Source organism: Pelobates fuscus, chromosome 1 (assembly GCF_036172605.1).
Source record: "Pelobates fuscus isolate aPelFus1 chromosome 1, aPelFus1.pri, whole genome shotgun sequence".
NCBI lineage: Eukaryota > Metazoa > Chordata > Amphibia > Anura > Pelobatidae > Pelobates > Pelobates fuscus.
In genome coordinates, this window is record NC_086317.1 from 81,999,911 (window position 1) to 82,069,692 (window position 69,782).

General features: G+C 41.6%; 1 protein-coding gene across 1 annotated transcript; it reads left to right on the forward strand.

The window, feature by feature from the left end:
* Positions 1-5,389: 5,389 nt before the first annotated feature.
* Positions 5,390-59,523, forward strand: WDR81 (WD repeat domain 81). The gene is made up of 10 exons (XM_063443860.1): positions 5,390-5,602; positions 8,812-12,351; positions 19,005-19,112; positions 19,969-20,144; positions 27,663-27,844; positions 32,687-32,852; positions 34,338-34,503; positions 37,314-37,979; positions 44,307-44,452; positions 59,302-59,523. Exons 2-10 carry the CDS (start codon positions 8,868-8,870, stop codon positions 59,521-59,523), a joined length of 5,316 nt encoding a protein of 1,771 aa, XP_063299930.1. The 5' UTR covers positions 5,390-5,602; positions 8,812-8,867.
* Positions 59,524-69,782: the final 10,259 nt, after the last annotated feature.

Here is a 69,782-nt window from a genome sequence, read left to right on the forward strand (position 1 = left end):
CTATAATCGCATGCTCTGATGTCTCAGAAAATACACCTCCACTCCCAATGCACGAAACTCGACTGGTCCCAGGAGTCAGCAGGGGAAATAATTGGTAGGTCTGAAGTTTCAAAATGCTAAAAATAGCTATTTTAATCAAAACGTATTTTAAAATAAACAATAATGTTATTGCATTGCATTGCAATAATTATTGCAATAATTATTGCTTTCATTCACTATTTGGAGCGCCCCCTATCTGTTCTTGTTCTCTATTACAGCCTAGTGATAACTTCACTGGCCACTCCTCAGGTGGCTGTTAGAGATCCTTCCTGGGTCATGGCTGCCTAAAATGCATCCAAAATGCATTCAGTATCTCCTCCCTCTGCATGCAGACACTGAACTTTCCTTATAGAGATTCATTGATTCAATTCATCTCTATGAGGAGATGCTAATTGGGCAGGGCTGTGTTTGAATTGTGCTGGCTCTGCTCCTGATTTGCCTCCTTATCAGTCTCAGCCACTCCTATGGAGAAGCACTGTGATTGGATCAGGCCACGACTTCTGATGATGTCAGCAGACAGCTTGTATTTCTGAGGCAAACAGCATGCAGAGCTACAGCTTCTGGCTTGAATACAAGTAAGATTTTGCTATATTTACAGGTGATATTTGAAAAATTAGAATATCATGCAAAAGTTCATTTATTTCAGTAATGCAACGTAAAAGGGGAAACTAATATATGATATAGGCGCATCACATGCAAAGCAAGATAGTTCAAGCCGTGATTTGTCATAAGTGCGATGATTATGGCTTACAGCTCATGAAAACCCCAAATCCACAATCTCAGTAAATTAGAATATTGTGAAAAGGTGCAATATTCTAGGCTCACAGTGTCCCACTTGTGGTAACATTCTGTCATCAAACTAATTTGGTGACCAGGGGTTATGTGACCAAGTTATCCTTGTTACAGGATGGATAAGTATAAGCTGTATCGCAGTAGGGATGGGAGACAGGCAATGCGGGCAGAAGATACTCCAAATAAGGGAGTCAGTTTAAAAAGATTAGAGTCTACATTTGAATAATCCTTCTATTCCTCCAAGGTGTCCGGAACAACGGCGGCAGTGGTTTAGGCAAAGCAGGGAGTCAGGAAAAACCGGACATATTTGCAGCCCTTCTGGGAGGAGTCGGAACTGGATTAAGAATATGGAATTCCGCAAATATCACATCCAGTCCTACACACTCTACAAACTCTGTCACTAGTACTCATTCTCATAATTATACTATACTTTTGTGTGGCAATGAAATAGATGAGGAAGAAACTTGAAGAGGGGGATATATTTGTGTAATTGACAGCCATAGGAAAGTACAGGAGAACTTATGTCGCTGAGGGAACTATTCCGGAGGGACGGTGGGTTGAATTTCTCCTGTATATCAGGTTTTTGCTCCCACTAGGTTCTCTTGTACTAGAGGGATAACTAGATAATGGAGCAACATAGATGAAGAAAAAGTGGGGGAATGTGGGGTGATGCAACCCCTATTTGACTGTTTTCTTTTACCTTACTCATCTCACTCACTAGAATTCCTGTGCTCCCCTTTCCTACTTCAGATCTCATAGTTTAGATAGATAAGAGGGATATATTATTATTTTTAAATGTGCTCAACATAAGAGAAGAAAAAGTGAGGGAATGTGGTAACATTCTGTCATCAAACTAATATGGTGACCAGGGGTCATGTGACCAAGGTCCTGTAGATCTTTCTTACAGGGTGATAAGCTTTACCCTTTGATATGGTAATTGGGTAATTCAATACCTTTACAAGTCAGGAAAGAGATAACCACTTCCCCCTATCCTCATCTCTCTCTGTTCCTTTTTGGCTGTGCTGCAGAGCAGACGTGGGCAGACGCCATGTGCTAGCATGGGGAACCATGTTACACTCTGTTGCTTCCTTTGTGGATGTGATGTCGAACTTGCAGCAGTGAGCCATTACTAGATGTGAAGGCCTAACCGTGGGTGAGATCAAACGTGTGGGGAAGGGGATTACTATATAGATAGATAGATAGATTTAAAAAGGGTTGTTGCTCCGTGGGTCTGGGCTGTGACTATAGAGATAGATAGATAGATTTAAAAAGGGTTGTTGCTCCGTGGGTCTGGGCTGTGTGTGTTTGTGATACATTTATAGTATTGTGTTGTTGCCTTCTAAATAAATACCTTTTAATGTAGACGAACCTTGTGTAATATATATATTAATTTGGTGATACACCACACCACTCTAATCAGCTAAGTAAGCCATAACACCTGCAAAGAGTTTCTGAGCCTTTAAATGGTCTCTCAGTCTAGTTCAGTAGGAATCACAATCATGACTGCTGACCTGACAGTTGTGCGGAAAACCATCATTGACACCCTCCAAAAGGAGGGAATAGCCTCAAAAGGTAATTGTGAAGGAAGTTGGATGTTCCCATAGTGCTGTATCAAAGCACATTAATAGAAAGTTATGTGGAAGGGAAAAGTGTGGAAGAAAAAGGTGCACAAGCAGCAGGGATGACAGCAGCCTGGAGAGGATTGTCAGGAAAAGGCCATTCAAAAGTGTTGGGGACTTTAACAAGGAGTGGACTGAGGCTGGAGTCAGTACATCATGAGCCACCACACACAGACGGATCCTGGACATGGGCTTCAGATGTCGTATTCCTCGTCAAGCTGCTCCTGAACAACAAACAACGTCAGAAGCATCTTACCTGGGCTAAAGAAAAACAGACCTGGTCTGTTGCTCAGTGGTCCAAAGTCCTCTTTACTCATGAGAGCAACTTTTGCATCTCATTTGGAAACCATAGACCCAGAGTCAGGAGGAAGAATGGAGAGGCACACACTGCAAGATGCTTGAAGTCCAGTGTGAAGTTTCCGCAGTCTGTGTTGATTTGGGGAGCCATGTCATCTGCTGGTGATGGTCCACTGTGCTTCATTAAAGGACCACTCTAGGCACCCAGACCACTTCAGCTTAATGAAGTGGTCATGGTGCCAGGTCCAGCTAGGGTTAACTAATTGTTTTATAAACATAGCAGTTTCAGAGAAACTGCTATGTTTATCAATTAGTTAAGCCTTCCCCTATTTCCTCTAGTGGCTGTCTCACTGACAGCCGCTAGAGGCGCTTGCGTGATTCTCACTGTGAAAATCACAGTGAGAGCACGCAAGCGTCCATAGGAAAGCATTATGAATGCTTTCCTATGTGACCGGCTGAATGCGCGCGCAGCTCTTGCCGCGCGTGCGCATTCAGCCGACGGGGAGGAACGGAGGCGGAGAGGAGGAGGAGAGCTCCCCGCCCAGCGCTGGAAAAAGGTAAGTTTTACCCCTTTCCAGAGCCGGGCGGGAGGGGGTCCCGGAGGGTGGGGGCACCCTCAGGGCACTCTAGTGCCAGGAAAACGAGTATGCTTTCCTGGCACTAGAGTGGTCCTTTAAGTCCAGGGTCAAGGCAGCCGTCTACCAGGAGATTTTGGAGACTTCATGCTTCCTTCCGCAGACGAGCTCTATGGGGATGCTGACTTCATTTTCCAGCAGGACTTGGCACCTGCCTACACTGATATTGTTCTATGTACACTCCTTGTTTTATTGATAGCATGTAATATTCTAATTTACTGAGATTGTGGATTTGGGGTTTTCATGAGCTGTAAGCCATAATCATCGCACTTATGACAAATCACGCTTTGAACTATCTTGCTTTGCATGTAATGCATCTATCTCATATAGTAGTTTCCCCTTTTACGTTGCATTGCTGAAATAAATGAACTTTTGCACGATATTCTAATTTTTCTAATATCACCTCTAGGTAGGCATGAGGGGCCCAGGGGGGCTAGATGGTGGTTTTAACACTATAGGATCAGGAATACATGTTTGTGTTCCTTACCCTATAGTGTTCCTTTAAGGCAAGTTTAACAGATGAATTCTAAAATTTCAACGTGAATTCCAAATTTAAGGCCAGAATAGCTGAACTGATAGCATAGCTGGCTTAGAGAATTTTTTCAGTTCTGCTATATCAATCTTAAAGTGACAATGTCACCATCAAAGGGGGGTTTGCAAAATTTGCAAAGACTTCCCCCTTGGGTTTCGTTGAATGGAGCCTTTTGGTGGAGGCAGGGAGAGGTGAGATTTACCTACCTGAAACTGTCCCTCGCAGGAGCTGCCATCTGCTCCTGGCGGATCCTCTTCAGCTCCAGGTCACTGCCCTACTCTCGCGCATGATATTGATTATTGTAGTGTGACCCAGTACCCATAGACTCCAGCCACTATAACCACTTCAAGCCATTAAAATGGTTATGGTCCTACAATGTCCTTCCAAATTAAAAATACTGATCACATAAGTACACTCAGAATACACACCATCCAGTACAGTGTTGTAAATGCTTACACATTAATGTAAAATAATTTTATTTAAAGGGATTTGTTATATTAAGTTTATCACTATATTAATAAACATGAATTTGTGAGGTGTGAAATTTTTTTTTTTAAATACACATTTATTTATCCTGCAATCACACGCCTCCATCTTAGCACCTTGTCAATCATTGTTATAAGCTCTATCCTCTGTACTGGAAGCAAACAGACAAGAGGAGAAACGAAACAGTGAGAGACATATATAAACATTTTCACATTTGAGTCAGTTTTGTCTGCATGCAACATATAATTATATACAAAACGGTTATTCCACCCTTTATACATTGGTGACTTTCCCCCTCCTTTTCTGTAATGCGTCAAAACTGACATATTTATTTATTTTTGATTTTTTTTCCTCCTGAAGATGATTGCATTCCCAGAATCAAACAACTGATTTATATTACTATAATTACAATTACTAGGAAAATAAAGTGCATTTGCAGTTTGAGAGATTTTTAATTCCTTAAACAAAATAAACAAAAAAAGATGCGAAAACTATTACGCAGTGTCAGAAAATGTGACACTCGCACTGTCTTCAGTATACATTTAAAGGAAAACAAAGCATCTCACAATGGTTAACACAAGTTACAGAAGCTTTTTAACGTTTTTAATGAGTGCTGTAAAATTCCCCTTTAAGTTTCATTTTCGTCCAGTCTTTTATAAGATCTGTCGCTCTGCTTGCAACAGTGGAAACAAGAGTTAAATATTTATCTTGAGCTTTCCTTCCCACTTACTCCACATCCAGCAGTACTACAGCAGAGAGTTGCAACTAATAAATAATTAAACTAAATGGCCTTTGCTTGCTGTGTTAACCCCTTGTGTTCCTCTCTTGATGGTTACAGGGGGCAATAAGTCAGGAGAAGCATTGTCTATGCATTTGTTTCCCCATTATAGTTTGCTTTATCATGTGACCCCCCTCCTGCAGTCACATGATCTGACAATGTGACAGATCTGCTGCCAAATAGGAAGTAGCTCAGTTATTGCCATCCCTCCTATGGCTGCTCCGCCTTTTGCCTGCATACTGCTCCATTGACTGTATTTGCTGCCAGTTAACCCCCTGCCATGTGAATGCTGGCAGCATTGGGAGAAGCTGCTGCCGTCACATGACCTGTATCAGCTGATCTAACATGGCTGAATCCAGTCCCCTATGATCACAGCAGCCCCTTGCTCATCTCAAGTACTGGAGCAGTGTTCCCTGACGGAGAGGTGAGTCAAGGCGAGCTGGATCAGTTATCTCTCTAGCCTTTTCCATAAAAGTTGAATGCTGCATGCATCATTGCAGTGAAGTGCCAGTGAGGCTGAAATAATCAATATATTACATACAGCACACCATTAGCAGTGCACTGGGTTCTTTTATGAAGTTTCAGATAGAGGAAGAGAGAATAGCCTCATTTCTAGAAGTTTTTTGCAGCAAGTCCACTTAATAAAGTACTGTACTATGTATAACGACAGTGTCTCTGCAGAATATCATGATTATTGGAAATGCTGAGATGCAGGATTTCTGCATTTTAGGTTAAATCATTTTTAAAGGTACATTGCCATGCATATTTCATCTACTTTGTGCTGAGAAAATATTAAGTACTTAAACACAAAGGAAGAAGCTAGGCACCAAAACAACTTTAGCTTAATAAAGCAGTGTTGGTGTATAGATCATGCTCCTGCAGTTTCACTGCTCTATTTGGTGCCATTTAGGATTCAAGGAGGCTCCTGTAGGATACAGAAGGCAATTAACAGAGCAGGAGATAAGGCATTCTAAATTTAAACAGAATGTGCAAAAATTATTAACAAGATGTGTTTTAGTAGTGCTGTGCAAGTCACATGCAGGGAGGTGTGGCTAAGGCTGTATAAAAATGTGATTTAACCTCCCTGGCGGTATGATTATGTCAGGAATTTTGTACCAAAAGCGGTACCATTTTTTTGCATTTGAATTACCCGCCCAGTTCCGCCCCCATGTCAGGCATGTCAATCAAATTTTAATTAATCAAATCACATAATTACGTTAAAAGATTATTTAAATATACATGTAGAATTTTAATATATATGCATTTATAGGTATTTAAATTCTACGTGTATACTAATGTAATCTTTTATGTAATTATATGTATTTATATATATATATATATATATATATATTTGCACTTATTTGTATTTTATATATATATAGATATATATATATAGAATGTCATTCTAAGTGTATTTTGTTACCGATATATATATATTAATAACAAAATACAGTTAGAATGAAATTACATATGCATATATAATTTATATTAAATTTAGTTTCAATATTTTATTTATTTATTTTATTATTTTATTTATTATTTTAATTATACGTATTTATATATAATATATATATGTACATCTATTATATATATAATATATATATATATATATATATATATATATATAAAAATATATTTAATTTATTTTTACTCGTCTTTTTTTATTTTTTTTATACTTCCCACCAGCAGGGGGACTGTCTGATATTTCAAACAGTCCCCCTGCTGGCAGATCCACAGCCAGCTATAGAGGGCCATGTGATCGCTCTTTGAGAGCGATCACATGGCCCCCGTGGGCCTGATTTGCCGTGGGAGGGCTGCCTGGGCTGTGAGGCAGTCCTCCCGAAGCGGATTGCGGCGGAGGTAAGGAAATCTTATCTACCCTGAGCGTGACTCGGGGTTACCGCTTCTGGCAGCGAAAATTAACCCCGAGTCACGCTCGGGAATACCGCCAGGGAGGTTAAATGGACACTATAGTTTAAATCTTAATGTAGTTGTTCTGGTATGTCCTTGCAGGCTTTTTAATGCAAATACTGCCATTGAAGAGGAAAAAGCAGTGTTTACATTATTGCCTAGGGATACCAATAGTGGCAGTCACTCAGATGGTCACTAGAGATGCTTCTTGGAGGCGCTAAACGTTCCTCATAGAGATGCATTTATTCAGTGCATCTCTATGAGGGGATGCTGATTGCTGCAGCGTGGTGTTTTGTATTGGATTGGCTGAGAATATTACATTTGTTGATCTCAGCCAAGAAGGTGGAGCCAGCCTCGACGGATTTGTGCAGTGCTGGAAAAAAGTAGTTTAATGCATTTTTAAAGAGTGCCAATGGTAACCGGGGCCTAATCTGCATTTTTAACACTATAGTGTCAGGAATACAAGTTTGTATGGTTAACACTATAGTGTTCCTTTAAGTGCTAAATGACATAGAATTGAGTAGTAAGACTACAGGGCATAATCTGCACACAAAACTGCTTTAATATGCAGAAGTAGTTTTGGTGCCTTTAGTGTCAATTTAATTATCTCTGTTACATTTGAAAGTAATGTACTACTTATACAATTTTCACCTACAGGAAAGTGAAAAATGTGGTGTGAATTCTTATATATATATATATATATATATATATATATATATATATATATATATATATATATATATATATATATATGTATGTATATGTGTGTGCATTATTATAATATTTAAAAAAAAAATCACCTTGTATATCCTGTAACTTTCCAAAACCCAACAAATATGAGTATTTTAGAACAGTAAAAAATATGATGAGGATGATACTGGTGAAAGGGTAGTTTTTGGGTGCAAAATGCAAAAATTAAAAAAACAAAAATGAATAACTTTGGGTTTGTGACAAAGTGGCTACTAAAAAAGACTGAACGTAACCCATATTGAAAACCCTGGGTTTTCATGGCGAATGGTATGCCATAATGGGGGTAATTCTCATTTCTGGGCTGCCATACAGTTTTTAAAGACAACATAGGCCCATTCAAATCAATCAGGCATATTTCAATGTGTATAATCTGAAAAGAGGAAAGCCCTATATTTGGCTCTAACTTTTCAAAACCTCATAAAACCTGTAATATGTGGGTTACTGTTGTACTTGTGAGATACCGCTGAACAAAAATATGTACATTGTATTGCAGTAAAACCTACAAATATTATAACATTCACAATTAAAATGCCCTGCAGAACTTCAAAATAACACGATTTCCTAATTTCTCACACTGTTTTTTTTTTTTTTAAAGATTTAATTCATTTTAATTTATGTTTACATATACATATTTGATGTAGCATTAAAACCCTATTTCTCCTGAACAAAATGATATATAGTAAGTGTGGGCGATCAGAACTTAAAGGGTTAATACGATGGAAACATGGCGACTTGACATGTCGGTTATAACTAGATTAGTATTTTGTTGATTGTCTATATAAACACAATATTTGCCAATGTATGAAATGTTTGGTTTTTCAGAATGCACTGTAACACTGTCAGTCCCATGCTATTTAAGGCAAAAGTAAAGGACAAATTTATAATTTAACACTGTTTGCTTGTGAAAGTGCAAATAATTTCTTAGTCACAGTTCTATATTAATTCAGCTATTTATTTTTTTTCTCCCCACAGTATGAATAATATAATGGAAGACCATAAGACAGACGATTGTTAGCCACTGTTCAAATATGGAGTGGGTGTCTGCGATTACAAAAGACTTAAACATTGACCCAAAGCAGCTTTCAGCTGTTGAAGATGGCGACTATTGTGTAGCATTTGTATCTCAGAAATGGCTTATAACTCTGAAAGAGCGGAGAACAGTCCCAGTGCTATGTGCAAGGCCGGAAGGGTTAAGTCATTTCGAAATACAGACTTTTTTGCAAAGATCTGTACACAAATTACCAGCTGGCTGGACCAGAGTTGAGATCCACTGTCTAAGGAAAGATAAGCTGGCTTATCCTGTCACTTTAAACAGTGGCATTGTACAGGGACAGGATGGGGACTGCGAATCATTGATTACGTTCATGCATAATATCTCATTCCAAAACTATACAAACTTGTGGTATAAGGCAAGATCGACATATGTAGAGCCATATGAGACTGTCAGCAAAGTGCCAAGTATAACCGCCTTGGATGCACTCAAAACATCTCTGCAGAAGCTTTATGGCTGTTCCTTTATTGCAACAAACAAGGGTTCAACAACTTTATCTCCTTCTACAGAGAATTCCACATTTATGGGACGGGTGTGTTGTCCCAATATTGTCCCAGCGGAAGCTCTCCTTGAGTCTTCAGATATGTTGTATATCATCTCTCCGTATATACAATATTCTTTGTATGACATTGTCACTTTTAGTCCTGCAAAACTTGCTAACAGCCATGCCAAAGTTCTCTTTATAATTTACAATATATTGCAGGCACTGAAAGTCTGTCACAAAGAGGGGCTATCCTGTGGTGCAATCTCTTTATGCAGTGTGGCCGTTGATGAGAAACTATGCAGTCAGCTGAGGCCTAACTTCAAGGATTACGAAAGATTAGATTCCATATCATGCAATGGGGAGGTCTTATCACCAGATCCAGAGAATGTGAACACAGTAGGCCTATGTTCTTCATGCAACAATGAGCTTAGGGAATTGGTAATGGACTGGATTAATGGAAAAGTTAGCAATTTTGATTATCTTATGTATCTGAATAAACTGGCTGGCAGAAGAGAAGGAGATCCAAATTACCATCCTGTGTTACCTTGGGTTATAGATTTCACTACCAAGAATGGTAGATTCAGGGACCTAAGGAAGTCAAAATTCCGTCTAAACAAAGGTGATAAGCAGCTAGAGTTCACCTACGAAATGACAAAGCAGGCATTTGTAGCTGGAGGAAGCAGCACAGAGCAGCTTCATGTTCCTCATCACATCTCCGATATCTTGTCTGACATCACTTACTACGTATACAAAGCTAGGAGGACGGCAAAGGCTGTACTGTGCAATCATGTACGATCGCAATGGGAACCAAATGAGTACCCAGGAAGCATGGAAAGAATGCAGAGCTGGACCCCCGATGAATGCATTCCCGAGTTTTATACAGATCCTACCATCTTTAAATCCATTCATCCTGACATGCCAGACCTTGACATCCCATCCTGGTGCAACTCATATGAGGACTTCATAAATGTTCATCGTGCTCTTCTGGAGAGTAGGGAAGTCTCTCAGGATCTTCACCACTGGATAGATCTGACATTTGGGTATAAATTAACTGGTAAAAATGCAGTCAAAGAAAAGAACGTTTGTCTTCATCTGGTGGATAATCATACTAATCTGACTTGCTATGGAGTTGTGCAGCTCTTTGACCAACCACATCCAAAACGTTTACTAGGTTCTGGATACTCTTTGTTGGAGCCTCCTACAATACTACCCAGTGTAAACATTAGTGAAATGAATGTATATGAAGATAAACACATAGTCAATGGGCTTGTGCTAGAGGCTACTCTGTGCGAGACCGTGTGGACTGCTGATAAAGTATCCACTGGTGATGAGGATTTAGAACAAGGAACTGAAGCGCTAGATTCTATTGGGGGATCGGCAAAAAGCATTGATCTGGCCTCCATACCCTCTTTTCAAAGTACTAGTGTGAGTATGCTGCCAGTTGACAACAGGCTGCAGGCAAATAGGACAATTAAACAAAGCAGAACTGTAATGAGTGATAGTGATGGAAAAATTGTATTACCTGAGGGATTTAATCCTATACAGGCACTGGAAGAGCTAGAAAGACTGGATAACTTCTTGGTTCGAGGTTTACACAGTGCCATCCTCCCAGTGACCAAATCTCAAAACACTCTTCCTCTAACTATGTTTGATTTCTTCCAGAGAGATATGCAGGCATTGGGTATCATGATTGCAGAGATAATATTTGCGTCAAAGATCCACACAAGAACTCCCAAAGCTTCCTTATTGGACCGCTATCTTCTAGTACGGAATCTCAGTAGACACCATCAAAAAGAAATTCCAACACCTCTCTTGCAGTTGCTAGAGATATTGTTGCAGCTGCATGTACCAGAGGATGTTCTGCTAAAACGTGTTTATACAGATTCCTGTGTTCACCTTTATGATTTTCCACACATCTCTAATGGTCTTCCTCCACCATGTCCTTCACAGCTCGTCAGCCCTTTTTGCTCTGTTGTCCCTTTCCCAACTTATTTCCCAAACCTGCACAGATTTATATTAACTTACCTGTCAAGAAGTGTTGAAGATGAGAGCCAAGGCCGGGAGCTTGTTTTTCAACTGTGGCAGCAAATAGATGGTATTCTTTGTGATATCACTCCTGAAGGATTAGAAATACTTCTCCCATTTGTCTTGTCTCTAATGACTGAAGAAAGCACTGCTGTGTATGCTGCCTGGTATCTTTTTGAACCTATAGCCAAAGCTTTGGGACCTAAAAATGCAAGCAAGTATCTTCTAAAGCCTCTTATCGCTTCTTATGAAAACCCTGTTTACCTTTATGGAAGATTTTATCTTTATACAGACTGCTTTGTAGCACAGCTAATAGTACGTTTGGGTTTGCAAGCATTCATTTCTAATCTACTGACCCATGTTCTGCAGATACTTGTTGGAGTTGAGAGTTCTGGAGAGGAAGGCAAACTTCTTTCAGGAGGTGCAGAGGATGAGGAAAGTGGTGGTGACAGCCCAGTCACATGTGACTTTGATGGAAGGCAGAACAATGTAGATCACAGTACATCATCTCATGAACTCCTCGACTACACGTCTGGAGTCAGCTTTCATGATCAGGTTTACCTGACGGAGAATGAGGATTTCCAGAATGGGCTGTATGTCACTGAACCTCTTCAGTCTCAAGAGCAAGAGTCTCTCAGTTTGGGGAGACTGAGTGACAAAAGCAGTGCAAGTGAAGTATCTTTAGGAGATGAAAAAGTTGCAGACATTGATTCCCTTCGTGAGAAAGGAAGCTTGAAGTCAGGAGATAGTAGTAGCCAAGATTTAAAGCAGAGTGAAGAATCTGAAGAGGAGGAGGACCGAGAACCTTCTCCAGGTCTTTCTGACTTAACATTGTCTGTCAACACTGAAGCCTCTGTGGATACTATCCAGGCCAGTGACAACAGAGACCTGGATGAAGAAGAGCCCGATATAAATAACCACACAGAGGAAAAGGAGAAGAAGATACTGATCGGTAAAGTATATTTTTATACCTTTGTGTAATTTTATTTATTTTTTGTTTTCAAATGCTTGCTGATTCTTTTTTATTTTGTGATAGCAATGAAATATGTGATCTTATGTAATTTAACTTTGACTGCTTATTATACTTATAGATGTCATAGCATCTTCTGAAATAGTGCAAATTCAGAATTCTAGGCTTTGGATGACCATTAATTAGTTTGACAACTGAATTTATTGAAGTCCATAAACCATAATTTGGGGGAACGTATATGCGCCCTTGCGAAACCTTCCAGGTCAGGGCTTATTCATTAAATTGAGCAATACTATCAGTCCAGGGTGGTGTTTCCCAAGCCAGTCCCCAAGAACCACCAACAGTCCAGGTTTTGTCCGGATCTCCATTGGAATAAAACAGGTTCTCCATGGGGGTCTGCATCACCAATGCAACAACAACCTAAGGTTCTAAATAACGTGTTTTAGTTGAGAGCAAAACTCTATAGTTCCCCAAAAAATCCAGATTTTGAGATGCTTAAGATGAAAAGCTTTCCTCCAATCTGGAGATAGCTTGGAAGGTGTCTTCGCCAACACTGGCAAGTTTTCTTGAACGTCTTTTCAAGATTTTCAGTCCTCTCACCAATTTCCTTAATTTCTCTATCTCTGCTGTAATTCAGTGAAAATCTGGTAGTATTGCAGCCAGGAGTTTTGTTGTAATGCCTGTATTCATCTCTGCATAATCGGGGAGTCCTCTCTGCTGTGATCAGGGGCGTATTAGCTGCGAGGCAAACAAGGCATTTGCCTTGGGCGGCATTTTCCAGGGGGCGGCAAAAAACGCCGCCCCCAAATGCCCAGGGCAAATGCCTTGTTAGCCTTGTGGCTAACTGACAAGCCCTCTGGGCGGGCGATCTGCTGGGCGGCGCGGGTGGCTGCGAGGGAGCACTTCCTCTGAGCTGTCTGCTCAGCTCCCTCGCGCGCCGCAGAGTGAGGCTGGGAGCTGGAATATGACGTCATATTCCGGCTCCCAGCCTCACTCTGCGGCGCGCGAGGGAGCTGAGCAGACAGCTCAGAGGAACTGCTCCCTCGCCAGCCGCCCGCCAGCGCCGCCCAGCAGCCACTGGACCACCAGGGAGAGAGGGAACCCCCCCCCCAGCATTCCCAAAGGTAAGGAGGCTGGGGGGGGGGGTTAAATAAAAAAAAATAAAAAAGTGTGTGTGGATGTCTGTCGGTGGATGTCTGTCGGTGGATGTCTGTCGGTGGATGTCTGTCGGTGGATGTCTGTCGGTGGATGTCTGTCGGTGGATGTCTGTCGGTGGATGTCTGTCGGTGGATGTCTGTCGGTGGATGTCTGTCGGTGGATGTCTGTCGGTGTGTGTCTGTTAGTGTGTGTGTGTCTTTTAGTGTGTGTGTGTCTGTTAGTGAGTGTGTGTGTGTCTGTTAGCTAGTGTATGCGTATCTGTCAGTGAATGTGTGTGTGTGTGTGTATTTAGAAGGCGGGGCGGGGGAAGGGTTGGGTGGGGGTGGCGTGGGCGGAGGGGGGCGCCTGAGTTTTGTCCTGCCTAGGGCAGGACAAAACCAGGATACACCACTGGCTGTGATGTGTAACCTTTGCGTCTGACGTCGTATCCAATGTTGGTGAAGTGATAGACACCCTTTTGATCTGCCCGATACCGATTTTGTTTGACTGCCTTTGAGACCACGCTGATTTAGCAGGCAACATGGCAGATAAGTTATGCAGGGGTATACATCTTAATACAAATGAAAACATCCCAGAAAAAAATTGCTATCTTGACACAATAAAACTGGCTGATCTTCGCGCTATGTGGAATCGGAGCACCTACGACATGCATTCGTTCCGTAGCACAGCAAGCCACACCCATGCTGCAGAGCAGTGTTAAACATGTATTCCTGACCCTATAGTGTTAAAACCACCATCTAGCGCCCTGGACCCCTCATGCCTCCCTAAATATAGTAAATCTTCCTTGTGTTCAAGTCTGCAGCTGCATGCTTTGTGCCTGTTTCCTTTTAGACCTGCCTGCTGACATCAGAAGTGGTAGCCTGATCCAATCACAATGCTTCCCCATAGGATTGGATGAGACTGACAAAGAGGCAGATCAGGGGCAGAGCCAGCATGATTCAAACACAGCCCTGGCCAATCAGCATCTCCTCATGAATTGAATCAATTAATCTCTATGATGAAAGTTCTGTGTCTGCATGCAGAGGGAGGAGACACTGAATGTTTGGATGCATTTTAGTCAGCCGTGACCCAGGAAGGATCTCTTACAGCCATCTAAGGAGTGGCCAGTGAAGTTATCACTAGGCTGTAATGTAAACACTGCATTTTCTCTGATAAGACAGTGTTCGCAGCAAAAAGCCTGAAGGTAATGATTCTACTCACCAGAACAAATTCAATAAGCTGTAGTTGTTCTGGTGACTAAAGTGTCCCTTTAAGAATTAAAACTGTTCTAACATGATTTGACTACTTACAATGGATAGCGTCCGCCCATTATAGTGTTTATGGTTCTCGGAATGTTTGTTAATATTAAAGAAGGAGAGATTCAGTTACTTAAATGGACACTCCACTGCCCAAATATAAAATAAATACAAATCACTGTTTAGTAAATATGAAGTTTCAAAAATTTTAACTTCTGAACGTAGCCCAGACTTTCTGTGTCCGTCCAATCAGAAAGTATTTGCAAGGCAGGTGCTGTGAGCAATTGCTGCCTCTTGAGTTTAGTTCCACTGAGCTAACCAGACCAGGAAGTAACCGGACCGGTTGTGTGCTTGAAAGCCAAGGGTGTGTAGCCAGGTTAATTTATAAAAGTGACAATCTCTATTAAAATCTGTACTTTTTGTAAAATAAAGAGGACACACTCTTCACACACAGGTTTCAAGCAAGTTAAAGTGGTTTAGGGGTCTGGAATGTAACTTTTATTTTTTAAATTCTTTATTTGTTCGCTGACAGAACTTGAAACGTTTTATAGCATTTCTGTAGGTGGCTTTCGTAGAAGCCGAATGTTCCATTATACCGTGACATTTCTATGAATGGCTTGCGCAGAAGCCGTATGTGCAAGAGTAGGTGTTCTTTATCTGTCAGTTTTTTTTTTTTGTTTGTTTGTTTTTTTTTAATACCAAAACAGACCTATATAAAATTGTATTTATATGTGATAATACAGTCTAATACAAGAAGTAGACAGAGTTACCGGAAGTCTCGGTCTAATAGAGAAAGAGTTGAGTTGTGAAGGTGTGGGAGGGTGGAGTGAGGTGGGGGATTCTGGGTATTATCTTGGTCGTTGAGTCCGATGTAGTCGACGCGTTTGTTTTGTTCGGTTTGTATCAATGTAATTCTCCCATGGTTCCCATGTCTTGGAAAATGATTTTAAGGAGCCTCTTATTTGGGCCGTTAGCTTGTCCATTATATAGCATTCTTTCACTTTGTGGATTATTAAGGTCATGGGGGGTGTGGTGGGCTGGAGCCACGTTTGGGCCAGGGTCCGCCTTGCTGCTAGGGCTAGTTTATTAAATAATTGTTGTTCCGGCCGGGGCCAGTTGTCTACGGGTTTTGTTAGTAGGAATGCCCATGGGTCTAGTTCGACTGGTCCGGTCAGTATCCGGGAGGCCAGTGTATGCACGTCTCTCCAGAATTTTGTCACTTTAGGGCAAGTCCACCACATGTGTATGTATGTACCTTTGGCGCAGCAAAGTCGCCAGCAAAGGTCCATATGTGTTTTTTTTCATGTGATATAATTGAACTGGTGTGGTGTACCATCGGAACATGGTTTTGTAGGATTGTTCTTGCATTGTGACACATATAGAACTTTTTCCGTTGGCCTCCCAGATATTTTGCCAGTTTATCCCTTCTAGCGTTTCACCTAGGTCTGATTCCCACTTGGTGGTGTAGTGTAGGTCGGCCCAGTCCTTTTGTGGTAGAACAGAGGTGGGAGTAGAGCGTGGTTATCATGTGGAATGTAACTTTTAATAGTGAGTTATAGTTGTAATGGTGAGTTGCTTATAGAATGTTGACACAGCTGTTATCTTGTACTTTTATTCTAGCTTTTCACGGACATAAATGCCACACCTTATAAACTGCCTCAGGAAGGTCACTGATAAGTATTTGCACAGCAAGAATCTGCTTATTGAGAATGTTAAACTGAAAAATAACCATTTTGTACATAAATACTAACTGCCAAATGTGACTGGATTATATGAATATGGTGTTTCCCAAGATACCATTTAAATTGTCTATACGACCCTACTTGACTGTGGTTATTAAGTACTTCATTGTATGTTTTTTTTTTTTTTTTTTTAATAAGGTCAAAAAGTTTTAAAATTGCCACGCCTCTGACCGTAGGGTCCAACACACAAATATGAAACTAGAGGCTCAACCAGACACAAGATAAGACACCCAAGAAACGGAGGTTTCAGATAGACAGGCGTCGGGGGGGAACGCATTAGACACCCACCCCAGTGGACGTACGACAAAACAGGGGTAACTGAGACGGTTATACTGGACATGAGGGTGGGCGACTCACTAGCCAACACCACACACACTGAACCACAAACTGAAAAGTCGTGGGAAGTAAACACTTGACGAAACACAGACACACCACAAATTCCCACAGGAACTCAGACGTGCAGAAACCCACCAGGTCGAAAACGACCAAATACTAACACACCACACGAAGGGGAACTGTGGCACAAGCTATAAAGGACGGGGGACTAAGACACACAGGTGAACCCCTGCGGGTACCAGCCTCCACACCAGGTCTCTGGAGAGATGACTGAACACAGGACAAATGACACACACCACTGAGCTGACCGCCCCCCAATCTACTCGAGGAGGCAAGCAACACCCAATACATATATTGGGCAAAGACATGACCATGATACAAGGGAGACATACCATCCCTCACTGGACCACCCCACACCCATAGAAGACACCAACGGACTAAAACACACCCCAAGGTGTGGGTAGTACAAAGGCTACATTGAATATCCCCCTAACCAAACGTTGAAGAGACCTGCGCGTCTTGTCGCTCATAACTACTGATGTAGAACTCTGCAGCATATCTAACTACAGGCAGACAAGTTACACACGCTACCTAAAACTTAAACCGCAATACGGTTATGCTTAGTCTAGACTCCAACGTAAGCTTAATCAAACTAAATCTGCGAATCCAAAACACTTGAACGGGTGGTCTAACTCCGGACAGAGGACAATGGAGACCTGCGTGTCTCACTATCTTGCTATGTAAATACTGTGTCGCCCTGTTTTATTGGATATTCACCCTAGAACAAAAAACAAATTTACAAAAGATAAATTAAAAAAAAAAAGGGAAACTACGTGCTATGCAGTGGCCTGCGTGTCACCAATGTATGATTGACCGAACACCACTTCGTAATATGATTGTTAATGTTTCATACTGACGGGACCTGCGTGTCCTAACTGACGTTTACTCAAAGTTATTAACAATTGAAAACTTCAATAAAAATATATTTACAAAAAAAAAAAAAAGATTTCAAATTGGACAAACTCATTTTCCTGGCACTATAGGGTCGTTAGGTGCCCCTCTCCCGCTGGGCTGAAGGGGTTAAAAAGTGGTGTTCAGTCAATCATACATTGGTGACACGCAGGCCACAGCATAGCACGTAGTTTCCCTTTTTTTTTTTTATTTATCTTTTGTAAATTTGTTTTTTGTTCTAGGGTGAATATCCAATAAAACCCCTTCAGCCACTTACCTTTCTGGGGAACTCTCCACCCCCTGCCAACGTCAGATTCGAATGCACATGCGCAGCAAGAGCCGCGCGCACATTCAAACAGCCCATATAAAAGCATTGCTTCATGCTTTCCTATGGACGTCCAGTGTCTTCTCACTGTGATTTTTCACAGTAAGAATTGTGAGAGAACCACTAGGGGCTGGATTAACCCTCAGTGAAACATGGCAGTTTCTCTGAAACTGCTATGTTTACAGCTGCAGGGTTAAAACTAGAGGGACCTGGCACCCAGACCGCTTCATTGATCTGAAGAGGTCTGGTTGCTTATAGTGGTCCTTCAAATGAAAATATCTTGTCATTTGTATTAAAGGGACATTATAGTCACCAGAACAACTACAGCTGAATGTAGTTATTCTTGTGTATATAGTCAGTTCATGCAGGCATTTTAATGCAAACACTGCCTTTTCAGAGAAACTCACTGAGACTGCCTCTAGAGGTGCTTCCTGGGTCAGCTCAGCTTCTCCACACTCTGCATTGATTGAATGCATCTCTGTGAGCAGATGCATTTTGCTGCGCATGCCCATTAGTCTCCCAATGCTTTCCTAGTGGATTGGCTGAGATGGTCAATTTGCAGTGCTGGAATAAAGGAGAGTTTTAACCATTTTAAGTGGGGTATCTATCTCCCTTGTTTAACTGCTTTTGCACATAACACTTCCTTTTTCCACTCTTTGCATTTTCTCTGTTACGTAAAAAAAAAAGTTAACAAATTTATTTTGTTTTGACCAAGAAGTGCAAAAGATCTGAAAATTTGTGTTGTTTATTATTTGCATTGTTTGCCTATTTGCTAATATCCATTGGAGACCTATTTTTCCTCGACAGTGAAGCATTGTGCACAGTTGAGCCAGGCAGGCGTGTTTCCTGTATAGTGTGTGACCATCAGATTGCCTCTTTGTTTTACAGATACGGCCTGTAACATGGTAAGGTGGCTCTCGGCCAAACTGGGTCCAACGGTAACCTCTCGTTCCGTTGCCAGGAATCTGCTGCGATTGCTCACGTCCTGCTATGTTGGTAATTAATTATTGCTTTTTATTTTACAATGTTATATATTTTTTTATGTTGTTTAACTATTTGTGCTCATTTTAGCAATATAATGCATAACTTGCATTGCTAAAATGATTATTTATAGAATATAAATAATTATTTTAGAAATATTTAACTCTCATTGTACAGCGCTACGGAATTTGCTTTCGCTATATAAATAATAATAACTCTGAGGATAAACTCTTAAGAAAACAAATTGCATGGGGAATGGTTTGTTGATTCCCAATTCTTTACCTATCTGGATATGAGAGTAGATGTGATAATTACTATGCACGGTAAAATGATATACAGTGTTTATTCTCAGTATGAGCAGGTCTAATGCAGGCACAGGAAACTGAAAGGGACATTCCCCTGCCCAAAGACCAAAGAAAATAATAAATCCCTTTTTAGTAGATTTACCCCACAATGAAAACATGCATGCATTTTTTTTTTATTTGGAGTTTACCTATAACCGGATTACAAAAGCTGCCGATCTCTTGTCTGCAGCCTTGGCTGCCTATCCCAGACTTTGTGTGTCTGTCCAATCACAGACTTTCCAATGCAACTCAATGAGAAGTCTTTGTAAGGCAGGGTCGGTTGTCTGACAGCCAGGGGGTGTGTGACCATTTAGAATAGTGCCAATTTCTATTGAAATCTTAACTTTTTATAAAATGAAAAAAGTAAATCTACTCTTCACGCATAAAGCACTTTAGTAAGCCAAGGTGGTTCAGGGGACCGGAGTGTTCCTTGAAGACCGTAAAAGCTGTTTGTTGGGTTTTTTACAAGATGTAAACCTTAATGTGTTGTTTATTATTTTTTATTTATTTAATTTTTGTATTATCAGGTCATCAAAGACAACAGTTTCTACCTACAGGGGAGGAGAATAGCCCATTAAATGTTAAAAGACCATTATGTGGCGATCAGTTATCTAAGCCAGTACTGGACTGTTTAATGTATATGGCTCATCTTTATGGAGAGCCATTCCTAACTTATCAGTATCTCCCGTATATCAGCTACCTGGTAAGTACTGCGTTTTAAACACAATCTAGATTTCACTGTAATTTAGAACGTGTTCTTTCTGTGCTCCGACCTTTTTATTAGAGACTTGAGTTCAGGGCTGTAGAACGTTACTTAACCCCTTAAGGACCAAACTTCTGGAATAAAAGGGAATCATGACGTGTCACACACGTCATGTGTCCTTAAGGGGTTAACAGATTCCTAGGAAAGGGCACGTTATGTACCTATATAGAAATGACTCAAAAATAAGGCCACAACACAAAGCAAACTATTTCTTGGTTTCTTGAGGATATACGTACATATATGTGTGTATATGTCCCGGTTTCCAATAAGTATTTTTAAAGGGAGGCCCAATAATCAGTAATTTTAATTGCGAGTGAAAATGCAGCTCTGCCTGGTATAAATTCACCCTTGATGTGCAAGCATGTGACTGCAAAGTTTTACTGATTGTAGGTTAGCCCCTTAAGAGCCGCTGACGGGTCAGGGCTGTCATCGGAAAAATACCATTGAGGACCGGTGACGGTCATAACGGAAAACGAGTGGCGGGAGCGATATCCCGCGGTTACTATCTGCCAGGCAGATGTTTGTTGCCAGAAGTGTTTCAGACAGGGGCGTACCTGGAGAATTTAGCACCCGGGGTGGATCTTATATTTGGCATGCTCTCCCCCTCCCTCCCCAGCTTAAAAATGTAAAAAACACCCACTTTTGTTTTTAATGTGTTTAGCACCGAGTAGTGTTTGTGTGTTTGAATTTTTTTTGTATGGAGTATGTGTGAGTGACTGTACGGATGTGTTTGCACATATTGGCATTTGATTGCAGGCGTGCATTTTTCTGTAGTGTGGTTTTTGAACAGGGTGGTGTGTTTTTATGTAGTGTTGTCATTTGGATGCAGGGTTGTATTTGTATGTAGTGTAGGTGAAAGGCTGAGATGTATGCACATATACACACACTGGTACACAGACACATAGGTACACACATGCAGTTACATAGAAACACAGTCATTCACAGATACAGACAAACACTGACACACATATAGACACAATGATACATAGACATACACACACTGACACATAGAGATACACATACAGATCCACAGACACACATGTATAAGTGTGTGTCTGTGTGTGTGTGTTTGTATAGTTTATAATAGTGTGAAGGAGGGGAGGTGATGGTGAGAGTGGGGGTGATGGAGTCCAGAATTGGTGCTTCACATTTTATTTTTATGATACCGCCAACTGCAAAAAAAAACAAATCCCCAGAAACGTTGCCGGGTCTGTTATAAAAAAAGAAAAGGACAGACACCCCCTTTCACTGTCCCGATTGACCGTCAAAACCTGGACTGTGTATTGGAACATGGTTTAAGCTCTACCACACAGAACATACCTTTTTGTAATACTTGTTTCTGATTTTTGTTTGTTTGTTTGTTTGTTTGTTTCTTTTGAAAGTGGCAAATTTTAGTTAGTCAGTTTCCTTCCCCCAAATCTCCAGTTAGATTCTTTTTGCAGGAGTTAGTTTAGAGATTGCTGCTAAAGGTGCATTTGATACCTGCACTTTTTGTTAAAAAAAAGTTTTCTGGCAGTAACATGTAACCGGCTGGCCAAAACCAGATGTGTGCATAAAAAACAGGATTTAAAAATTACCACCACACCCTTTCTCTGAATTTTCGGGGCAAAATGGTTGGGGGAAAGAAGTGAAAACACCCCATCTTCTATAATCTTGGATGTCTACTTTATAAAAATATGTACTTTCAAACCATAAATTCAACTTTGGGGATGTAAAAATGCACCACACTCAACACACTCAAAGCAAAGCAAGCAAACTTTATTCAGCCAAAATGGGCAAGTCCAAAATGTGTTACTGTAAAATTGTGGCAAACCAATGCATGGGGGCATTGGTGTACTCAGGGGACTTTGCAGAAAACAAACTGGGGTATTTTCTGGCAGTAACATATAACCAGCTGGCTAAAATCAAAATACAAAATTCAAAAACTACCACCATGCATGTTCTCTGAATATTTTTTTTTTTTTTTAGCACAATGGTTTGGGGAAGGATGTTAAAACACACCATATACAATACCCTGGCATGTCTACTGTATAAAAATATATACTTTCATGATGGTAACATTAACTGGGGGATGCAAAAATACACCAAACTGAACCTAGGCCAACCATACCTATATATCAAGTTAAAAAACTGACACGCACAAGTCTCAATCGTGGCCTTTTAGCCCCCAAACAATCCAGCAAACCTATGCATGGGCGCTATCACTGTACTCAGGAGATATTGCTGAACATCGGGCTGTTGTTTGGCAGTGATACATAACAGGATCTGTGAATTTATACCTGAATTGCAATGAATGTGAGAAAAAAAAAAATACCTATACGAAGTTTGGCAAAGATTGGTGGTAAAATGGCTGCATAGAAAGTGTCAAAATATCCTTAGATTAACCCCTTAAGGACCGGCCTGTTTTTGCGATGTTTGTACGTTAAGGACCAGAGCAGTTTTAACACTTTTGTGGTGTTTGTGTTTAGCTGTAATTTTCCGCTCTCTCATTTACGGTTCCCATACAAGTTATATATTGTTTTTTTCACGACAAGAAGGGCTTTCTTTACATACCAGTATTTATATTATGTCATATATTGTATTTAAAAAAAATAATAAAATATGGTGAAAAAAAAAAAAAAACATGTTTTTGGACTTTTACTTGAAAAATCTTTTACTTATCTACAAAAGCTAATGAAAAAAACTGCTAAATAGATTCAAAATTTTGTCCCGAGTTTAAAAACACCCAGTGTTTACATGCTTTATTGCTTTTTTTTTGCAAGTTATAGGCCTATAAATACAAGTAGGAAATTGCTGTTTCAATATATATATATTTTAAATGTATCAATAGTGACATTGTTACACCGTTATCTGTCATAAATCCCCGAAACACACCTAACATGTACATATTTTTTAAAGTAGACAACCCAGGGTATTCAAAATGGGGTATGTCCAGTCTTTTTTAGTAGCCACCTAGTCACAAACACTGGCCAAAGTTAGCATTTATATTTGTTTGTGTGTTAAAAATGCAAAAAACGCTAACTTTGGCCAGTGTTTGTGACTAAGTGGCTACTAAAAAAGGCTGAACATACCCCATTTGCAATACCTTGGGTTGTCTTCTTTTGCAAATGGTATGCCATCATGGGGCTAATTCTCATTCCTTGGCTACCATACGCTCTCAGAGGCAACTTAACCAATCTGACAAATTTCAATAAAAAAAAAAAAAGTAAAATCAAGCCTTATATTTGACCCTGTAACTTTCACAAACACTATAAAACCTCTACATGTGGGGTACTGTTATACTCAGGAGACTTCGCTGAACACAAATATTAGTGTATCAGAACAGTAAAATATATCACAGCAATAATATCCTCAGTGAAAGAGCTGTTTGTGTGTGAAAAATGCAAAAAACTTCACTTTCACTGACAATATCATCGCTGTGATATGTTTTACTGTTTTGAAACACTAATATTTGTGTTCAGCAAAGTCTCCCGAGTAAAACAGTACCCCCATGTACAGGATTTAGGGTGTCATAGAAAGTTACAGGGTTAAACACAGTGCTAGCAAATTAAATTATCTGGACTTTTGGCCTGGGTTGGCAGGCAGGTCCCTCAAATTGCAATCATTAAAATTACTTAATTAGGTAAAAATATTACATAAATATGCACGTAGAATTTTAATATATATACATATTTATATATTTGACGTCTACGTGTATATTTATGAAATTATTTATGTAATTATGTATGTGGACATATGTATATTTCGTATTATTTGTATTTATTTATTTATACATAGATATATATATCATTACATTCTAAGTGTATTTTGATATAAATATATATATATCAATATCAAAATACTGTTAGAATAAAATTGAATATATATATATAATTTTTTTTTAATTATTAAAAATTATTTGTATTTTTTGTTATTTATTTTTATTAACATATTATTTGTATTTTATAATAATATATATATATATATATATACCATATATATAGTTATTATATATATTGTATATATTCGTGTGTAATTTAAATATAAGTGTATTTTTATATTAATATACGTATATATAAATATAAAAATACACTTAGTGTGACATTATATATATATATGATATATATACAAATATTATATATAGGTATATATAGATATAATACATGTATATATAGCATATATATATACACATATTATTATTTTTTTTACACTGATTTTTTTTTTTTACACTTTATTTTATGATTTTACAGATGCAGGGAGACTGCCTGTCAGCACAGACAGTCCCCCTGCAGGCAGATACACAGACCCCTATTGCGGTCATGTGATCGAGTGATCACATGGCCGTGGGGTCCTGATCTGCCGAGGGGGGACTGCCCGGGCAGACAGGCAGTCCCCCTGGACCGGGAGGAGAGCTGATCGCCGCCGTGGGACCGACGGCGATCAGGTAAGTTGCCCAAAACCGTTATGACGGTTCAGGACCGTCAGCGGTCCAAACGCACGTTTTACTGCTGACGGTCCTTAACCGTCAGCGGTCCTTAAGGGGTTAATAAAAGACTGGATATACCCCATATTGAATACCCTGGGTTGTCTACTTAAAAAAAAAAAATAGCAATAATGTACATGTGGGCTGTGATTCAGAGATTTATGAAAGATAACAATGTTACAATGTCACTATTTATACATTTTAAAAATGCATATTTTGAAACGGCAATAACAGCCCTATAACTTGAAAAAAAGCACGTAAACACTGGGTGTTTTTAAACTCAGGACAACATTTTTAATCTATTTAGCAAAAACTATTTTTATTTTTTTCACCATATTTCATTTTATTTTTTTTCATTTATATGACCAAAATAATGCTATGTAAAGAAAGCAATTTTTGTCCAGAAAAAAACCCCAATATATCATTTGTATGGGAACAGTAAATGAGAGAGCGGAACATTTACAGCTAAACACAAACACCACAAAAGTGTTAAAACAGCCCTGGTCCTTAACGTACAACATGGCCAAAACAGTCCGGTCTTGAAGGGGTTAAGGAGGATTTATTTGGTTTCCTATAAAAACATGTTTTCGGTGTTGCTGAGCTGGATAGTTGAGATAGGATAGGATAGGATAGGATAGGATAGGATAGGAAGTATATTTTAGCCTATCAATACGTTTTCCAACCTTCACTGGAAAGATCTGCTTAGTGTAAATCTTAATTTTAATCAGGGCGAAATCCGGCATTCTAATAACATTTTATTTTCTATATTTCCTTTTTGTTTCTTATATTCTATGTTTGTTCAATTTTTTTTTTCTATGCAAACTGCATTGTCCTTTTCCCACTGTACATTTAAAGTGGATCTTTTGTTATAGTTGTGTTTTTTTGTTTTTTTTTTACCTTGTATAAATACACTTCCACTGTACTCTAAAGTGATCTTTGCAGCACAAGTATGGGACGGAGTTAATTTCAGTTGAATGCCAACTTGTACCAGTGTCTGTATTGCACTAAATACAAATGCAAATAAAAAAACAACAACTTTATTAATTTATGTATTCCAAAACTTCAGGCATAACATTTCATCTTTAATCACATCATTCTGAAGATTTGCTTTATTTACAATTCATTGCTAGCTGTCATCACTGATTTGGACTAAAGTAATAAAAAGTCACCCTAGCTATTCCAACACATACTTTCTCGTGGTCCACTATTTAAATCAAGCATGTCAAACTTGCGGCCCATGGGCCGCATGTGACCCACAATGAATATATTTGCAGCCCACCTGCCCTGGGGCCACTTTGTGCTGTAGCTGCGACCAGCCACAAGACAGGTGTCCTGCCATGGCCGGTTGCGTGCTTCGGCTGTGCGGCGCTACAGTGCACAAAGTGTCTGTCTGCCGAGCAGGCCATCCACTCCCCCTTCCCTCCTGCTCGCAGTGCCAGAGGAGCGTCTGGCCTGCTTGAGCAGAGAAGAGCTGGACCTGGAAGACGGACGACTCTTCTTAAGGTAGGGGAAGAGGGGCTTGGGGGACCTTCCTGTGTAGTGTGTTGAATATGGGATGGGGGTGCAGTGTATTAATTTGGAGGAGGGAGTGGGGCAGTGTATTAGAGTGGTGGGAGGAAGGGCAGTGTAAAAAATTGGGGAGGGGGACAGTATTAAATTAGTGGTGGGAGTGGGGACAGTGTATTAGATTGGGGTAGGGCACAGTATATTAGAGTGGGGTAGTGTATTCGAGTGGGGGGGCAGGGTATTACATTGAGTTAGGGGCAGTGTATTAAATTAAATTAGAGTGGTGGGAGTGGGGGCAGTGTATTAGTGGAAGGGGGCCGTGGGAGGCTGTGTATTAGATGGGGGGGGGGGGGAGGGGCAGTGTATTAGATTGGGTCTGCATGGAGACGCTAAACGCACACTTCAACAATAGCCTCCCAATGCTTGCCTATGGGAAAGCATTAGATTGGCTGAGATCATCAAGTTTGAACACACTCATAGGACTTCAAAATGAACAAGATAACGTCATTTGTTTTTGGTTTTTTTAGAGCTGTGCAACAGCATACAATCACCATTTCAGCCCCATTAACAAACGTTTCTTAATATGTCAAGGTAGTTGGACTGATAAATTAGTTATATGCAAATGCATGCCTCCTTAAAATAAATGTGCTCTTTTGCTTACTTTGAAGCCCTACGAGCGTGAGGACGTCCAGTGTCAGTGAGGCGACTTTTTTTATTCTGTACTTTTTTAAATAAACCCAAGTTTCTATGAAAACTGAAAACTTAAGCCTTGTTTATTTAGCCCTTGTTAGCCTTTGATTTTGACGTGAATGCTTTAAATCTATTACTTTCAGAGAAATCCTTCTGTTCACTTTATATAATCCTCTATAAGTCCCTTTATCAGATCATTGCAGGTACTGTTAATCTGGCGATTGCTGTGATCTCCTATATAAACACACATGACTTGTTTACTAGCAGACTTATGTACAATGAGATCTTATGTTCAGGTATAATTTAATCGTTTCCATTTATGCATGAATTGCATGTTTTGGAATTGAAGTACTCTGACACTTATACATTGGATATGATTTGTAGGTTGGGTTACAGTGAATTAACCTTGGTTCCCTTTTTGGTACATTAAGATAAATGTGTGAGATGTCATTATAAAGATTTCTGGAAATGGTAGTTAAGCTGTTCTTTCTTTAGTAGAAAGCTGACAAAGTAAAATAAATCCTAAAATTCCTTCTGTGGTCATATATCACAACTTTGTGGACAAGCACAGCATTGCTGTAGAATGTTATGGGATCATCTTGATTGGTTGAGTTCCTTCCTGGTTTGGCAGGACACACTGCAGAAGGTTTACATCCAAGGCATTTGCAGCAAGTGCAGATATGCAATTTTACAAGTATCTAATAGTACAAGTCAGTAAAACTTGCTAAGCAATATACAGGTTTGCTTAATATGTATGTTGTATTCAAACTTGGTTCATATTTTCTATATTTTGTATGCAGGTTGGTCCCAGCAGCACCTGCAGGTTGAACAGTCGCAAGGAAGGAGGTCTGCTAGCCGCAGTCACGCTCATGCAGAAGATTATTGTTTACCTATCGGACACACCCCTGATGGATATCCTTCCCAAAATTAACCAAGATGTGCTGCTGCCGGTTTTGGGTTTCCTGACCTCTACCACTATGGGGTAATGGACATAACATTTTATTTTAAAAGCAAAGAGAAGTGGGAAAAAAACACCCCGTACAAGAGAGGTTGCCCAACGCGTTTCGTCCGATAGGGGACTTACCCAGGGATCAACCTAGGACTAGATAGAGCTGCCTTGTGATAATTTTAAATTGAGGAATATAAATCTTTAGTAGGATCAGAAATTTGTGACAAAATCGGTCACCAACCAAGTCCTTGAAGCACTCCTATTGTCCTGGTTTTGTTTGTATCTCATTGGAACAAAACTGGTACATTTGTAGAGTGCTTGATTGCTTTAAGTACTGGGTTGGCATTATTGGAGTAGACTGCACCACCTTTGCTTATATGGGATATGGACATTCTACCCATTGCAAACTGTACATTTAAATCATTTCATACCCCCTAGGGGGATGCACAGTTCTCTTGACTCTATTAACTGCAACTACCTGAAACAAAATTTAACTTCAGAAAAAAAAGTTGCCTGCGCTCTTTCCAAATGCCTATGCATATTCAAATAAATGGAGGTTATATAGTAACTCCAATTACCATTAGATGGAAGCCCACCTGCCATGTTAAGGCAAACCTCTTAGGTGGGTCCTACACTGACTATTTACCTTCCTTCTTTGAGCTCCAAGCAAAGATATATATCTGAGACCGAGAGGAGTATTTTTATTAATCTCTACATACTTTTTAACCCTTAATAGGGAACCCACAGGGTGGCGGCAGCACTGTTACACAGCATTGTAAATTAACTTCACCGTACCCTGTATACAGTTCAATAGATAGAACAAAATAGCTGAAGCAAAACTAAATTGTATGGCAAGCTAGAGTGCTGAACAAAGACTTTACTTGGTCCTCATTGTTGGCTAAAAACCTCTACTGGTTACTATAACTACTGAAGTTGTGGCATCTTATATTATTCTGTACTGTAAAGAATTGTGGGACTCAAGGATGACATATCCAGCACCATTATCCATATTCAGAAATGCCTGTATCTTGGATTAAATGCGTCAGTTGCTATACATTTCCTAACGTATCTGAAAAAAAAAATACAAATACGAAAAAAAAGAAAAATACAAATACATTAATTGTGAAAGGTTAGGTGACTGGCCATGTCACTCCATTCTATTACATTACCTTGATTATTGATTTCACAGAGAACAATAACCCTCTGTTTAAAGGACTGCTCCATACACCATAGCAGCTTCATCTCTATTAAGATTTTATGGTGTTTGGAGGTCCTGGGCACCGTCTTACTCTATGGGGTAAAACCATTTCCAAATGGTTTCATCTAAAGTACTAAGCATGGCGCCCATCCTCCTGCCCTGGTTCAATGTGCATGCCTTTGCTTTGGGTACCTGTGATAGGCTGGGAGTGTCAGCTGACATTCCCAACCTATCACAGACCTCCCACTGAGAGAACTGCTTTAGCAATGTAATGGCAGAACTTGCATATCCCTCTTCTTTTAACCAATGTGCAGCAGAAGGAGAAACCAAACAAAATAAGTTGGGTATCCTCAAAAACCCAATTTTAAAATAAAAAGTGATAATTTATTATTATTTAAAGTAAGAGTACATATAATAAATACTCTTTTTAAATTTTTTTATTTTATTATTTTGTGAACTCTAAATATCTATAATATATGCCCATTTTCATCTTATCCACTGGCTTCCATATTTATTTCAGTTTGGTCAGACATGTTTCACATCTGTCCAAAACTGTGCTAGTTTGCATTCACAAATCCTGATATTGTGCACAAGCAGTAGGCATTTCAAAAATGTGCTCTGTGATGGATTCACACATTCAAATTGTGCATGGTCTTAGCAGATAAGGTAAAGATGGCTGCCTCCACAGTGTTAAGATAAGCCAGAAAATGCACTGATAAGAATTCACTTATGCATTTGGTTACAAAATAATACACCACTAGGATCAATCTTTTAATCTTGTAATCTTTTATTCTCCGTTAAAATACTGATGGTTTCCAGGTGACCAAGTGCAATGTTCCTGCTTATTTCCTTCACCTCATATAATATGGAGACTGACACCATAATGTTAGGCAGTTAATGTGAATTAGGGGTGTGTGTCTCGGGCATTAAAATGGAACAAATCGGTTTGCTCCTGCTTTGTTCTTGTTTTATTTATAGCTGCTCCATGTTGTTGATGTGATTTGATTCCTTTTTTTTTTTTTTTGTGCTCTGTGATGAGTAATCTGATTTTTATTTATTGCATGCTAGCTTTAATCTCTAATTGATTAAGTTTGCCTCTGCGTGGACGAGAAACGTTTGTTACCCATAGCTGGAGCTCAGGAAATTCTGTCTAAAAGAGTTGCCAATTATGTACTAGTGTGTTTTCCAAATGATCAGTTTTTTGCATTTAATATGATGTGTAGACATATGAAGAGCACAGCATAGCCTTATTACTAATATTATTATATTATTAATTTGAAAATTTATGTAATCTTCTCGGCACAATGAAGTGTCTGTAAATCCATAATGATGATAGTGTTCCGGAACAAATGGTTCAACAAGATGAAACACACGTGGAATGTCTAGAACTCTCTCTATTTTGATCCAGATAATTGCATTCTATTGACATGGAAAAACTGTCTTTTTTGGGAGTTGTAGAAATAATAACCCCTTTTATCTCAACAATATATTACCTTAAATTAATATAAATTGTTTACACAAATGTTTGTATGTGCAGAGTACGTGCACAAATACACTTCATTACCGGGATCAATATTTCTTTCATTCAGGAACAAACCTCATTACTGGTTTTCTTTTGTCACATAATGTGTACATAGTTACATAAAAAGAGACTTTGCAATAACTCCACTCTGCGTAATGAGCTTCGAGTGGTCACAAAAAGTCCTCTTCCCTCTGTATGACCTGTTTATGTTCAAACTATATTAAAGAAACCTTCCAGTTCACGGGGCTATTTAAAGAGAGCTAGCATTTTGTTGATCAATACAGATATCAAGGAGAAACACTTGGATGTTTTTAAAATTCTTGTAATCAGCACAGGATTCACGCTATAACTTTGCAAAGAACATTTAGTTTGAAAGTAGCTATTTATTTCATCCATCTTGGCAACAGCAGAGCTATGCAAAGGTTACCTAACCACCACATGCATGTACTTCTTCATGATTATGTTCATCTTCCATTGGAAATACCTACCTCCGAACATCCAGTCTGTCACCTCTCTGCCATCATTAAGCACACGTCTAAAGATATACACCTTCACTAAAACCTTCCCCGTCCCTTCCTAATCCAGTCTCTCATCTCTCACAGCTCAACATATCTGACCCTTTATTCGCTAATGTTCATCAGTGTGGCCACCACCCGGGCTTCTAGTTATCGCTCTCCTCCATACAGATTTAGATTTATGCTGGGCATGTGACCAAACTAGTCACTCCACTGGACACTCTTCTCTTCACCTCCCCCTTCTCTTCTCTGCAGGCCCACTCGAGCAAGGGCACCTCCAGACGTCTTGCATTGTTTGTCTGTCCTTTATGTCTCTATTCTATATTTGCTTGCTGTGCACACATTGTTTTTTTACTGTATACACATTCACTGTATAGTGATTGTAAAGCATTGCTTATATTTTCTATTTTCAGAATATTTGCTGTATAGGTTCTAAAGCAGAACTCCTTATATTGGCACAATTATGGATACAATTTATGTTCCTTTCACAATTGTATTTTTGTCCTAATATACATCCAGGATTGTATCTCCTGGGCCTTTTTGAATAGTGCCTTGTATGAGGTTAAAGTCCATTGGCAAAGTTCACTTCTCTCTTTCTATAGGTGTGTCTGATGGAACACTTCAAACCACATAACCACTTGTAATAATTACAGCAGGCATTGTTTGCCTTACATATATCCCTAAAGTTAAAAACAAAAACATACCGTATACTTATTTGTGAAACGTTAGCAGCAAGGTGACTGTCCAGGTCACTCCATTCTATTACATTGCCTAGATTGGTGAGTTCACAAAGGGCCATAATCCTCTATGTTTAAAGAACCACTCCAGACACCATAACATCTTCATGTTAACAAATATTTGATGGTGTCTGGAGGTTTTAGGTGCGTCTTACCTTATGGGGTTAAACCATTTTTAAATGGTATCCATCTTTCTGACCCCTCTACCTCTTTGTCCTGTTCTGACTTCAATGCAAATGCCTTTGCTTTGGGTGCCTGTGATAGGCTGGGTGTGTCAGCTCCCACTGGAGTATATCCTTTATAAATGTACAAGGCAGAATTTGCAGCTCCCTACTCTCTTATCCAATGTGCAGCCAAAAAAAAGAGAGAAAATGGGGGAGGAGGGAGGGGAGAGGGGGTTATGATGCAGGAGTGCCCTGGTGCCCCCACTTTGTAAGTCAAATAGAGAGAGAGAGAGAGAGAGAGCCAGAAGCTCTTTAGCTCTCCTGAGCCAAGCCCTGCAGTCTAGAGCCAGCCCATTGGTTACGAGCATCCACCACTCTCGTCCATGCAGGGCTGAGCTAAGACAGTCTCTCAGAAATTGATTCATAGTGCCATGCAAAGCTGCAGTCATTCTCTCCAGTCAGAATATGCCAGGTCTTAGAATCAAGTAATGATTCTATTACAGAATGTGCTGCTTAACCCATGTATTCCTGAGCCTCCTCTGAGCTTTGCCTTACTGCTGAAGGCATTTTACTACTTTATATTGCAGTAAAAAAAAATAGGTGTACAAAATATACTACCTGCAATACAAAGCTGAAATGTCCATAACCTGCATGGCAGATAAATGTGCAAAAATGTGTTTTAGCTTTACTAAATCTTACAAACTGACATTTTATGGTTTGGATAAATTCCCTTGAACAGGTTTCCCAGTGGAGCCCAGGCCCGCATCGCTCTTTGCGTGAAGTGCAGCAGTCTCCTCTCATTAATCTGCCTCAGGATAGGACGGAAGATGGTTCAAGAGCACCTTGGGGAAGCCCTTCGTATGTTCTTCAGCAACTTCACCATCCTGCAAGATCTTCAGGAGCAGGTCAGTGCATCTATGCTCACAATCTGCCAATAATAAATGCACTTCGTAACAGTGTTAATTTTGTCGACCTAGAGGGTCTGTGAGGACACAGAGGACTGGGGAAGGGGCAACAGAGACAGAGGTATTAACTAAACCCATTAGATTTCAGTTGTGTCAGTTAAAATCTACTGGAGATTTAGTCGACTAAAACAAAAACAAGTTGGATGACTAAAATACGACTAAAACTAAAATGGCTTTTGAGTCAAAAGACTATGACTAAAACTAAATTGAAATTTGCTGCCAAAATTAACACTGCTGCGTAATCACTAACTCTTCACTGTACCATTAAGAGATTCTTTCACCCAAGTTCAAGTCATTAGATTAGCTCCATTTAACAAATTTACTAATGATCAGTTCAGTTATCCTTCTCTGTGGGAGGCTCTTGACAAGCAATAGGCTTTAATTCTGTTCAGAATTCGAGCACAAGGTTCGCTGGCCACTTTTCTGTGCATATTTTGTTAAGATTTTATATTGGTGGTAATTAAGTGCTTCCTCCCCCTCCTCTTTTATTTCACGTCTTATCCCCCAGTAATTCCTTATTACCTCTTACCACGTCCCTCTCTATTTCAGCCAAATATCTTGGCGTCATCTGAATCAGGAGTATAACCTTTATTACCTTTGTTTACTAACCCAATCTATTTATAACTATGCGATCCATCTGTACAGTACTATGCTAAGCTTCCCCCCCCATGCACCTCTTCAGCTGTTCTACACTGGGATACAGTAATTGCAAACTTGGTGACTCTATTACTCCGTCACTGTTTGTACAAATTGTTGCTGCTACTTGAATTCTACTGAATGTTCTTTATCATGCGTATGACACACACTCCACAATCTTAAACCTCCCTACTTCAAACACATTTCTTCTACCTATCTAAATTCCCATTTTTAACCTCCTTATGAACTTCATTTATCTACACCTTCTTGGTTGAACTTGTTTGTTCTTCTATCTTTTATTTTTTTCCCCCTTACCTCCCAGCAACTCCGTTATTGCTTCCTTTTCAAAAATTAAGAAAAACCTACCCTAATATCTTTTGATCTATGGTATGACTGTTAATTATACTCCTGATTTGTGTTCACATTTTAATATATTTATATTTAATATGTTTTGTAAAGCATCCTGGGTAAGTTCACTATATGCATAATGTAAAATATATACATTTTGCAGTTCTGTTATTTGACGCTCAAAAACATTTTGTTAAGCTTGAATTACTTTTAAAGCGTTGCAGAATGTTATTGTCATAAATACTACTACTACTAATAATAATACAGAGTGACTTTATTTTTGTGCTATAAGTGTACAATTGCACGATGATATTTTCCATGTAGTTGTTTGATACTCTAAATTTAGTTCTTTGATACGCTAATATTCATATAATGATCAATTCTTGCAAGGTTTAAAGTGTGGAGCAATCTGCATGGTTTCCCCTGATATCCCGTTTACAGGTCTTTATTACTGAGGATCAAACCAACCCAGAACCTTCAGTGCGGAGTGTGCAGTGCGCAGATGGGAGAACACGAACTGTTGATCTGACGTTGCTTGATGAGCTGGAAAAGGTTTTCAGTGCGGAAATGGCTTATGCCACATTCATCCCATTCTCCTGTCTTATCGGTAAGGGTCTTGCCTTGAGTTCCAAAATTTGCTGTTTATTAAAACTGTTGCTCATATAAAATCTACAATAGAAGTGGTCAAGCACTAGAAAGTACACCGTTAGAATGGAACAGGCAGCAGCACCACCTAGAAAGGGGTCTCTCTTATCTGGCTAGAATTCGAATGACTTGGTGAAATGTTGTAGTGGTATATACCAAAACAACTTTAGCATAAGCAGGGGCGTAACTAGGAATCACAGGGCCCTGGTGCAAGAATCTGAGCTGGGCCCCAATTATGCTTTCACTCATACACATACACACACACTGTCAGGCACACACTGTCACTGATCAGACACTCTCATACACATATATACACACACACAAACACATTTATTTTATGTAAAAAATTTTGAGGCCCACTTTTGTGAGAGCTGGTGTGAGCCCTCTCTCTCCGTTCCAGTGGGGATTTTCTCCCTGGGGTTCACTGTGGCTGCTTTAATCTTTCACCTCCCTCATTGCTCCCTTGTGTGCCGCTGAGTGATGCCAGGGCCGGAGTGACGTCCTATCCTGGCATCACCGCAGAGCGCATGAGGGAGCACTAAGGAAGAGCAGGAAGATCACGCCGCCTCCTCTATTTTCCCCCCTCTAAACTAGTTTATTTCAGCAGAGTTCCCTAGTAAGCAGTTGCCTACTCTCCCTTAGTGGATATACACCACCTGGGAGGTGGGGGGCCTAAGGTGGCCAGCTCACATCACTGTACATGTGGAGGAGATACTTCACGTGTAAAGTCTGAATCTTGGTTCCTGCTGAGAATGTGGTGACTAATGTTCATGAGTTTTTATTCTTATTATCTTATATTATTCTTATTATTATATTATCTTATTATTCTTATATCTTATTAAACATGTTGGTCACCATTTCTGTCATTCAGAGCTTGTCCAAAACAGTTGAGGCAAATACCTAGCTGTTCTTGATAGTGTGACCTTTGTGTTTCACCCATACATTCCTTAAATAAGCACTGGTGGCTTTTTTTCATACAAGAAAAATAACAGCAGAGGAAGAGTAAACTGCAAAGAATAATACCCTGGGGGGGGCGGGGCCAAGTCAGCAAGCGGAGCAGACGCATGAAAGCTGAGCTCCTGCTTTACTAACCGATTATCTATGAATACTCGACAAAATCGACAAAAAATGGTGATAAGCCTGACACTTTACCCAAGCGTTCTGGTGATCGGGAGCCCATGATGGCTAGCCGTGGCCTGCAGTCGAAGGAGACGGGGAGAGACGGACGCTCTCCCAGTCCACAGACCAGAGCTGTGAGCCTGCGGGCACCCTGCCCCCCCCCCCCGGACTGGTGGGGGTTATCCCGGTCCAACCCCAAGAAGACACACACGGGCAGAGATCCTGACGAGAGAGGCATGCGAGCAGCGAGACGAGGCACGGTCCCGCAATATGGCCGCCGCCACGTGCGCTCAGGCCGTGGAAATACCTGACCTCATGGACAAGCTAGAGTCTATACTGGCAAAGTTCTGGCAGAAAATGGCAACCAAGACCAAGGCACGACACGCGGAGGCACACAGGCAGACTAAAAGCCCGCTGAAGGTACCGCCATCAATTTCACCATGCAGAAGTAAATGTCCTCCTACAAAGAGAGCCAGAAAATGGCGCCCGACCAAACTGAGCTCCCGGTGGGCCCGCACACCCAAGCAACAGACCCTGCCAAAGATGGGGCACCGTCGGGAAAAACGCCCTGAACGACCCAGCCCACGAACCTGGCAAACGGAGGGGACCCTCCAGACTCCACATCTAGCCCAACGACGGGAACAGGCATTGTCGAAGGGACCCAGGTGGCACTCTCCGAGTCTCATCCACCCACGCCACACGGACTTAACGCTACCCTCGTACATGCCACTGGACAAGCTCCAAGCGTCATTACGGGACACTGTAACACCCCAGCAGGCTGTTGGCTGATCCCGGCGAGGAATGGACGAACCTAATTTTGCAAGTCATGTGGTCGGCAATGGTCTCTACTGTTTTCGTTTTATTTAGTCTCATTTTATTTAGCACAGTTAAAAATTGCAATGTACTAGGGGCAAGTAGCACACAGGGTGAGAATAGCCGCACGGGAACCCCAGGGTAAAATGGAAGTGTGAAAACGCCCTAAGTGCACTCAACCCTCCGAACCCTAACACACTATTAACCCTAGCTATCCAGTTTACCTGACTTATGGGCTCATACAAATCTAGTAATGTGACTCACAAGGGCTTCGATCAAGCTTAACCCTGCCTGCCCTAACTACCCTACCTCTCAAAGGAGTGATGCAATCCACACAGTTAAACACCCAAGCTATACAACATGGTACCCACAGTCTTAAACACAGCCCGTGTGTGAGTTTTCTCAATTTATCTCTTATGTTTAGCCTATGTTATTAAGCATGTTCCTAGTGTATAGGCAAAGTCTATATTCATGTACTCAATAACGTATCTCACAACTGCTGATGTACACAATCTATATGCAACAAACAAACAAACGTATGCATCTTGTCTTTTACCAAAAATTGTGCAACTGAATATTGTCATGACCATGTCTGCATTATTGCGCCTGTGCCTGCTGTCGTGGCACCGCAGGCCTGTTTGTAAACCTTATTGCACCAAAAATAAAGCATAAAAAAAAAAAAAAAAAAGAATAATACCCTGGGTTGACTGGTGGCTCTTTTTATAAAGATTGAGGCACATACCGATCTGCTTGAGGTCAGAGATCTTACAAGATCAGGCTATATGCATCTAATATTTATATAAATTCATACTTTTTGTATTGTTTTGTTTTCTCTGCAAGGTGATGGCATGAGTCAGTTGCTGCCCAACCATGCTTTAATCTGGAATCTAACAATGGACTATCAAGAAGCTGTGATTCCAAAGGAAATGGACAGTCAAGTGCGACCCCAGGAGTATAAGTCAAGGATATATAACCCACTCCGTAACGCTGAAGATGACACACAGTCGGGTACTTTTGGAAGTGTCTTGGTTGGCAACCGTATACAAGTACCTAAAGATATCCAGTACACAGCATCTAGGTCAAGTTCTTGCAGCCCTGTCATAGAGAACTTTCAATCTGATGAAAACTCTTTCAAGCAGGACCTGAAAAAGAGTGCCCATAGCCTGTGTGGAAACTGGTTGGCATACTGGCAGTATGAGATTGGTGTTAGTCAACAAGAACCTCACTTTTACTTCCACCAGATCAAGCTTCAGAGCTTTGCAGGGCATTCCGGAGCCATCAAATGTGTCCATCCCTTAAATGGGGAAGACTTTTTTTTGAGTGGAAGTAAGGACAAAACTGTTCGTTTGTGGCCGCTGTATAACTATGGTGATGGCACCAAGGAGATAGAACCCCGTTTGACTTATACTGAACACAAGAAGTCTGTATTTTATGTGGGGCAGTTGGAGTCTGTTCAGCAGATAGTAAGCTGTGATGGAGGAGTCAACATATGGGACCAGTTTACAGGTAGGAATTAAGGCTTTAAGAGATAAAAATTATATTATTTTACGCTTGACAAAACGTTCTTTCTAGTTTTGACAAATGTTTTCATAAATACATCCTCTATTGTGTTATTTCAAAGATTTCTATGTTTATTTTATTACACACACAAATCAGAATGCATCTTCTTCAAATAATGTAGGCTGCGTAGAATACAAACTGTATGGGTTTTAGCAATGGAAACTTCAAATAATTCTGAAGAAAAAAAAAAACTTATAGAAAAACTCTTCAGGTCCTTAGAACCTGACCTGCGTTTTTTTTTTACTTTTCGTTAATGTAGTTATCACACCGAAAAAAATCTATTAAAAGAGAAGAAATATTCTTCTCATGTACCTATGAGAGTACCAGGATTGGGAGATAGTCAATACTTTACTTACTTACTCTCGTAAGTTATATCTGACTGCAGAAGCAGCCACTTCAACAGTTAACTTTCAATGAAGTGGTCTGGGTGCAGTAGTCATATGCTTTTTAACCATGCAATTTTTTTTTAGAAACTGCAATGTTTGCATTGCACAATTACATTTGCCTTAAGAGGCCTTCTTCCTGACAGCCAGTAAAACTTTGGCATGTAATGTGGAAGCCCCAATTGGAAACTTTGTGCATTACTTTCCCAATCCTCTTCTATGAGAAACATTTGATTGGACCTTTGTTGAGGAGGCCATGTAACTGCAGGAAGTGGCGAGGTGAGGGAGACTTGTGTTGGAAAAAGGTTACGTTAAAACCATTTATTTTATTGCACACGTGGGCTGGGGGACTGAAACATTAAAAAAAGACATGTTTGTATTGCTAATCATTTATTGTTCCTTTTAATACATGAATAAAAGTTGAGCTTCTGAGAACTTTTCTACAAAGTTATTATTATGACATGTAACAAACAAGACCACAATGCCACAGTAGTGGCCAGATATGGGAATAAAGTAAATAAGAGACCATTTTACCATGCATCATTACTGATCATAGCTTAACCAATGACACACCACTTCCTGTTGTTACAATCTACAGCAGACATGACCAGTGACCTAGATAATGCTTGCAACATATATTCAGCACACTATCTAAAACCAAAAGGGTCTGAAGAAGCCAGTGAGTCATAAAATACAAATTTGTGGAGTGACTCGTGGTCTGCTTTTGTTATTTGAAAGCAAAGTTTCCTGTTTATGCAGTACATTTAATCTACAAAACACATCTAATATGCGGTCACTTTACCTAAAAGTACACCGCTGGATAAACCATTGAAAATCTCCTATAACTTTTTTTTTTTTCTTTTAAAGTTATTTAGTTTAAAGTTTATATTAAAGGACCACTATAGGCACCCAGACCACTTCAGCTTAATGAAGTGGTCTGGGTGCCAGGTCCATCTAGGGTTAACCCTGCCTGCTGTAAACATAGCAGTTTCAGAGAAGCTTACACAAGCTTACTACAAGCTCACTGATAGCCACATGCACACTACAAGCTCACTGATAGCCACATGCACACTACAAGCTCACTGATAGCCACATGCACACTACAAGCTCACTGATAGCCACTGCACACTACAAGCTCACTGATAGCCACTGCACACTACAAGCTCACTGATAGCCACTGCACACTACAAGCTCACTGATAGCCACTGCACACTACAAGCTCACTGATAGCCACTGCACACTACAAGCTCACTGATAGCCACAAGCACACTACAAGCTCACTGATAGCCACAAGCACACTACAAGCTCACTGATAGCCACAAGCACACTACAAGCTCACTGATACACACTACAAGCTCACTGATAGCCGCAAGCACACTACAAGCTCACTGATACACACATGCACACTACAAGCTCACTGAGAGCCACAACTTTACTACAAGCTCACTGATACACACATGCACACTACAAGCTCACTGATACACACATGCACACTACAAGCTCACTGAGAGCCACAAGCTTACTACAAGCTCACTGATACACACATGCACACTACAAGCTCACTGATACACACTGCAAGCTCACTGATAGCCACATGCACACTGACAAACAGTTGCACACTACAGACATGCTCTCTCGCTCTCTCTCTCGATTCTAAGTTCAGTGTGAGGATCCTTCATGAGGTGCTTCCTGTACTTCCTCTTCCTGTGTGAAAGTTTGCCAGGCTGAGGCTGGTGGGCAGAGCTCCAGTGCGGGGGCTAAATTCTTACCAGACAGGCCGTGCAGAGGAGCTGGCAATGTGGGAGAGACTCTCACTCCTCCCTGCTGCAGCTGGCTGCCACCTCTGACTGTGTAGCAGGCACCTCGGTAATTGTCTGCCCCAGCCTCCAAACAAAAACTCACAGGAGGGAAAAAATGTGTCAAATGCTGCACTGCCGGCCCCAAGTCTACCGGCCCACCGGGAAATTCCCCGGTATCCCAGTGGGCCAGACCGGCTCTGGCGGGACCTATTAACACTATAGTTCCAGGAAAACGAGTTTGTTTTCCTGGCACTATAGTGGTCCTTTAAAGATTTAGCAAATTACATCACGATCCATTTCAGACAAGGCACAGCCAGGGCACAAAATGCAAATGAAGAAGAAAAACAGAAACCTTGTTTCATGTCTCCTCTTCTCTGTATGCTTTCTCTATGCTGACTGACAGGTGCAAAGGGAAGAGCTTATAACCATGACAGACAGGGAGGAACTGATTTGCAGTATAAATAGATGTAATTTTCCATATTTAATTTTTATTTCTTCCCACCTTACAAAAACATATTTGTTACCTATAGGAGATCAGATGAGTTACAAACAAATCTTCAAATAGGCTGGCAGGATAGGTGTATAGAATGCAGATGAATGTCTGCAATATTTGTACCTGCCATTAACCAGTGCATTTTGTCTATATAATTTACTCGTGAGAAACCTTGCTGAAATGTGCTGGTTTACATTATTATTATTATTATTATTATTATTATTGCCATTTATATAGCGCCAACAGATTCCGTAGCGCTTTACAATATTTTGAGAGGGGTGATGTAACAATAAATAAGGCAATTACAAGAAAACTTACAGGAACAATAGGTTGAAGAGGACCCTGCTCAAATGAGCTTACAATCTATAGGAGGTGGGGTATTAGAAACATTAGGATAGGAAATATCAAGTAGGTATAGACAATTACCCCACGTACAACATTTAAAAATAAGTTAAATGCTTTTCACTGAATATAGCTGCAATAGTGTATATGTGTATAAACAAAGCTAATATCGGTTGCCTCCTAACCACACCAATTCCCCACAGAGGCATAGGCTGCTCCATATCTTAATGTAGGGTTACATTGTCTTTTATTTTTTCTAATGCATGCATGGCGTACTGTGGTGAATTCCTTGACACAGCATGCCATCTAGTGGACATTTGCATTTTTATCCTTTTTTTGCAGTCTAGAGTTGACCATATAATAATGTAACCATTAGGGGGATGGTGGTTTTGAAAGGAGAATGTCTGTCTGTTTTTTGGGTTTTTTTTTAGGAATAGTTTTGCCTGGATGGAAATCAAAACTGTGAAATCAGTTTACTCCTCATTTATATTTTAAGCAAAGTAAACCTGTTTCACCAAGCATGTGTTATATATTTGGATGTTTAACAGTGGATGTCTGTGTAGTACTTGAAGTATTTTATTTATTCTCCTTGAAATAGGGGGATAAAATAAAAGTATAATCACACTTTGGTGGTTTTTGGAAATGCTTGTTTGAAATATATTTAATGGGCTGTAAAAATCTTTCTCCATTATTCTTGTTCTAGAAGGAATATTGCCTTCTGTTTTGTCATGTTTTCCATCTAGGGTGGGCATGTGGAAAATGTCAGTACATCTTGCCCTGCCTTACAAACCGCTATTGTTCAATTCCAAAACAGCCTGCGGTTGGTTGGCATGGAATGGCATAAATGTAGGAAAATGGCAAAGGTGACTGTATCCAAATGAATGCAAGTCAACATAGACCGTAACCGTAAATCTACTGCCCCTGGCATAAAGAGGCTGCTTTCTATAAAAGGAGTTGTATGCTAACCATGGAAAGAGGTCTGCTGGTTGAAGTTATCTGCTCACTGAGCACATGTGGATATCATCCATTTTTTTTTGCCTTTTCAGTTACATTTTATTGGCCTTTTCAAAAGTAAAAACGTACCAGTATACAGTGAACCTAAAACGAACCAAATCATAACGCAGAAAACCATAAAAATGAAAAACGATAAGAATACGATAACCATATCCTTAAAGTATTCTGATGAGTTAAAGATGTATCATCCAGAATTTTAAGGAGACATTCCAGTCTGGAGATGAACACTTTGTTTTGATTCATATCTAAAATGCATAATTGCAGTTGAATTTATTTTTTTTCTACTAATCTACAGCTAATACATGAATTGGAAAGTGTCTCGAAAGCCTTAGCTCAGGTGTAGGGGAAACTCCAAATGTTGTGGGCCATGTCTCCCGTAATGTGCTTATAACCATAATGCTGAAGGGGGGGCACAGAAGTGCTGAGGTTCCCAAGAGTGGGAACTAGAGTGTGTCTGCAGTACTAATAGGGCATGACCCTTGTATATATACAGAAAGAGGAAATGTGAACCCAAGCTGGAACGGCTTCAGGGACACTGAAAAGTCGTACTGCAGTGGCGATTGTATCTGATGAGAGGACCTTAAGAGATAATAAACTTTATTGCGGGCATCATAAAAAACACATATATGATCCCAATAAAATATATATAGAGAAAAGGAAACTTACTACACCTTAACAACTATACACCCAGACTGTGGGGGAGGGAGCTAAAGTAAGACAGGGTCTATAGAAAAATATAGATTGTCTATACAGGGAACTGAGAAGATGCCTCTAAAAGGTAGCCCTGCTAAAATAAATATCGAGTGAGCCTCTGTAGGTATAGAGTCTATATACGGAGGCTAGATATATGCAAATGCTAGGGCTAAAAAACGGCACCAGACAGAACTCTGTGGTAGCTGAATATCAGGAATAACAGAGTTGATATTCAGCTACCACAGAGTTCTATACATGTTACTGTCTGGTGCCGTTTTTTAGCCCTAGCATTTGCATATATCTAGCCTCCGTATATAGACTCTATACCTACAGAGGCTCACTCGATATTTATTTTAGCAGGGCTACCTTTTAGAGGCATCTTCTCAGTTCCCTGTATAGACAATCTATATTTTTCTATAGACCCTGTCTTACTTTAGCTCCCTCCCCCACAGTCTGGGTGTATAGTTGTTAAGGTGTAGTAAGTTTCCTTTTCTCTATATATATTTTATTGGGATCATATATGTGTTTTTTATGATGCCCGCAATAAAGTTTATTATCTCTTAAGGTCCTCTCATCAGATACAATCGCCACTGTAGTACTACTTTTCAGTGTCCCTGAAGCCGTTCCAGCTTGGGTTCACATTTCCTCTAACCATAATGCTGGCAAAGCATCAGGGGGGATGTAGTTCAAAACATCTGGAGTGCCAAAGGTTGCCTAGCACTGCTAGCTTATCCTTTTGTCCATTACTTTTCTTGGGGAGGACTGTCAAAAGGGGTTTATGAGATAAGTAGTTCTGCAGTAAATCCAAACTACATAGGAGCCGTACTTTAATGATCTCATTTGATAAATAGCGTCAACCTAAGGCATGATCGAGTAGGGAGAGGAGATTAGCGGCTATAACAATTACAAATTGCTGCAACAATTATGAACTTGATGAATGAAGGCAAGGACTTTCCTGCACGTCTGTGCTGTGGGCACAAGTGGCTAGCGTTCTGTTAACAAGTATTAAATGTTGAGGCTTGTGTTATTTTCATGGTTTGCTAATGTTATTACAGCTTCTTTATGTTGGTACACTCTAGCAAGTATTTTTTTACTGGCAAAAGCTGTATATCTTGACTCCAAAAATAAAACATTTTGTAAAGAGTGTCATGAGATCTAAAAACTTTTTTTTTTCCTTTTGTTAATTTTTGTTTATTTTATATTTTGGGAGGTGACCACAAATTGATCACTCACACAGTGCAGAGCAAAGATTTGCTCTGCTTTTTTAAGCATTCTGTATCTCTGGACACTTTCTTTTTGAGAGCACTGTGTAGTCATTTTAGCAGTAGCTTTATTAATTGTAATCCAATCCTAGCACCCACAAGTAGTAGTTTTGCAGTAGATGGTTAAGAACTCAAGAATCAAAGTATGCCCACAGCCACAGATTGTACTTTACAAAATACATTTTTGCATCAAGTGACTGGTGCACTGCTTCTCCACCTCTTGCTACTCTAAACACGCTGTAACCAAAGACATAAGACAAGTTTTTTTTTTTTTTTTTCTTTAACAGGAAAAACCATTCGAACCTACGAGGCTGGAGATATCAAAGTACCCGTCACTGCAGTTGCCACAATGCCACCCCCATATAACAGTGTGACCATAGGAAGCTCTGACTCTATACTTCGTTTTATTGATATCAGGAAACCAGGCCTTCAGGTAACAGAAAACTTTCTTAAAATAAACAATCAATCTCCTTTAATTAATTATTTTTTCTAATGTTAACGTCCTTGTACAAATTTAAATAGTTGTGTGTGAAATACTATACAGGATGTGGTACTGCACCTGTTTTAGAGACTGGCATGCAGGTATCACATTCAGGGGCCAGTACAAAGTTCTCTGCATCCACGGCCTTCTGTCTTGAATGACTGGGCTCATTCAGTTACTACAGGTAAGTGCAGCAAAAGCTTTTCTTATATATGTTACAGTTAAAGTGAGAAATCAGTTAATGTGCACATTACCTAGTTAATCTGCAGATTAACCGATTTGCTCCGTTAAAGTGCGGAATCAAGAGTTTTCCGCACTTTACCTAGGTAATGTGCACATTAACTGCTTCCGTATAGTTAAAGTGCAAAATGTTTGTTTCTTTCCCTCGGTAAAGAGGAAATTATTTATTACAAAAACGTCCTTGCAGAACCTGTTTCACCCTTTCAGTGCAGTCTCTGCAGAGTCGTTCACTTGTCGTCTGAAGGCAGACAGATTCTGTGTGAAACTGTCTTGATTCTTTTTGTGAGCAAGTTCCTTTCAATGTCCTCCACCATCAAATTCTCAAAGCATAGACGCATGGCTTGTTGCTTCTCAGAGGGGGGCTGGCTACTAACAATGCTGCTCCGTAAGTCCGAGAAATACTTCTCTCATTGAGGAGAATGAGACCAAGGAGCTCATGGACCACTGATTCCGACAGTCTTCAAATATATGATGATATTGAGAACAGTGGAGAGCATCTGCTGGGATCATTTCAGGGTGTTGCTGCATAATGTGCAGGAAGCGCTCGTTTCTTACCAGTTCGGGATAACTGTTTGAAGAGGTATGTGACTATGTGGTCCAGACCAGAACAGCAGCCTGTGCACACCATGGTGTCCTCCAGAGCTATGAGCCACTCAGAGATGGAGGACAGAATAATTATTTTGCACTTTAACAAGTGCCTAGTAGATAATGTTCAGATTATCTAGGTAATTTGCAGATTACCTAGGTAATTTGAGAAATATTTGAGAAACAAAATAATTTTCTGCACTTTAACTGATCGCCCTAGTTAATCTGCAGATTACTTAGGTAATGTGCACATTAACTGATTTCTGCACATTAACTGTAACATATATACTCTGCAAAGTACATAGAAAAACACAGTGCTCTGTATTAAATTATGATATTTTTTTTCCAGTGGAAAAGGAGATATTTTTATTAAATGGTACTACAATCACCTGACCACTTCACCTTTTTAACCCCTTAAGGACCAAACTTCTGGAATAAAAGGGAATCATGACATGTCACACATGTCATGTGTCCTTAAGGGGTTAAAGAGCTTGGATTCTCGCAGTGTTTCAGCTTGAAACACTTCACATCTGGAGATATTGGCAATTGTGTGCTGGGGGCTAGTTGGCAACAAATATTGTAGCCTGAATCTGTTCTATAAATGTCTTCAAACATAAACCTATTCAAATGTTGTCCATAGATTTAAAGTTTGGTTTTCCGACCATGTTGTATTTGTATGCCAGCGTTGGATAACATCCATTTTGTGGTTGTGTGCTTTGAGACCCTTACAATGTACATTTTATTTTTATTTTTTTGAGACTGTATCACAAGTCCTGATTCTGTATTCGTATTACTTTGACAAGGATCCGTGAGAACTTCACAAGATCATTACTGTCATCTTTTCCCTGTGTAGTTTGTCCAGGAGTGACACATTTTGGAGACCATGCCTCTTGACACACTAGAAATTTAAATTTGACGGCTGTTGTACCAGTCGGTGCAGCATTAATTCCAGCACCAACTTTTTGGCCTCCTAAACAAAGTGCTAATTGTTAACCGCCCTTTATAGCTCATGCATATCTTTCAGCTCTATTTCACCCTAGCAGATGTTTGTAAATTTTTACTCTGTTTCTTCAGAGTTAAACCAATGCAAGCAGTATTCATAGTTGAGTAGAGAAAAGGGGCGTGGATTGTAAATGGATTAAGGAACAAAAGCAGAAAAAAATGCACAAGAAGAGTGCGTAAAAATGTAATTTAAAACAGAACATCTTTATTACATTCATATTTCATGGAATCTATTAGACCGTGTCAAATGCCAGGAATTCTCAGCTCACATGTGGACACCACTTTCCAACACAAAGAAGATGAAGGTTTAGAACATTTTTTTTTTTTTATAAATTGATTAAAATAACTTTGCAGTGCTGTACAGGAGGAATGTCATACATTTAGCTCAGAAATTCTTTTCTGTGTACAAGCTCTAGGGAATATTAATGACTAAAAGAAGCATACCTCTAATGAATATAATCTACTTTCTATTTAAAAGCCACATGACTTCTTCCAAACGGGCAGCCACAAAGTCCCACACACATTCTAAATCTCTGCTACTATGTCTTTGTTACTTAAGGCACATTGACCATTTCTTGCCAAACTCATCATCTGGTCACTAAAGACCTTATGCTAGCATGCAATGCTCTGTTTATTATTGCCAGCACAGTATAGTTCAGATATAGCTAAACGAGGGGACCCATGAGGCATTAGAGGACATTTATTTTTATATATATTATTGTCATTTGCCGAGGAGTTCGGCCTGGTCCGCTTATCAAGAGGTGAGATACTAGGTTAAAGATAACTAAATAGCATGGTATAATATTAGTGGTTCTAGACGTTTGGGTGTTGCTAATCAGGTTTACTATGCCTAGACTGCCTGGTTGAGCATTTATTCTGACTTGGATACTTAGTACTTGGGCATAGGATAGTGCTATACATTTTAACATGCATTGGTGTCGCTTTCCGGGAGTTTTTCTTGTTCTCTGCTCTGCTCAGCCGGATCTGTGAATTGCTCGTTTAACTAGAACAGAACAGTTACACACATCATCTTGACTGCGCTAGAGAGTGAGGGTGGTCACTGGTGGATTGTTACTTTCAAAGCCTGCGTGGAGGCAATTGTAGGCTAAACAAATAATTGGGGGGGGGGGGGGGGTCAGCTCAGTGGCTGGTTGCTCGGTGACATAGTTTGCCCAGGGGAGATAGGCTAATTACTAGCGATAGGTATCTTGCGCGCTGTGGTATAATGAGACATTGGACATATAACTAGCGCCATTCAGTGCGTGCATAGCAAAATAGACCAGGGCAGCTCAGCATAACATAATCACAATACAGTTATTTGGTAATATCAGTTGGGAGAGTCTGCGTGCCCTGGGACATCGGACTCTCTGTGTAGGTAATTAGCAGCAATAGGGCCACAGACTAAGTAACTGACTCTAAGTGCGATTTTATCCGTATGAAAGGCATTGAACTTGCCCTCAGTCTACCATGCCATAAGGCCTATCTAGTTGCAGTTTCCCCCAGGGGGAGATATAGTAAGAGCCTATGGAAAAGCCTATAGGAAGAACAAAACACAAAAAACAAACTGTCGAATAAACTGGGCCAACGGGTTTCTGTAAAAGTTCTGTCAAATATATATGGCACCTATGCGGGGTCGCCCAGTCTAGAGAGTAGTCGGGTGGGTCATTTCTCAAATATATGCTGCGGCATCTTGGTGTCGGATAGTTCCTAAGTAAATGGGTAAATCAAATCGAAGAAAAAATATTCTTGGTGTTCTTTGTGTTCTTTAGGGGGTAATCCACTGTATGAACAGTGCAGTTCTTATAGCCCAGGGAACCGCAATAGTGGAGAAGCGAGGATCCTTAATTCCACGGAAGGTGTCATGGTTGGCTCACTGATGGTACCGTTGGGGTGGTTCTTCTCGGGACAAATGTCTCGGAGGTGGCCGGATTCCATGTATGAGTGGTGGTGGGTTTGGTAGGCTGTTGCAAGGCGTCGTGAGGGAGGCCCCAGACCGCCAGGTGTCTTCTTGCCTCCGTTAGGTCGGCTATCAGGTAGGTATCGTCCCCCCTAAGCACCTGTAGTTTATGGGGTGTTCGCCACTGGTACTTTATGCTGTGTGCGCGGAGTAAGGCGGTGAGTGGCCTAAGAGATGCGCGCCATGCCATCGTACCTCTAGACAGGTCCGCATAAAATGTGAGGGACATGTCTTCAAAGATATATGGAGTGTGTCCCCTGAGGGCGGCCATTAGTGCCGTTTTGTCTTGACGCTTTTGAAATTTAATTATTATGTCCCGGGGTGCCGCCGCTGGGGCAGTCGTGGGTTTGGGTATGCGGAATGTGTTTTCAATGCATATACCTTTGGCCTGCTTTGCGGGGAGGATCGTGCTTACCAGGCGTCGTATGAGGTGGGGCACCTCGGCGTCGGAGGTTGAGTCTGCAATTCCCCTTACTTTGCGGTTTTTGGCCCGCCTCGTGTCTTCCATCGCCGCCATTTTTTGGTCTACCTGCAGGTGCTGTCGTTGTAAGGAGACTACGTCTCGCTGCAGCGCGGTGAGTTGCTGTGTATGGCTCTTGGAGTCTCGCTCGACGGCACTCATTCGGTCCGACAGGCCCTGAATGTCTTTTTTCATACCCGCCATGTCAGCCTGGAGGCACAGTCGGAGCTCCGTCAGCAGCTCTTTCATCTCGGCCTTCGTGACCGGGGTCGCATCCGACGGTATCTTAGGTTGCGTCGGTGGTCGGGTAGTGGGCAAGGTCACCTCTTCTTGGTCCGAGGTTAGGGCATCGGAGTTAGTGAGGTTGTCTACAAAGTCTGTGTAGTCCGCCATGTGGGACTCTTGGGCTTCACATGCTCTCCGCCACAGGTCCCCAATACTTGCGCCTGGGCTCGTCCCGTCCGATTTAAGTTTTGTTTTTCTTCCCCATTGCCCCCTAGATTGTCGGGGTAAGCAGCGTGGTTCTTTTGTTGATTTGGGGGGTGATATTCGTAGATTTAGACTGTAAATTTGCTCGTACAGCACGGAGCTCGCTGGAGTTGCGACCGCTCGCCTTGGCTGTTGGCTCCGCCCCCCAACAAAGGAACATTTTTAATTTAAAAAATAAGAAAAGGAAAGAAAAAAATATATATAGTGGGCTCCCACAAAGGGGCACTATAAGGACTCCTATTTAAGGACCAAATGGTGTCTCTTGATCTAATTATCAAACCCACCACGACTGTGGTATTGTCAGGGTACCTGAAGTCTCTACCTCCGAGTGAGGTAGAGACTTAGACGTCCATCCGTCCGGACGGGCTGTTTCCTCTGTTCCTCGTGGTCCATCCGGTCACGTAAACGCCGGCCGCGAGGGACTCACTTCCTTTTCTAGCATGACGTCCGGAAACCGACGTCATGACGCCAACCCGGAACGACCTGTCACTCAATCCTTCAGAGACTAATCAGGACTCGTCGGAGGCGTGTCTACCCTTCCGAGCCAGGGTATTTAAACTTGCTTCTCCCATTTGCTCATTGCCCTGTCGTGGTTCTAGTCTGCCTAGTCACACAGTGCTCTTGTATTTCTGTTATCCCTTTGGTTCTGACCCGGCTTGTTTTACTTACTCTGTTTATCTCTGTTACCCTTGACCCGGCTTGTTCCTCGCTTACCTGTCTTCTCGTTCCCTCGACCTCGGCTTGTCTTTGACTACTCTCTATATTCTCCGTACGTTAGTCCGGCCATTCTAAGGTCCGGTATACGTATCCTGTACCTGTTTGTACTCTGCGTGTTGGATCCCTGTCCCGATCCTGACAGGTATAAGTTTATCATCCTTAATATATGGAACGTTTGTAGCAAAATCGTGAACTTGTTTAATAGAACAACATCAAGCACACTTTAAATCATTTGCAACAAAGTAAACAGAAGTGAACTGGTGTTATTAGTCTGCTGTAATGTGCACAAGAAACTAAAGTGGATAAATCAGCATTGGGCTGACTGTAAACACAACCCAACAGCCCGGAGGCTAAAATGGATAATGGTAGAATAAAAATATCCTTGGCTCTGTACGAATGTACTCTATTATCCTAGCATTATTAGCCCTAGGTGAGTGTGAGAATCCTGTCCACCTTTCCTTTATCCCAGTTAAACCCTCAATTTGAAAGAAAAGTACTTTAGCGATTATCTAAGACAGAGTCATCAAACATATGGCTCCAGGACCTCTGTTGCTGCTATAAGGATCAACTGTCAATTCTGCATTCTTTGATCTCTTCCCAGGCATTTATTTCCATCCAGGAGGCACTTTTTTGCACCAGGTTTTATACAAAATTAGAACAGTCACATGGTGCCAGTTTTGCAAGCTTTACAGTGCCAGAACGCTATACCTGGTGTATTGGGGTCACTAGAAGCGGCCTGGGCGTCAGTATCAAAGAATGAGGCTGACCCAGCCTGCACTGACCTTTTCTCTACGTAGGCCTTGTGGCAATCCCTGTGGTCAGTGTCTACTGCAGAGAGACGGAACTTGGTAAGAACACATATAAATTTGCCTTTGAGGCAGGTAATGTATTTTTACTTGTGACATTTTATGCCAGCTGTCTTTGGAATTAGCAAGAGGATATGAAGGGGGGAGGGGGTTGGGGGGGGGGGGTCGATGCATTGGTGGTTTCTGGAATGGTTTATCAAATTGAAATAAACAGTTATAGAATTAATAATACAATTAATCACTGAAAATAAGTGTAAATTCAGAGACCACGCTCCTTGCTTTCAGCAATTCATTAATATTTTTTATTAAAGGCTGTCAAACAAAAAAACAATACATATACACTAGATATAAGCTAGTATATGTTGTCACTAAAACTAGTCATTGATAGTGTACTTAAACGAAACGTAGTAAAACAGGCATAGACACATGATACAGTTACCGCTCCATTGATCAGCAGATGAAAGTAAGAGAGAGAGTTTGTAGTATTTTGCATGGCTTTTAGCAGGATAGCCCTAACTTCTGTTACACACCTCCGTTAGCCAATCCTTTAGGATCTAACAGAACCAGAGTGACTCCTTAGAACACAAGAACACTTTGTTGGCAATCAATTGGCTGTTAATAACCCTCCACCCCTCCCCCATAGTACACAAATGTTAGACAAAATCAGCTGATTGGCTTAGTCTATCAATGTCATCCAAATATGTACGGAATAGATATAGCAAATCTTAAATTCTGTATTAGACATACAGGGAGTTAAAGGCCGGAACACAGTTGTCCCTGGGATCCTTGTTTTTTTTTTTTGTATTTATCAAACCTGCTTGCAAACAGTTTGACACATTGTGCAAAAACACTTGGAGCTTACTATAAATATAACCACTACAATAGGTAATAGTGCATTGACTCCAGCTTAAAAGAACACCCCCATATAACCACTTTGGCTCAATAAAGTTGTTAAGGGGTCTTGGTGCTGTCTTTTTTTTTTTTCTTTCATGGGTTAAACCATTTTGCAACAGTCCTACCCAAAAGTTGGTTCCCCAGCCATTCTCACCTCCTCCTCCCTTACTTCCTTCTGGCTGCTGCAATATAAGGAAGGTTTGCTGGGCGACTTGTGATAAGCTGAAAGCCTGTTGCTAATTAGGTTTACCTTCTGAAGATTTCAGTGCAGTGTTTGACAAAGATATGACAGGTGGGTTCTATGAGTGATGTGCAAACAGAAAAAGATAAGCTTACAATGTGGACATACAGGAATCTGGTGGGACCTGGTGAATGGCCATCATTGGCCAGTAGTATTGCAGATTATTTCTACTATATCCATTTTTTCAGTAGATGAACTTGATCAGTGACATCCCTCTGTATAAATATATCCAATGTTACACTGGATCAGTCATGGCATATTATTGTATTTTAGGAAACCATATTAACAACACATTGTTTTCCTTTAAGTTGTTAGTTTTATAACTTTGACATAGAGTTTCCAAAGTACATAGACAAAGTTGGTGCCTTCAAAACCCGTCTATTTCAATCAGATGTTCTTATACGGTTTCAGATGGTCTCATAGAAACTAGTGCAGTGCAGCATTTTGCAGAGCACTAGCCCCCCAATACTTTCCTATGGGAAAACAGATTCACTGAGATCATCAATCTCGATGATCTAAGCCATAGAGACGGGACCTGCCACAGAGAAAGCCCTATGGTGTGGGAGAAAAGGTAAGCGAACTACCCTTAGATGCACTCAGAGGTAGAGGGGGGCAGTAAACTAAATGGCTACAGGGCACTATAGCATTAAGAATACAAATGTGCATTCTTAACGCTATAGTATTCCTTAAACTCGATTATGACCTGTAAATGGCAGATTAATTTAACATAATAGGCAGCTTGAACTTGGTTGCACAATAAACCCAATTCCTCACTTGATTTAAAAAAAAAAAAAAAAAATTGTTTTATGGGAGTGTGATGTAACAAACGTTGATAGATGTAACAAACGTTGATAGATGTAACAAACGTTCGTATTTTGTATTCCCGTTCATTTGGATCCATCCCCTTTCCCCTCAACCCCTCCCCCCCCCCCCCCAACTGCTATTTAGTGATTATCGCTTGCAGATTGGGTGCTGATTCCCTAAGAACCCAGGTGCAGCATACAAGTAAATCCCGCTGTTTCAGCAATCACATCTCCAAACATCAGTCGAGACTAGATGAAGGGTACAACAACACTTTATTATACCACACGCAGCTTTTATGCATAACCCCGTGCAAGGGGTTTTCCACCCATCCAACCAGGGTTTCTACACAGGATCTTCTGTACCTGTGAGCCAGTGCGCGGGAAAGGGGACCTTGTCTCTGTCTCCCAGGTACAGAAAGCCCGCCCACATACCAAGGGAGTCTACCACAGCCAACAACAGGGGTCTTCATCCCAGGATCCTCTGTACCTGGAAGCCCAGTCTCTTTGTCCCCCCAGGCGCAGAAAGCCAGCCAAACTGGCCAGTGCCCCAAAAGTGTCAACCTCCAGAACCCTCACATCGAGCATTTCCTGACTGGTCTCTGTTCGTGCGGCACCTGTGCGAACCTCGGGCAAAGGAAGCGTTTCCTATCTGGATACGAATGCTCCCCCCCGGCGTTCGTCTATACGAAATGGCTGCCACCCAGGGGAGCACTCATTAATTACTTCCCTTGCGATTTCGCACTTATGTTGCAGGTGCTAACGTTCTGATCAATTAGTGTGAACATTCTAATGGGGCACTAGGGTGGTCCCCGTTCGGGAGACTAAGGGCTTTCATTCCTATGAACGCTCCTGAACAGGGCATAATACGTGAAAAGCTAGGGGAAACACACAAATGAATGAAGAGGGGATCTGCCACAGGCACCATGGATGTAGTTTTGTCACAATAGAGACATTTTGTTTCTTTCTTTATTTCGTATGATGCAATGTATTGCAAAATATGATGAGCTTTAAATGTGCATTTATTTTCGTGATGCCAACATTATAGGACCTTTATTGGTAAAACCTATTGAAATTTCTTGGATGTGGATGCTTAGAAATTCTTTCCTTTTCCCTTATTGTTCTGTTAATGTTTCATTTGTTTAAGCCAGCCCCATTTTCCCTGCCAATAAGCAGGTTTTTTTTTTCTATTCATTTTCAAATCCTGCACATTTCAATATTTTTAATTACATGTTTGAATAAGCCAAGCGATTTAACATATTCTACATATCTGGTATCATTTTACTCAAAGTACACAGGTCAAAAGAATAAGTAGGAAAGTGGAATATAAATGTTAAAACAATGTCAACAGTCAGTGGAAATGTAGTACCGTATATACTCGAGTATAAGCCGACCCGAATATAAGCCGAGGCCCCTAATTTTACCCCAAAAAACTGGGAAAACTTATTGACTCGAGTATAAGACTAGGGTGGGAAATGCAGCAGCTACTGGTAAATTTCTAAATAAAATTAGATCCTAAAAAAATTATATTAATTGAATATTTATTTCCAGTGTGTGTATATAATGAATGCAGCGTGTGTATGAATGCAGTGTGTGTGTATGAATGCAGCGTGTGTATGAATGCAGTGTGTGTGTATGAATGCAGTGTGTGTGTATGAATGCAGTGTGTGTGTATGAGTGCAGTGTGTGTGTATGAGTGCAGTGTGTGTGTATGAGTGCAGTGTGTGTGTATGAGTGCAGTGTGTGTGTATGAGTGCAGTGTGTGTGTATGAGTGCAGCGTGTGTATGAGTGCAGCGTGTGTATGAGTGCAGTGTGTATGAGTGCAGTGTGTATGAGTGCAGTGTGTATGAGTGCAGTGTGTATGAGTGCAGTGTGTATGAATGCAGCGTGTGTGTGTATGAGTGCAGTGTGTGTGTGTGTATGTGTGTGTTGCAGAGCCTTGGGGGGGCAATTTTATTATTTTTTTTTACATTATTTTATTTTTTTTTCATTATTTTTTTTATTTACTTATTATTTTTTTTAATTATTTTCATATTTTATTATTATTATTTATTATTTGTAATGTTATTTTTTTTTTTTTATTATTATTTTATTATTAATTTATTTTTGTTTCGTCCCCCCTCCCTGCTTGCTAGCTGGCCAGGGAGGGGGGCTCCTTCCCTGGTGGTCCAGTGGATGGGCACTGTGTAGGAGGGGGCTGTGGGGGCTGCAGAGATGTTACTTACCTTTCCTGCAGCTCCTGTCAGCTCTCTCCTCCTCCGCCGGTCCGTGCAGCTCTTCTGTCAGCTCACAGTGTAAGTCTCGCGAGAGCCGCGGCTCTCGCGAGATTTACACTGGGAGCTGACCGAGGTGCTGAACGGACGTCGCGGAGGAGGAGAGAGCTGACAGGAGCTGCAGGAGAGGTAAGTAACGCTCTCTCACAGCCCCCACAGCCCCTGTCTGTATTATGGCAATGCAAATTGCCATAATACAGACTATTGACTCGAGTATAAGCCGAGTTGGGGTTTTTCAGCACAAAAAATGTGCTGAAAAACTCGGCTTATACTCGAGTATATACGGTACATTCTTTTTGGGTTTACAGTGAACATAGAGTATTTTTAAGATTGTTCACTTATCTCAATATATAACAAATATGGCTTTGTGAAATGCTGAAAATAAAGTTATATTATCAGTCATCACTTGTTTCTATAACTGGGTGCCTCTGTTTTACCTCCATGTCAGTCCTTATTAGAAGCTCTGCTCTGTGTATCTTACAATAAGTGTACAAAACATTTCATGAAAAAAGCTTGACAGATGTTACAGGTGATTTTCAATGTTTTTTTTTTGCAATGGTATAATTTGTAGAGATTTAACAGTTCTCCTTTAAGACCTATAGCACCTAGAGTAATATTGGAACCTGTATAACCGTGTACCTATCAACCTATTTTAGGAGTCTATAATGTGTAGTAATACTCGTGAAAAACACTGACTAGCCATAACATTAAAACCACCTACCTAATAATGGGGAAGGTCCACCTCGTGCTGCCAAAACAGCTCTGATGAGTCGAGGCATGGACACCACAAGATCTCTGAATGTGTCCTGTTGTATCTGGCTCCAAGACATGATCAGCAGATCCTTTAAGTCCTGCAAGTTTTCAGGTGTGACCTCCATGGATCGGATTTGTTGACAGATGCTCAGTCAGGAACACCTTGATCTTTTTGGCATGTCCCTCAACCATTTCTGAACAATTTTGCAGTGGGGCAGGGTAGGTACATTATCCTGCTGAAAGAGGCCATTGCCATCAGGGAACACCATTGCCATGAAGGGGTGTGCGTAGCTTGCAACAATCTCTTGGTAGGTGGTAATTGTTAAAGTAACATTTGCATGAATACCAGGACCCAAGGTTTCTCAGTAGAACATTGCCCAGGGCATAACACACTTCCCATAGTGCATCCTGCTACTATCTCTTCCCCTGGTAAATGACACACATACACCAGGCCATCCACCTGATTTAAAAGAAAACGTGATTCATCAGACCAGGCAACCTTCTTCCATTGCTCCATGGTCTTTTTTTTACGCTTACTTTCCTGTTGAAGATGCTCTAAGCGGTGGACCGGTGTCCTCATGGGCACTCTGACTGGTCTGCGGCTACATAGTCCTAAATGCATAGCACTGTGTGTTCTGACACCTTATGGCCAGCTTTAAGCTTTTTAGCAATTTGTGGTACAGTAGCTCTTCTGTGTAATCAAACTAGACAGGCTAGCCTTCAATCTTCATGTGCATCAGTCAGCTTCGAGCTTCCATCACCCTGACACCGGTTCACCGGTTGTCCTTCTTTACACGACTTTTGGCAAGTACTAACCACTGCATGCTGGGAACACTGCCATTCTAGAGATGCTCTGACCCGTCTAGCCTTCACTATTTGGCCCTTGACAATGTCATTCATATCTTTTCGCTTGCCCATATTTCCTGCTTCCAAAACATGACAATCAAGAACTGACTGTTCTCTTGCTGCCTCATATATTCCACTCTTTGACAGGTGCCATTGTAACAATATAATAAATGTTGTTCACTTCACCTGTCAGTGGTTTTATAGCTGTGGCTGATCAGTGTAGATGCATTATATTAATCTACATTATTCTGAAACATGTCTGATTTAAATACCCAAAGGGTATTGTACACATAAATGTTGTATTTCCTGCACTAGAGTTAATAAAGAGGATTCTCCACAATCATTCTTTCCACTACATGGTAATACATAGATCTATATCTCCATGAAGGAGAGCACTCAATGGACTTACCGTATATACTCGAGTATAAGCCGAGTTTTTTAGCACATTTTTTGTGCTAAAAACCCCAACTCGGCTTATACTCGAGTCAGAGTCTGTATTATGGCAATTTGCATTGCCATAATACAGACTGGGGGGAGAGGGGTGCTGGCAAAGCTGTACTTACCTTTCCTGCAGCTCCTGTCAGCTCTCTCCTCCTCCGCGCCGTCCGTTCAGCACCTCGGTCAGCTCCCAGTGTAAGTCTCGCGAGAGCCGCGGCTCTCGCGAGACTTACACTGGGAGCTGACAGAGGGAGCTGCACAGACCGCGCGGAGGAGGAGAGAGCTGACAGGAGCTGCAGGAAAGGTAAGTACAGCTCTGCCAGCACCCCTCTCCCCCCACTGAACTACCAATGACACTGGACCACCAGGGAAGGAGCCCCCCTCCCTGGCCAGCTAGCAAGCAGGGAGGGGGGACGAAAAATAAAAGATAATTAAAAAAATAATAATAATAATAATAATTAAATAATAAATAATAATAAAAAAAATAATAATATAAAAAAAAAATAATAATATATCAAATGCCCACCCCCACCAACACATACACAAACACACACTGCATCACACACTCACACTTCATTCATATACACACACTGCACTCATACACACACTGCACTCATACACACACTGCACTCATACACACACTGCATTCATACACACACTGCACTCATACACACACACTGCACTCATACACACACACTGCACTCATACACACACACTGCACTCATACACACACACTGCACTCATACACACTGCACTCATACGCACACACTGCACTCATACACACACACTGCACTCATACACACTGCACTCATACACACACTGCATTCATTATATACACACACTGAAAATAAATATTCAATTAATATATACGCACACACTGCACTCACACACACACACACACACACACACACACACTGCACTCATACGCACACACTGCACTCATACACGCACTGCACTCATACACGCACTGCACACACACACTGCACTCATACACACACACACTGCACTCATGCACTGCACTCATACACGCACTGCACTCATCCGCACACTGCATTCATACGCACACACTGCATTCATACGCACACACACTGTAAATAAATATTCAATTAATATAATTTTTTTAGGATCTAATTTTATTTAGAAATTTACCAGTAGCTGCTGCATTTCCCACCCTAGTCTTATACTCGAGTCAATACGTTTTCCCAGTTTTTTGGGGTAAAATTAGGGGCCTCGGCTTATATTCGGGTCGGCTTATACTCGAGTATATACGGTACTTAATGTATAGAGCAAAACAAATCTGTGCTTCATTTCAATCTGTGGACTTTCATCAGGATCCAAGTCTACTGAGTATGCTCCTTTGTGGAATTGTAGACATTAAACTGGAGTTTGCGACACTACATACATATCGTGCTATGGTATATATACATATATATATATATATATATATATATATATATATGTATGTATATGTGTGTGTATATAAAATGTAAAACGTACAAGGTCCAGCGCAGTTACTCATTCACTAAACCACAATTGTTTCAGCAGAAATGTAAGTTTATGGGTTTCTTTAACACCTCACCTTGGGACAAATAATGGGGTTTGTTTACAGTATATGATCATACATTGCATAAGCCTGCCACAACGTCAATGTGCCCCATTTTTGGCAGGTCCTATCCTAGCAACCTAATGCCTCCTCTTGTGAGATTAATTCACTTACTTGGGAAATGCTTACTCCTGTGACTCTCTGCAGGGCAAAGTTAATCAAGGCCATGGAATTGGGGTACCTGTGTGGCAAGGAGGTGTGAAAAACTGAGGACCTGGCCTGGACTCCGTTACTTACTTAGAAAGTGCTGTAGCTGTAGCACAACATACATTTTGGGGCTATGGAATTTGTGTATGTTTGTATATATAGATATAATATAATGTCTAGCTGAGTGGTTTTTAAACATAGGGTACCAAAATGAACTCTGCTTAAATTTTTGTCTCTAAATTTTGTAATGCATGGTACCACTTCAGACAATTTAATGTCATTAGGCAATCTGTCGCAACGAACACTTTTGAGCTTTTGCACCATCACTGCCAACATAGCACATCCTGTCGTTCAGAACATTACTGTGCTAATTAATTCTCATCCCTAGATGCTAGAGGAAAAGCTATTCAAGGCAAAATTGTCTTCTCTCCCAGATACATTATGCAAGTTTTGGAACTCCGATAATCTTGTTGTTCGAGTTTGCAGAAAGCATAATTACTTTTGGATCCCACTGCTTATTTATATTTGTATTTCTTCCATGTCCTGTAGCATGAATTCAAGCTGGCAAGCTACGCAAATGTGGGGCTTATACGATACTTGGCTGTTAGCCCAAATGGACGCAGTGTTGTGGCAGGATTTTCTTCTGGGTTTATTGTGCTGCTGGATACCAGAACTGGCCTGGTGCTAAAAGCATGGCCTGCACACGAAGGAGACATCTTGCAGATGAAGGTAAGCCAAATGGAATGTTTAACCCATATTAAACTTTCTTAAATTAATGTTTTTGGATATGTCATACTTACTAAAAGGACATCTGTCCTCATATATTTTATTTCCCTCTCTCTCTCTCTTTTTTTTTTGCATTAAAATGTAAAGCAACAGTCTACTGCCCCGCAAAATAAATAACTTTTTAGTTGATATACCCCAGTTAAAACATGTACTTATTTAATTGTGCATTTTTTCCATTGTGAGTATGTCAGGAAACTGCCTGCAAAAGCTGCAGATCTCGTCTTCAGCCTTTGCAAGCCTTCCCCTTCTTACCCCGCCCAGACTTTGTGTTTGTCCAATCACAGACTATCCAATGCAGCTCAATGACAAGTCTTTGCAAGGCATGTGCTCTGGACAATTGCTGCATCTTGAGTTTAGCTCCAATGAGCTAACCAAACCAGGATGTAACTGGACCGGTGTATGACAGCCAGGGGCTGTAACAAGGTTAATTTATAAAAGTGCCAATTTCTATTTAAATCTGCACTTTATGTACAGTGGAAAAAGAGGACACAATCATCACACATAAAGGACTACAGCAAGGCGAGGGCGGGAGGAAGCTATAGTGCCAGGAAAAAGAGTTTGTTTTCCTGGCACTATAGTTTCTTAAAAGAAAAAAAGAAAAAAAAAAATACAAAGAACTAGAAGTGCACAAGACTTTCAAGTCTTTCAGCGGTCCACACACAAAACATAAACTTATTCTATGTTTTTAACTTTAGAAAGTAATAATATAATATTTAGATGGGGAAAAAAGCATGAACTTATTAAAACGTTTTTGAAGCAGGGGGGGGGGGGGGGGGGGGGCAGAGCTTAGCAACTAAACCGTGCGGACACCATCCTGGGTGCTCCGGCAAACCAATGGAGAATCGACTGTAATCACTGCTTCTGGAGCAATATCAGATCGAAACACCTACAGCCCGGACAAGCCTGCAGTGTCCGCTACTAACGCCCTTTTATTCCTGTAGACGGGCGGGAAGGTGCGCTGCAAAATTAAGGCCTACTCCGCTTATGCGGCCTTTGAGACCACACTGCCCACCTCAGTGTGCTCACTCAACTCACCACCCACAGAGACCGGGAGGCCTGACCCCTCGGTAGAAATGGGAAGGATATCCCAGCGAGTAGCAACAGGTGCGTGCAAAGACACCCGAGATATAGGCACAATGCTCCAGTGCCCGGCAGCCATGCCTGACCTACACACAGGCTCCACATGTTCAGAGCAGCCCCTGGGGGATGCCACGGATCTACAGTCACACCCAGAGGTACAGATTGATCCTGATTGACTCCATGGACTCCAGCTACCAAACTGAATATTCAAAACCTCCTGCTAGAAATTAAGCAGATGTCTGCTGCTGACATGGCCCTAATGAGGACAGAGGTTCAGGCAGAGGACATAATAGATGTACAACAAGAAGTGAAGGGCCTTAAAGAAACAGTGCTGCAATTCCAATCCTCCCACTCAGCCCTGCTCAATAAGCTACATGCCGCGGAGGACAAAAAACGCAGAGCAAACCTTAAAATTAGAGGCATCCCTGATGAGATTGACCAGCCTGAACTACTGCACTATCTCAGACGTCTCATCGCTACTTTGCTACCACATACACAGGCTAACAAGTTGGCATTAGAAGGATTTTTTTCACATTAACAAACCAAGACTGGCACCACTTCTAGCATCCTGAGACGTAATCCTACGGTGCCAATCCTAACGGACAGAAATCGCATCTTTGCAGCTGTGAAAGGCAAAATGCCGCTTAACTTGGCGTCCACCAAACTCACTTTTTTCTGGGACCTAACCAGGACCACTCTCCAATGGAGAACTCTGGGCCCAGTGACCCACCGACTACGAGAAGCTGGAGTGGCCTACCGTTGGATAATGCCTAAAGCCTTGTCAGTCTTGCACAGCAGCACCACTACGAAACTCTCCTCTATAACTGAGGCGGACTCTTTCCTTCAAGTCTGGGGCTCCCCAAAGGAACCTGGGTCCCACCACTTCTCACACATGGGACCAAACAAGGACTGTCCCTTCCATACCACGAAAGAGAGGCGCCCCGGTTGCAGCAACTTTAATCGAAATTAAGCAAAAAGTGCATAAGCATATGTTTTCTTCTGCCAGTTCATAAGCCGTTACCAGTTCATAAGCCGTTACCTCCCCCCCCCCCCCCCCCATATGATGGCATCTATCCAAAGGCTACAAGATTACCTGCGGGGTACTTTACTTTCCCACCCCACACACAATACCATCACAATTTGGTTACTGCGCTGGCAATTATCACCTCTTCCCCCCCCCCCCTATGGTTTCTTAGGTATACAACCAAACATAAGAAGTGGATAAAACAGGTGCTCATAAGTATTTAACAATATATAAAAAAAAATTATTAAAAGTAAAATAAAAATTATATGTATATCCCTTTTAAAGTGCTAAATATTTTGTGCAAAACAGAACACTTTCTTGTGCAAACGATCAAATTGCAAGAATATCAGTGTAACCTTCTATAAATTTAAAGTGCAAGTCAATTGTAAATGGCAATCAATGAGTCCTTATTCTGACAAAATTTGCAGCAGCCAACAAACAAATAAAGGATCCCCGTACATAAATCAACCCAAAAACTTGAAGCACAAATATCCCTCACTGTTTTGCGCATCAATTTTTGAGTTGATTTATGTATGAGGGTTTCTTGTATACCTGAAGACATATGGGGGCCCATAATACACCAACACAACACATGGCATAGACATAGCACAAAACACCTACCGAACACTGACACTAAATCTAATTATTGGTGAGTTCTCGGGTGGCTTGTTCAGTTTGTCTGTGATGCCTAGGTTCAAGATGCATATACTTTGAGAAAGACCCAGATATTCTGGCAATCTCGGTGTTTCTCCACGTGCTATGGTCATTATGCCAGCTCCTAGCTTCTCGGGAATGTTATATGTAGTTGTGTTCTGAAGTTCCAGAGCTTGAGAAAAAAATACACTTAGTTTTTAGCAGGTCTCTAAATTGCTTTTCCAGCCCTGAACAGGAACTAGTGTGCATTGCCCACATTCTTCTTTTATATTTAGATATTTATTGTTTTATGCCTCTGCATTTTTATAAGCTGACTGTGGAAGGAACTCTCTGCTACATTAATCAATAGCGTATGTGTGCTGGTTGCTGCTGAAATTTCTTTATTGAATAAGCCTTATACATTATTCCGTGCTTTTTGCTTTTTCTGCCAATCTGCTTGTGATATCATATTTTAGGGTGACCGCTACTTGACAGGGGACGCCTATAAATGATACACTGACAATATTTTCATGCAAGACCTTTACGGTTGCCTGCAATCTTATCGGCTACTGACCCCCACAACCTAAAATCATTAGGATGTTTGTCTCTGTTAAGTACTGGGGGTTAAAGGCCAGGATGTGTGGGCAGTTAAATCAATATGTAAGCATTCTACCCAGTTGAGATTTGAAGTTGGAACATCACATCTGCCCATTCTGTTGTAGCTGTTATAAAGTAATAATAATCTGTTGTGTTATTGTTAATATATCAACTTCATAAGTAAATTATATGTGGTGTAATGTGCTTACTTAGAATTTTTTGGAGTTATCACACCTCTGAAGCAGATGCTGTTATTGGTCTTTGACTAGCTAACTGCTGTAATGTGTTATTTCAGAGAAATGCCTTCAAATAATAGTTCTGATAAATATAAAGGAAAGCTGTATAGTGTTAGGAATATAAAACTGTATTCCTAACGCTATGGTGTCCCTGTCCTGTACTTCTTATTTTTTATTTTTTATTTTTTTATTTTTTACACTACCGCGCCAGTGTATTAAAATGTTTAAAAAATATTAACTTGCCTTTTTCCAGCGCAGAGAGAGTTTACCTCTCCACATTTCTGCAATGTCACAGAGGAGATGTGTTCCTCCGCTAGTGTCTAATCCAATGACTTGAATCCTTGTTTTTCCTATGGGGGCTTCCATGTCACGTGACCGAGTGCATACTGATAGCCACTAATGGTGGACTTAACTCTGCAATGTAAACATAGCAGTTTAATGTAAAACACTGCAATTTTTTTTTTACACGATTAAAAGGACAGGGACACTGCACCCAGGCCACTTATCGTATTTTTCCAGGTATAAGACTTTTCTTTTTTCTTTTTTTTTTGTTCTAAAAAAAATTTTTTGTTTAAAATTGGGGGTTGTCTTATACATGGAATGTCACTGCAGGGTTTGAAAAAAACACTTGTGTACAGGACCTGAAAGCCAACAAAGCTAGTAGCATGTGGCTGGAGTCCTTCAAAAATCTTATTATTAAGCAAAATACTTACGGTGCTTACTCAGCGCAATTTGGGCACAAAACTTGGCTACTTGCTGACAGAACACTCAGCTAACTGTTGGGATTGCTACTGCCAGGTTCCTGCGGGCATGAGCTGTGTTGTACATCTCTGCGACCCCGCTGACAGCTTCTCCGTGAATTTGATCGATGGTGTGGGGTCTGGGAGATCTAGCCTAACCGCATGCTTTCTCACATCACTCTGGACCGCGCCAAGACCTCAAGGCTCTGGACTACATATAGACGCCGCAGGGTGATACTTTCCGGACATCCCCTGTAGGGTAGCACAGAGGGCATTGTTGCTGCCAACAGCAGGACTGTGGTCCAGGGAACCAGTGGCCTACTGGAGTGTGAGGGGGCCAGGGACCGGTGGGGACTTCAGTGCTATAAATGTTTAAAATATGTATGTCTTAATTTCAGCTAAAAAAATAGGGGTTGTCTTATACATGGGGGCTCTTATACACAGAAAAATACGGTAATTTAAATTAAGTGGTCTTGGTGAATGTAGTGTCCCTGTTAAACATAATTTTTCTTTTATTTTTTAATTACCGTATATACTCGAGTATAAGCCGAGTTTTTCAGCCCATTTTTTGGGCTGAAAAACCCCAACTCGGCTTATACTCGAGTCAAGGTCTGTATTATGGGCAATTTGCATTGCCATAATACAGACTGGGGGGAGAGAGGGCTGGCAGAGCTGTAACTTACCTGTTCTGCAGCTCCTGTCAGCTCTCTCCTCCTCTGCGCCGTCCGTTCTGCTCTTCTGTCAGCTTACACTGGAAGTCTCGCGAGAGCCGCGGCTCTCGCGAGACTTCCAGTGTAAGCTGACAGAAGATCAGAACGGACGGCGCAGAGGAGGAGAGAGCTGACAGGAGCTGCAGAACAGGTAAGTTACAGCTCTGCCAGCCCCCCTCTCCCCCCCACTGAACTGCCACTGGACCACCAGGGAAGGAGAGCCCCCCTCCCTGCCATATATCAAGCAGGAGGGGGGACGAAAAAAAAATAATATATAAATAAAAAGAAATAATAAAAAAATAATAATAATAATAAAAAATTAATAATAACAAAAAAAAGTGGTATAAGGACCACTATGGGGGGGGGGGGGGTGTATAAGGACCACTATGGGAGGGAGGGGGTGGGTTAAGGACCACTAGGGAGGGGAGGGGGGTATAAGGACCGCTATGGAGGGAGGGGGGTATAAGGACCACTATGGGAGGGAGGGGGGTATAAGGACCACTATGGGAGGGAGGGGGGTATAAGGACCACTATGGGAGGGAGGGGGGGATAAGGACCACTATTGGAGGGAGGGGGGGGATAAGGACCACTATGGGAGGGAGGGGGTGGGATAAGGACCACTATGGGAGGGAGGGGGTGGGATAAGGACCACTATGGGAGGGAGGTGGGTATAAGACCACTATGGAGGGAGGGGGGGGTATATGGACCACTATGGGAGGGATGGGGGGGATAAGGAACACTATGGGAGGGAGAAGGGGGATAAGGACCACTATGAGAGGGAGGGGGTGGATAAGGACCACTATGGGAGGGGAGGGGGAAGTAAGGACCACTAGGGGAGGGGAGGGTAAGGACCACTAGGGAGGGTGAGTCAGGACCACTGGGGGGGGGTGAAGGAACACGGGGGTGGGGAGGTAAGGACCACTAAGGGAGGAGGAGGGGAAGTCAGGACATATGGGGGGGGGAGGGGGCGGCAAATTTTTTTTTGCCTACGGCGGCAAATATCCTTGCACCGGCCCTGCACACACTGCATTCACACACTGCATTCATACCACACACACACACACTGCATTCATGCACACACACACTGCATTCATGCACACAAACGCTGCACTCATACACACACGCTGCACTCATACACACACGCTGCACTCATACACACACACATACGCACACACTGCATTCATTATACACACACTGTAAATAAATATTCAATTAATATATTTTTTTTAGGATCTAATTTTATTTAGAAATTTACCAGTAGCTGCTGCATTTCCCACCCTAGTCTTATACTCGAGTCAATAAGTTTTCCCATTTTTTTTGGGATAAAATTAGGGGCCTCGGCTTATATTCGGGTCGGCTTATACTCGAGTATATACGGATACTCGAGTATAAGCCCGAGTTTTTCAGCCCATTTTTGGGCTGAAAACCCCAACTCGGCTTATACTCGAGTCAAGGTCTGTATATGGCAATTTGCATTGCCATATTACAGACTGGGGGGAGAGGGGGCTGGCAGAGCTGTAACTTACCTGTTCTGCAGCTCCTGTCAGCTCTCTCCTCCTCTGCGCCGTCCGTTCTGCTCTTCTGTCAGCTTACACTGGAAGTCTCGCGAGAGCCACGGCTCTCGCGAGACTTCCAGTGTAAGCTGACAGAAGATCAAGAACGGACGGCGCAGGAGGAGGAGAGAGCTGACAGGAGCTGCAGAACAGGTAAGTTACAGCTCTGCCAGCCCCCCTCTCCCCCCCACTGAACTGCCACTGGACCACCAGGGAAGGAGAGCCCCCCCTCCCTGCCATATATCAAGCAGGGAGGGGGGACGAAAAAAAATAATATATAAATAAAAAGAAATAATAAAAAAATAATAATAATAATAAAAAATTAATAATAACAAAAAAAAAGTGGTATAAGGACCACTATGGGGGGGGGGGGGGTATAAGGACCACTATGGGAGGGAGGGGGTGGGTTAAGGACCACTATGGGAGGGAGGGGGGTATAAGGACCGCTATGGGAGGGAGGGGGGTATAAGGACCACTATGGGAGGGAGGGGGGTATAAGGACCACTATGGGAGGGAGGGGGGGTATAAGGACCACTATGGGAGGGAGGGGGGGATAAGGACCACTATTGGAGGGAGGGGGGGATAAGGACCACTATGGGAGGGAGGGGGTGGGATAAGGACCACTATGGGAGGGAGGGGGTGGGATAAGGACCACTATGGGAGGAGGTGGGGTATAAGGACCACTATGGGAGGGAGGGGGGGGTATATGGACCACTATGGGAGGGATGGGGGGAGAAGGAACACTATGGGAGGGAGAAGGGGGATAAGGACCACTATGAGAGGGAGGGGGTGGGATAAGGACCACTATGGGAGGGGAGGGGGAAGTAAGGACCACTAGGGGAGGGGAGGGTAAGGGACCACTAGGGGAGGGGTGAGTCAGGACCACTGGGGGGGGGTGAAGGAACACGGGGGTGGGGAGGTAAGGACCACTAAGGGAGGAGGAGGGGAAGTCAGGACATATGGGGGGGGGGAGGGGGCGCAAATTTTTTTTTGCCTACGGCGGCAATTATCCTTGCACCGGCCCTGCACACACTGCATTCACACACTGCATTCATACACACACACACACACACACTGCATTCATGCACACACACGCTGCACTCATACACACACGCTGCACTCATACACACACGCTGCACTCATACACACACACATACGCACACACTGCATTCATTATACACACACTGTAAATAAATATTCAATTAATATATTTTTTTTAGGATCTAATTTTATTTAGAAATTTACCAGTAGCTGCTGCATTTCCCACCCTAGTCTTATACTCGAGTCAATAAGTTTTCCCATTTTTTTGGGATAAAATTAGGGGCCTCGGCTTATATTCGGGTCGGCTTATACTCGAGTATATACGGATACTCGAGTATAAGCCGAGTTTTTCAGCCCATTTTTTGGGCTGAAAAACCCCAACCTCGGCTTATACTCGAGTCAAGGTCTGTATTATGGCAATTTGCATTGCCATAATACAGACTGGGGGGAGAGGGGGGCTGGCAGAGCTGTAACTTACCTGTTCTGCAGCTCCTGTCAGCTCTCTTCCTCCTCTGCGCCGTCCGTTCTGCTCTTCTGTCAGCTTACACTGAAGTCTCGCGAGAGCCACGGCTCTCGCGAGACTTCCAGTGTAAGCTGACAGAAGATCAGAACGGACGGCGCAGAGGAGGAGAGAGCTGACAGGAGCTGCAGAACAGGTAAGTTACAGCTCTGCCAGCCCCCCTCTCCCCCCACTGAACTGCCACTGGACCACCAGGGAAGGAGAGCCCCCCTCCCTGCCATATATCAAGCAGGGAGGGGGGACAAAAAAAAATTATATATAAATAAAAAGAAATAATAAAAAAATAATAATAATAATAAAAAATTAAAAATAACAAAAAAAAAGTGGTATAAGGACCACTATGGGGGGGGGGGGGGTATAAGGACCACTATGGGAGGGAGGGGGTGGGTTAAGGACCGCTATGGGAGGGAGGGGGTATAAGGACCACTATGGGAGGGAGGGGGGTATAAGGACCACTATGGGAGGGAGGGGGGATAAGGACCACTATGGGAGGGAGGGGGGGATAAGGACCACTATGGGAGGGAGGGGGGGGATAAGGACCACTATTGGAGGGAGGGGGGGGATAAGGACCACTATGGGAGGGAGGGGGTGGGATAAGGACCACTATGGGAGGGAGGGGGGGTATAAGGACCACTATGGGAGGGAGGGGGGGGGGTATATGGACCACTATGGGAGGGATGGGGGGGGATAAGGAACACTATGGGAGGGAGAAGGGGGATAAGGACCACTATGAGAGGGAGGGGGTGGGATAAGGACCACTATGGGAGGGGAGGGGAAGTAAGACCACTAGGGGAGGGGAGGGTAAGGACCACTAGGGGAGGGGTGAGTCAGGACCACTGGGGGGGTGGTGAAGGAACACGGGGGTGGGGAGGTAAGGACCACTAAGGGAGGAGGGAGGGGAAGTCAGGACATATGGGGGGGGAGGGGGCGGCAAATTTTTTTTTGCCTACGGCGGCAAATATCCTTGCACCGGCCCTGCACACACTGCATTCACACACTGCATTCATGCACACACACACTGCATTCCATGCACACACACACTGCATTCATGCACACACACGCTGCACTCATACACACACGCTGCACTCATACACACACGCTGCACTCATACACACACACATACGCACACACTGCATTCATTATACACACACTGTAAATAAATATTCAATTAATATATTTTTATAGGATCTAATTTTATTTAGAAATTTACCAGTAGCTGCTGCATTTCCCACCCTAGTCTTATACTCGAGTCAATAAGTTTTCCCAGTTTTTTGGGATAAAATTAGGGGCCTCGGCTTATATTCGGGTCGGCTTATACTCGAGTATATACGGTATATATATTCTTTATTTTTGGAGCTCATTGGTGAGTACATATTCAATATATTATATGGCAGGTGACATAAAATAATTTCAGCAGAGATATCCATAGTTGATCAATATGTGCTGCACTTTTTTAAATGTATTTATTTTTTTGAGTAAAAGAAAAGGTAACATAGATACAGGCTTTGTAAACGGGTCTGGTCAGCGGTAAGTGTACATGCCAACAAGATTATAAACTTTCCAGACGATGAAAATGGTAAACATAGTAATGCAGCTTGCACAATAATAATATTTAGCATGCTAGAGCACCTCTGGGTGTCATTAACAAAAATGTTATGTGTAAGCCGAAAACTCTAGAGCAGTGATGGCCAACCTATGGCACGCGTGCCACAGGTGGCACGCTGGGCCCTCTCTGTGGGCACGCGGCCACAGGTCCGCCATCACTGCAGAGTAGGCACCTGCCTGCCCGAAACGGCAGGCGCCTACTCTGCTTCGGGGTCGGGAGGCAGGGGGAGGGATCTGTGATGCTGATCCCCTGTCCTCCCGCGCGATGCTGTGTGGAGCGTTGCCGAGCGTTACCATGGCAACGCTCCACACAGCATTGCGCGGGAGGAAGGGGAGCTGCTTCACAGATCCATCCCCTGCCTCCCGACACGGAAGCACTGCCTGCCACCACCGGACCACCAGGGATGACGGTACCACCACCAGACCACCAGGTCTGGCTGTGTCCCCCCCAACTTCATTAAAGGTAAGAAGGAGGGAGGGGGGGATACTGACACACAGCACCTTA

Coding starts and splice junctions, on each gene's coding strand:
- WDR81 (XM_063443860.1), top strand. CDS start 8,868: ATGGAGTGGGTGTCTGCGATTACAAAAGACTTAAACATTGACCCAAAG. Junction 19,113..19,968: donor GCTCACGTCCTGCTATGTTG/GTAATTAATTAT, acceptor TTGTATTATCAG/GTCATCAAAGACAACAGTTT. Junction 20,145..27,662: donor TCCCGTATATCAGCTACCTG/GTAAGTACTGCG, acceptor TTTTGTATGCAG/GTTGGTCCCAGCAGCACCTG.